Genomic DNA, 55,769 nt, shown 5'->3' with positions numbered 1-55,769 from the left:
CTTTGCCTGCCAGAAGAAAATTTTGATATTTTGACAAGTGTTCAGCTTGTTGTTTAATCCTCAAAGTTCTAGAGGTAGATATAGTACCAAAGCAAATAAATATAACACTGACTACAAACGAATTGAATCGAATTGAACTTGAAGTTATCAAACTTGATTTGAAATCTTGGGATCGAACTCGAATTCGAACTCTTGTACGAGTTTAAATTTAAGCTCGAGTTCGATTTGATTTGATATTTATTAGGTTCAAGTTCAATTCAAGAGCTCGAAATTTTATGTATTTTTTTACATTTTAATATTATTTTATCAATAATAGATATATAATATCTATACAATAAAATAATAAATGTATTATTATGTATAAAACATTTATATATATATTAAATAAAAAATAAAAAAAATTATTCGAGCCTAATTGAGCTTTAACGAGTCGAATACGTACAAGTTCAAATTCGATTTGATACTTTAATCCAGTTCTAACACTGATTTGAAATCAAATTCAAACTCGTTCAAAATTGAATCTAAATCAAGTCTAAATGAATTGAGTCCGGACTATTCGTTAAGGATCGATGCAGTTTACAGCCCTACTCACCATTTCACAAACAAAAAGTCGAATATGACATTCTGACTTTTATGCTTAACCAATTGTTCATTAAGGTCCAAAATAGTAGGAAACGAACTCATTGCAACATTAAAAATGAAGATGATTGAGAAATTCTAGGCTAGGATAACGGTGCACTGTCTACGTAGGCAACTAAGCTTTGTTAGTCCATGCCATGGAACTTTTTGGGGTATGATGTCCAGCCAAATGATTCAACTCAAAGATGCGAGAGATTAGAACTGTAAATGAGTCAAGCTGAATCGAACATCTCTTGTTTAAACTTAGCTTGTTTACTAATTCAGCCTGGTTCAAACTCGTTCGTCAAGTTAACAAGCTGGAAGAGGTTTTCACACTAGACTCGTTAACTGAATTTCCAGCTCATTTAGCATAATGAAATTGGAAACTGGGAAGAAATAATTCCACAAACATTCATCAAACTATCATATGACACCAAATGTACATTACAGGGATTGATATTTGTAAACTCAGTCAAGATTCAACCGCAAGAAGTTCCAAATTGAGATTACACCCTAATGAAAGCAAGCCAGGTAAATCAACTAAAATACGACATACAGAAGCTCAAACTGCATTTGAATCATATAGTAGGATACTTGGCTTCCATAGCAATTCCACACAAACCTTCCTTAGCAGCAATATCTCGTTGCATCCTCATGTATCCATCCTCTCCCCAGTCAACACCCCATGAGTTCTTAATCAGCCAATACTTCAACTTGCCATTACTGGTACCGTAGCCAACTAATGTTACACCATGGTCTAAAGCAGTTCCACAGTCTCCAGTGAAGACACCACTCGAGTAAAATTGGAAGTCCATACCAGAAGCATCAACTATGACAGCAACTGGTTGGTTAGCTACTGCCTGCATAAGCGCATTCTCATTGTCAACTGGTACATTCTCATAGCCACTAATTTTTGCCACAGGTTCGTCTTCCTTCTTGGTGTCACAAGTGCCTACATTTCCTTTAGAAGGGTAGTTGCTCTCAGTAGTCAGCCCATGCTGTTTAATGAATTGGAAGGCGTCATCTGTAAAACCCCCTTCGCAACCATTGTGACCACCACCATCACAGTCCAGAATTTCTTGAACTGACAAGGTGTACAGCTTTCCAGTTTTGATCTTGGTAAGCCCTTCCACGGCATCAACAGCGGGAATTGTCCAAGCTCCTATACAATTATTATGAATTCTATAGAACAATTGCAAAATAACAATCAATAAAGAATCTAAAAACTGCTTCACACTTACCACATGTTGAATCCCTGATAGGTGTAACAGCTCCTTTCTTCCTCCAATCAATGCTAGGGGGAACTGAGGTGACATTTTCATACATGAGAGGGGTTGCTGTGCTTGACTTTGCTGTCTTGGAGAGGTTTCTTTGTCCAATATGAGCAGCTTTAAACTCATCATTGCTCAGGTCTGCAAATTCATTGACAGCTAGCTTATATGGTTTATTCCCTGCATTATTAACAAAATCTATATACTTGACATTTGCCTTGAATATGTTATAGCGCCTTTCCTTCTCTGCAGCGTCCTTGTACTGGCGTCCATACCTAGACATCCAGTCCTCATGCCTTTCTATCATGGAAACATCAGGGATCATTCGAGACAATGCCTGTGGTTCCCATGAAATGATAATGATCAGAAAACAGCAAACAAACTGCTTCAAGATACTTGATCCCATTAGTCTATAATTGTCTAGAATTGATTTGGAGAACTCTGATGACCAGTTGTTCACAAGATATATCATCTTATATAGGTCTAAGGAATAAGCAATGTACTATTAGCATTTAGCACTCAATTTTTTTTGCTTAAATACACTGATTTCCATTTCCTTCCTACCGTATGGAGCAAACTAATGTCCTTTTCTCTTGACTTTCGGCTTGTATTTTGCATATGTCGTCTGATGCTGTTTTTCTATCTGGATCCACAAGGCATTGCCTATCAGCTGAAACTTTTATGTTGACATATGAGGACGTTATGGTGGTCCAAATTTCGATATTTTTGACAAATATTTGCCTTGATGTCTGATCATTAGGGCTCTAGAAATAAACGTAGTAAAAAAAAAAAAAAAAGAACAAGTAAAATTACAAAGATAAGCTCACAAGCAAAAGTTAGAATATGACATTGTGACTTTTATGCTTATCCTATATCTCATTAAGGTCCAAAATAGCAGGAAACAGACTCATTGTAACATTCTAAATGAAGATAATTAAGAAATGCTATGTGAGATAAATGGAGGACCGTCTACGTACGTAGCTAACCTTTGGTTGTCCCTGTCATTGATAACAATGATATGTTACCGGGCTCATTCGGGGGTCTAATTTCTAGGCCAATTGGTTAAACGTAAGATGCAAGGGAAGTCTATCTATACGTGTTCTCACCTTCTAACGGAGAATATGGCTTCACATCCTAAAAAGCAACCAATTCCAAGTAAATCAGACCTGAAATTTGAAATACAGAATTTTGGACGATTACTAGCAGTCAGAAGATATATCATAAAATAGCGGGTATTAGCTTTCAGGTTCATGGTGATTTAACATTTCTATTACTTCCACGGTTCCACCAAGCACCGACATCTCCTAGTTAGAGTGAAAAAATGATGCTTGGGAACTTTGCCTCTCTAGCGATTCAAGTATTCCCCGCAGCGGAAAGCAAGAAGTCTCCCAATTTTCCTTCTTGTATGACTTTGTGCATATACTTATTGGTCCAAGTTTCTTATCAATTATCATCAAACTATGGAAAAATTACTGATTGTGCTATTGTTGGCACAATCTCCTCTCGTAGATATGAGGTTCTCTCTCTTAAACTAGCTTAGTTTTAAAGCCCATTTAATTCGTTGCATGGAAATCTTCGGAACAAACCAGTCGAAACTGATAGTCTGTCAAGGTTTGTCACATGCAACACCAAACCAAGCTTCCAATGGTCTTGATAATCTCCCTTCTAATTAAGTTGCTTCCTCTTGGGAAATGTAGCAAAGCGTGCTTATGAGCTATTTAATATTTTTAACATTTGAAACTATAATTTTCCTATGATGATAGACAAGCCTACTAAATTCTCTTGATTACAATTTTGCCCCCCTCAACTGGCTGATTGGCTTTATCAAAAGAAACAAAAACTCAAACACAAAAGGGAAGATTGCTTGAAGCCTTTGGAGTTAGGTTGTGCAGAGGTAGTCGAACAGATGAATTAAACAGCTTGAGAGGACAACTCAATGTCATTTGGATCAACTTCATCATAATTTTTATACGTCCATTGTATATTAACCATTGGAGTCGACTGCAAACGAACCGAACCGCTCGCGAGCCACTAGACTCGAGCTCGAGCTGGCTCGAGTCGAAATCGAATTCGAACTCGAGTTCAAAATATTAAACTCGTTAGGCTCGCGAGCTTGAGTATATATATATATATTATTTTAATAGTAAAATTATATATATATCCTTAATATTTTATTATTTATTAAGAAAAAAATATTATTTTATTTATTTTTTAAAAAATAAAATAATTATTTTTTATATTTTCGAGCTTGAGCTCGAGTTTTAAATTATCAGCTCGTCGAGCTCGAGCTCAAATTCGAGTTCAATAAAATTAAGTCAAGACTCGACTCGATTAGACGAAAACTCGACTCGTTTGAAATCCTAGGAGTCGCTCCAATGATTTTGTTTTTCGTTGAAGCGATAAATTCTATTTTATACCTATTTCTACTATAGAGAATGTGAATTCAACTGGATCAAAGAAGAATTCGGATGGAATTGAATCACTATTAAACCAAACGAATGCACTATGTAAGTTAAAGGATTTAATCCCTTGATCCGCTTGCTAATGGCCAACTACTATCAAGGTAGTTGGTTAGTCGCCGCAATAATTACGGGAGTGCTTTTAGCATCTTCCCCGCTGCCAAATTAGAATTCGAGTCCTTGGCAGCTTGCGAGTCCCCAAGCTTCTACCCGAGTCTACTATTTGATAACTGATTTGCTTTATAAGATTCAAAGAATTCCTAATCAAAACTCAAAAGATTATTTTATAGAGGCGGTACACTGGTTAGAAAAAGAGGCCGTTTGGATTACATTTTCCGTCATTTTTCATGGAAAAATTACTGTAGCGATTTGATGTATGTGAGGGAAAAAGGTAATAGGGAAATGTGATCACGGAAAACAACACAATTTTTCGGCGGAAAACCGCAATCCAAACAAGGCAAGCTGCGGCATAACCAAATTAAGGTAAGCCTCGATGGACTTCGACCGGAACCTAAAACCCTTTACCATTCTATAGTTTACGCCGGCGTGTGACCAACTTACAGGCCTAACCACCACACTCCCCGCCCATAAACTCTTTGCAGAATCTCTCCCATTTGGGCTCCTCATTTCCAGCGCCGAGAGCAGAGCAGCCAGGCCTATTTGGGAATCTTCCTCTGGGAAACTTCATTCTCATCCCTTGTTCTTATTCCTCGGTATTTCTGGTTTTTCTATCTTTGTTTTTTTTTTCTTTTTTCTTTTTCCTTTTCTTTCTTTTTGGTTTGGGAATTCTCGATGGAGTTAATTTGGGCCCAAAATGATCGAAATCTATATTCTGTAATTTTAATTTTTTTTTGTTGCTTTGCTTTGTTTACTATTTATTTGGTTGTATATTTTGAGCATTTTGATTTTCAATGTAAATGCAGAAGTTTCTGTGGTGTAATGGGTGTGATTGAGCTACTGGGCAACACAACATTGTCATCTCTTTGCATTGAGAGACCAAAGCCCGTCTGGCCATTTGAGGGAAAGCAGCAAAGCATCTGTAGCAGAGGCAACAGAGGATTACAGACTTCGATTAGCATTATGGCATCGTCAACTGTGCCTGCAGCTGCTGTCAACGAGAAAGACGATGGTGAACAACTAGAATGCTTGTCGAAGGTCTCTGGGGACTCGTTCATCCGATCCCATCTCCGAAAGTTGAAACCTTATCAGCCCATTTTGCCTTTTGAGGTGACTGAAACATTAATTTTAATAGTTCTGTTCCGTTTACTGTTGTATTCTTCTTTGAGTAATAGTTCCATTTTTTTTGTGGTTCTGTTATTTTATCAATACGGAAATGATAAACAGTTGTTTGAGACTGTTTTAATTGAAACAAATGCTTAAAAGTGAGCTGCTGAGTTGAGTTGTTTGAGAAATTTGTAGTGCTTCTAGAGGAGTGTGTTGGCGTGCTAGTGTACTTGATTTGGTTGTGCTTCAATTCAATATGCTATTACTTACCTTGTGAATTTTTTTGCCTTTCTCTGAAGCAGTTAGCTAGTTATGCGTTCTGTAGAGCAAAAGTCTACTCCTTTTAAAATGTGATCCTTCGCCTCTGTTGTCCTTTATCCTCAAGCTAGTACTATTTGGACCTTGAATATCTGTATGAGCTATGAGAAACTGCTACTTCCTATTAGCTTTTTGTTTGTTGACTTCTTGAGATCTTGAAACCTTTTACTAATTTATTTTTCTAAAGTGTTATTCTTTTTCGCTTGTTTAGTGATCATGCCTTGTTATGAAGCCTGAGGATTTTGTGAACATTACAATGCTTCTTATTAGGTATTGTCAGCTCAACTAGGTAGGAAACCTGAGGATATTGTAAAATTGGACGCCAATGAAAACCCATATGGCCCACCACCAGAGGTAAGTTATGTGTTAAATAGTGTTTTTCTTACCTAAGTTTATCTATGGGTTAATATCAGTATTGGTCTTTTAAGAAAAATATGCTTTCCGTGCAATTTGTAGGTGATATTTAGTTTTCCTGGCTGCTAAGATGTCACTTTCTTACAGGTTTTTGAAGCTTTGGGAGCAATGAAGTTCCCGTATATTTACCCTGACCCTGAAAGTCGACGACTGCGTGCAGCCCTTGCTGAAGATTCTGGTCTTGGATCTGAATACATTCTTGCGGGCTGTGGTGCAGATGAGCTCATTGATTTGATTATGCGGTCTGTTTTCTAAGATGATGTACTTTATAAAGTGCATTACTTTTGCAGGTTTCTTATTGTGCATTGTGACTTTGCAATATAATCTTTTGCATGTTTTTGACCTTTAGCTTTTGTTTGCATGTATCCCGTGCAGGTGTGTACTAGATCCAGGTGATAAAATTGTGGACTGTCCGCCTACTTTTACCATGTACGAGTTTGATGCAGCTGTTAATGGTGCCTTTGTAGTTAAGGGTAGACAGAATTTTGATATTTGTCTTCTCTTAATTATCTTTTCCAAAGTTGATTCTAACTCTGTTTACTTCCTGGTAATATACCAGATTCATGTGTCAATTATTTTGAATCCCATTTTTAACCAACTTTTCTTTTATATTTTTTGGAGTATTTGATTTCATCCCTTTGGTCATAGGTTGCATTCCCTAACAATAACATGAGTTATTGAATTCCTTCTCAGTTCTGTTCTCTATCTTGTAATTTTCTTTCTGATCTAACATTTTTCCTAGCAAGAATGCACTTTTTAGTGATGATAAAGAGCACAATTGTGCTAATCATAAAATGAGGAATGGTTCAATTTCTAAAGCTAGGTTTTAGCTGGTTTAGTGTCTTATTTCTGGATGGTTATCTTCATTATTTCACGGATAATAACATTGGTCATCTTTAACTGTTACAGTACCTCGCAACTCGGATTTTAGCTTGGATGTTGAACGGATTGTGCAGGTTGTTGAGCAGGAAAAACCAAAATGCATTTTTTTAACTTCACCTAATAATCCAGATGGGAGGTAATCTAATACTGCACCTGTTCTTTAATGGTACTTCTTGCTTTAAATGTGGTCAATTTATGTATTACCTTGCATCAAATATGGTACTTGTTGCAACATTAAGTTTGAATTTGATCACTTACATTGCAGATAAGCTTTAAAAGGAGTCTCTACAGTATGTTCTTCCGAGTCAATGCATGTTTTTTCTAATGCAAAATTAATATTTGGTTACAAGAATGCTGATCTTTTTCTGGTTTAGTTTGCAATTTGTCTTTTGACAGAATGAGATTAAATTTACTGTCTAGTCATCTGGTCTTCCATTTCCTCATTGCTTAATTTTGATGTAGTTGTTATTTTTCATTTAGTTATTCTCTTATGTTTAATGAATGAAACTTTACCAATTGCTTGAATAAGACTAAAATATAGAACAAGAATGGAACGAAGTACCGGCAACAAGAAGAAATGGAGAAATGAGAAAGCATACCTACAGGTTTTGTTTAGGTGGGTCGCATTACAGATATCTCATTTCTAGAGTGGGGTCTCTAGAAATAGTGGGTGTCAAATTTCTCTGGCAGATGTTTGTCAGCTAGGCAAAGTAATATGATTTCAAATTATCTTTTGTCCAGATAAGTAAAATAAGGATGGCACTTGTTAGGCGAGGAAAACTATGACAAATTGATTTTAAATGAGCTCTAAATATTCTTTCTGCCAGAATCATCTCTTCAAAATGAGCTACGTAACCTTCTAAAGCGGAATTCTACATAGTTTAGCTATTAGTTGATACTAATTCACTATGAAGTAATTTCCGAAGTTACTTCAAATTGACCACATTAGAATCTATCAAGCATCTTACTGACAACAATCCTAGTCAGTCAAGTAATTTCCCTGACTAAAAAACTCATACTAGTTCAAATTGAATGATAATTCATCATGACTTGGGCTACAAGAGGCTAACATTAGTGCTGCAACAGTTGATGTTGGCTAATTTAGATTCCAAGTTGGGCATATTTGAGTCATATGCTATATAGGAACTGGTTTAATTTTTTTGTACCTTTATTTTGAGAAGCATCTTTTTTAGCAGGTATATCTTCTATTATAGTTTATCACAAATACCTTTTGCAAGGTGATATTTCTCAATCAGATCCATGTATATATACTCTTAAATGTGCCATAGTAAAGGCTGAAGGAGAGGGAGGGGAGGAAAGTGGGATTCTGATGTTTTATGGTTGTTTAGCAATTATAGCCCTCCAAATTGCTACAGATATGGTAGAGAACTATGAATAATAAGATTGCATAAGAACAACCAAATTATAGTAACTACAAGGTTGGCAAAGGGAACCTAAAGTGTACGATTAGAACAGTAAGTGCTGCAGTAATTTATTTGCATGCAATTGTTGAACATGGAAACTGCCCGGAACTCATCATGCAAGCTTAATTATTGTAATTCATCACTTATTAGAGTATGAAGAAAGAGAACAAAGATTGTGGGAGTACAGTATCCCTGTTCTATAGTTATTTTGAATAAAAGATTAAGATGTTGTAATTAAGGAAAAAATGGAATGAAGGGTCAGATTTTTTGGAAGACCAATTGCTTTTACTTTATTCATAGATTTATTCATATGTCTGGTAAAAAGATAGATGATTCTTTGTATTCAAATTTTACTTCTTAATCATACTGCAGTAAACAATGATGATATGTTTGTGCTTAAATATTTGTCATTTAGTTTTTTTCTGTTAAGACTTTATTTGCTAAAGGCAAATGTTAATGTGAACTTCCTGGATTTTGTTTTAATATGAACTTTTTTGGTGTTTGTGTTGAACAGCATAATTGGAGATGATACTCTTCTGAAAATACTTGATTTGCCCATATTGGTTGTTTTGGATGAAGCATACATTGAATTCTCAGGAATTGAGTCTAAAATGCAGTGGGTGAAGAAGCATGAGAATCTGATTGTTCTCCGCACATTCAGTAAAAGAGCTGGTAGGTGTATACGCCCTCAGTTTTTAACGGTCTGGAATTTTAGGAAGACCTTTCTCCTATTACTATTTCAAGGCGTATCTGTCACAACCTTGACCGGTCGTAACAGTTACTGTGATACTGTAATGCCTGACCAACCTCACTACTCACTTTGAAGAGAGGATGGTTTTATTTATTAGTTAATCAAATTGATTTAAGTCTTACCCCCGGCCTTGCATAATATGGAGCCATACTACATGGACTTGGGTATGGATGTTGGACAAGGAAATATTTCTAGGTGTCGGATTCATGAAATGTCTTAACTAGGATTCTGCATGGGGATGGGTACGGGTGTGCTATATTACCCTGACTCTTCACTTTGCTCTGCCATACCTATGTCCAACTCTTCATTTTGCACTAGAGTAGTCGTGTTGGCGGGACTCCCATACCTCAGTCCGGGTAATATAGTGGGCATCTTTCTTCTATCCTTCTTTCTAAGTTATATATTATGAAAATATGGCGACAGAGAACCAACTTAAATCTAATTGAGGGCTCATGTTTAAATTATGTGTATGTGTCCAAGAATTATTTATTAGTCATGCATGGGGAGAATATAAAAGAGAAGAAAAGGCACTCAAATAAAACATCACATTTAGAACCCTGTGGAACTTTTACTCTCTGCTTTATACCTATCAGTTTGGATTGGAATGTTTGTCATTCAGGTTTAGCTGGTCTTCGTGTGGGTTATGGAGCTTTTCCCCTGAGTATTATTGAATACCTCTGGAGAGCAAAACAACCATATAATGTGTCTGTTGCAGCAGAAGTCTCTGCATGTGCAGCATTGAGAAACTCTGCCTACCTGGAGGTAAGCTCAAAACTCTGGCTTTGCAGAGGGCCTAAAAAATTCTGATGTTCAGATCGATCGGTAATCTTCACTTTGATGTCCCATTGACCATCACCTATGTGATTTATTTTTGCCAGAAAGTAAAAGTGGCTTTGGTGCAAGAACGTGAAAGGCTGTTTAAGCTTTTGAAAGAAGTACCATTCCTTAATCCATTTCCAAGTTATTCTAATTTCATCCTCTGTGAGGTTGCATCTGGAATGGATGCCAAGAAGTTGAAGGTACAATACGTCGTTATCATGAAAAATTTTTTTGAGTTTTAAATGATCGTTGTTGTTTGCCACTATGAAAGTTTGGGTTATTGTTCCGTCTCCATAACTCAGTTTAACCTCCCTATCTTTAAGATTGCTGCCTTTTCTTTCCCTGATGAAAAAATGTACTTGTGTGTGTATTTATGTATCTCCTGTGTATGACTGCTAAGTTGCTTGCTGTTAACCTCTTTGAAGAATATTCATGAACGTTACTATACAGCAGCTCTTCTATGGTTTGAGAATACAGAATCCACTCTGCTTCTTCCATCATTTTTCCATTTTTTGGCTATTCTTTTGAGCCACCACTTATCTTGGCCAAAAAACGGAGCTTCATCTCAGCATTTGACCCTTGATGGCTAGTCCTGTATGCAGTTGCAAACCCATCTTCAGCTTGTTTCCTTAGTTCATGAACAGGGTTCATATTCTTTTCTGCCACCTTGTACGCTAGAATTATTTGATGAGCCAATTTCCTGCTTACCACAGTCAGCAGGTAGCCAAGCAACCTGAAATTGGTTCTCTTTGTCATCTCCTCTAATAGTTGTAAATTTACTTCAGATTTAATCAAGAGGCACAATGTAGAAAATATATTATACTTACTAGGTATAGAAGTGATTATGATCTATGGTTTTCAGTGTTGCAACCTACTCATTATGAATGTGTATGGCCTAGTTTTTCTTCATCTAAAAGAAACTCCAAACCTTTCCCGTCCACATTTTTTTTGTAAGTTGCTACTGCATTACTTCTACAAGATATTATGGCTCCACCTACTTCTTTGGCTTACTGGCATTCGGTGTCTTGCAGGAAGACCTTGCCAAAATGGGAGTGATGATTCGTCACTACAACAACAAAGAATTGGCAGGTTATGTTCGTGTATCTGTGGGCAAGCCTGAGCAAACAGATGCCTTAATGAAGTGTCTCAAATGCTTATCTTAATTCTAAAGCAGCACCAAGTACTACTGGAAAAGGAGAATCTCGCCATTACCTGCTCTGGTGACTATATGCGGAACAAAAGCTGCAGAAGTGATTTGGTGACCATTTGAGAATGAAATAGAACGTTGCTGTAATTCTGGAAGGGCATAAAAAAATCTTAATACCCAAGGAAAGATATCAGTTTCCTGGTACGTACGTTGAAAACTTTTAGCACCCTAGGAAAGACAATAAATAAGTTTCCTTGAACGTTGTAACCTTGTACTTTGAGAATATTATTATCTTTTGGACGTTTCATAGCACAATGTTCTACTGGCACTGGCTGTCTATTGTCCTCAGCACCAGTCTCTGCTTATCAAATGGAGCACACGCAGACAAGGACTCCCTCTTTGCATACACTCCGTGTAATTTAAGAAAAATTTGTAGCCTTTGTTTTTTTTGGGGTGAAAACTAATTAATGAAAATTAATTTCAGAGTTTAAATAGAAACATTAAAGTTTTTTACTTCTTTTTCTACTGCATCTCTCACTGTTTGGGTAGCTATTGCTAGTTATTACACTGGTGAATAGGAGTTAATTTTTTTCTTAGTGAAAAGGTAGGGAAGCAATCCATCCAAATGGGAGCAAAGGGTGTATGATCATTTCCACCATCGAAACTTGTTTTAAGCTTCGAATGATTTATCAAGCAAAGCATCACAGAAAGACTTCCCTCCTCCTCCCCCCCACCCACCCCCACCCAACCAACACAACAACCACACAAAAAAAAAAAAAACCCCTAATGGAATATCAATTGATGCAAAAGTAATTACTAATCAGCTCAAAGCACTTGGGACTAATCAACCAACTTCAAGAAAATAAAAAATGGACGATAAAACATTATGAATTCCTCCAACCAGCTGATCAATTTTTCTCGTTACAGCTTTTAGTGCCTCCCTCAGAACTACGTTAACAGCTTCCAACAGCCTACAAAACTCCAATTATTCATATTACCTCACTATAGTCCAGGTTAAATCAATTGGATGATACTAATGTTACCTAAAATGCTAACTGACAAGGACTAATATTATATCATCATGAGCAAGGACGCTAACAATGTAACAAATTTTTGGAACATACAGGTTTTGATATTCACATTCTGCAAAATCATAGTACTACAAACAATCCCCCAGTGTATTCTAAGTGGCAAAGAGGTTCCTGCACTCCTAGTTCTTTGCTCAAAACCCCAACCCAGACAAAATGAAATGTACATGGCTAAGAGACTAATAGATTCACGGCTCATGATGGATGAGGGTAGAAATATGAGATAGAAGGAGGCCAAATGACTCCAGATAATTCCTGAGAATGTTGAATTTCAACTGCACTGGCGATGCCAATAAGAGTCAGAAATCGACTATCTGCAGATCCTAGAAATGACCAAGCGCCATGTTGTTAGCGATGCACTCCAAAGTCAGACTAACACAACAACATGTAGGTAATGTTAGCATAACAAATCTACTTGATGCATTGACAGGAGAAAAGGAGTTGTTACAGGCATCAAAGATCAAGAAGCATGTGGCAACAAACAACCTCATCATCTGTGTTAGAATGTTATCCACAACTAGTTTCTTGCAGGAACTAAGACCAAGTTGAAATTGGATTTGTCGTTTGACTTGACCACTCTAAAACAAATATATCCTCACTGTCATGATTAAAGGGATGTACTCGCTCAAAAAAGGCAACTTCATGATACAACAGCACACTTCTGGACTGGTATAAAAATTAATGGTGTAGCATCATGAATGATGCAATTGCTACATTTCCCTCAGCAGCCCCAGACGATAATGAAGGTTACCCTTATAAAGGTGAGAAGGTGTTTGCCAGAAAGTAGGTTCAGTAGCAGAAAATATTGCAGGCTACAAGACAGTGATCTGACCCAGATAACTAGCTAACACAAACGAAGTTTGCCGCCAAACAACCGCTCTGATGCTATACATGCAAAGACTCTGGGATCCAAATATTCAACATGCAATCTTTTTGCAGGAGGTCACAACTGGAAAGAACAAAAACATTTGCTCGTTACAAACTCACTAGGCACCAGCTGCAATGAAGGGGCATGCAAAAAAGTAAAAAGGCCAAACCAATAGCCAAAACAAAAAGATAATGCCATCATAGAAGGCCACAGTGGCAGGGCCATTAATAAAGAAAAAGAAAGCTGCAAGTTTAGAGCCCAGCCATCCAGAGGTATCTAATTACAGCATTTATTTTGGTTAAACACATCCCTGTTTTGGAAATTTAGCATCTGGCTTCTACAAGTAATCACGTCTACTTTGGGCATCAATCATCACTAGAATCATTCCTGTCGTCTCTGTGGTAAATTTAACACTAGTTTGAGCAGCATACTTGTTACTTTCTCATTGCTTGAAATCGTATTTCAATTAACCAGACAAGAACAGAAATTAATGATTGGCACAAACATACCACATATCTCGTACAAAACCAATTTCCCACATGAAATGGTGAAGCATGAGTATAAATCACTACTAGTAGACATTACTTTTCCGCACCTACAGAAAATTGATTGAACAGTCAATATTTAGGCACGTTTTCCACTGCTTGGATTGGACTTTGGGCAGAGGTCCCATCGACCCTTGGCACGACGTCGCCTGATAATTGCTCTTCCACTTGTGGTGCTCATACGCTTCCGAAAGCCATGAGTTCTAGCCAAAGACTTCCTTGACCTATTCCTCTTTGTTTGACAAAGAGCATATTTTTTAGCCTGCACAACCAAACCGCGCCTTTTCACTATCTTTGCTGCACCATTAGAATGCAAGTCCCATCCCAATGACAAACCTGAAATTTTTTAAGAGATGTTAGTGCCAGTAAAGAAACCAACAATCCATCAGCATTCACTTATCAAATTGAAAGGAAATTAAGTAATAGTGGAAATGCCAATCACATAAGCTCCAGCACCACTTAGAGACATGTAAACCTTCAAAACACATGATGAAATCAGCAGTTAAAAGCTATAGCTTTTCAATCAGGGAAAACCACCATAAAACACACAAACAATAAGGAAGTGAGTGACATAATTCAGAAGTCTGCTATCCACATGGGTATCTAACTCTGTATGAACTATATTTGGCATACTCGTATCCATTTTACCATAATTCTCCAATCCCCATTGATTTAACTTTTCTTTTTAATGTGTTGAAAATTTGAAATTTGACATGTATTACAATCAGAGAACACTTCAAGCATTAAAAAAAAAAAAAAAGGAATGACCAGCAAAATGGACAAAAAAAAGCCTCAAATTTTTCATGAACAATTGAAAAGATAGTCTTCTTTCATTGCTTTCCACTTCTACTTTTCTTTTTCTTTTTCTCTCTCTTTTGGAGTGAAAGTGGGGAGGATTGGGAATTGAAGCAAATAAATGGGAATTTTGCCCAGCTTTGTCAAACTTGCAGCTTTTCTCCCCTCAATAAATTATCAATTTCCAAAAACCATACTACAAATTTCATTTCATCCCAAGAATTGACTAAGCCAATGTCTATGAATACTCAATAAATTCAAAAGAAGCAGCCCTTAATAAGGAATACAAGTCCATTTTCTAGAATAAGTGGATAAAGGTCCTTAATTCTTGTCTAAGAAGGAGAAGATTCTACTCTTAAAGTCTCCAGCCTCAATGCCCTCCTAAGTCCCAGCTTCTTCCTCCCCATCCTTACCCTTCTTAAAAGAGGAAAAAGAAAAAGTAAATTTTTTAGAAAGAAATACAAAATAAAAGTCTAGAATCCACCATTTACCGTAAACCAAAACGCTTAAAGCTAGGTACCAAGAAGCAGCCCAACAAAAAAGCTTCAATCTTTATATAGCCCAGCAATTCAGATTGATCAAACATCAACATTCAAAACCAAAAAGAAAACCAAGAATTTACATTACCTGAAAAGGCAGAGTTGGAAGAAAAGGAGAGTGAAGAAGAAGGGGCTAAAAAGGAGCAGTGAAGCAGCCCAGAAGAACGCGAAGTGGCAGCCTTGGCCTTGGCTGCAAATTTGAGAGACCCGTGAGAAGTTGTTTTTGGACCAGTGAGAATAGATAATGAAGCGGAAGGGACAGTAAAATTGGTTCTACAAGACAACATTGTGGCCATTGAAATGCAAGCCATTTTCTTCCTTTTGCCCTCCCTGTCTCTGCTTCAGTAGTACAATCTCCCTATTTCTTACTCCTACCTTCCCGCTGGTTTTTTCTTTGCTGAATTCTCCCACCTTATCGCCTTTGGCTGCAGAATAAGGAGTGTTTTTTCCCCGTCTAACTCTAACCAATAGTGAAAATACACAATTTCGAGAGTTAAGAGTCGTGTGGCCCTCCATAATTTGGAAAGATGTCAATTTGCCCTCTAAATTAAATAAAGGAGTTAAAAGAGTAGTTTTTTGATGCCCTTTCGTCCAACTCCCTCCTAATTCTAACCTGTGATGCACTCAATAATGAGTAGGCGTGTTTATATTATGGTCAAATCGAAAACTCGACTGATCCAATCTAGATTAGATAGTAAAATTGATTAATATCCAATCTTACAAGTTGGGTAAAATAATTTGATGATGAGTATTGATCTTCGATTCCTCAATTACTGATTATTAGTTGAATTTTCAAAATTTGTATATAATAATATACTATATGTATTATGTTATAACTAATAATAAATGGTGTTATAAATCATCACTCACAACAACACATGTTGCTATAAGCTTATTCTTGATGAAGAGAGAAAATTTAACACTCTTTGCTTGCTTTCAAAATTTTGGACATTACTAATTTAATGGCTACCTTGTTGAAAATCAAAAGTTTCAATGGTTAAGTCTTGTAAAAAAAAAAATTAAAAGAAATGAAAATTTCTTAACCGAATTCGTGATTACGAGCCCATGAAATGGTAACAATTACTAAGGTCTTCTCAAAGGCAAATTTAGATTGATACACGTAGGCCTGTAAATTTAGCCCAATCAATTGGCCCAATGATCTAGGTTTCCCAAGTCGAGCTCGGGCAGAAGGAAAACTCGCAATTGTCGACCAAGCCCACTCTCAAAATGACATTTGTGAGGCTCTGTCTGTACCCATTTATTGATCAGGGGATTTGAGCTAGGCCTAAATTTTGGAGAAAATGTGTGGCTTTACATTCTAAAAACTGTTAAACTATACTATTAACCGATTAAATTGTATAGAATTATTTACTGGATTAAGATGATACTATGGTTAACTAATGCCAAAAAAAAAAAGAAAAATTAAAGAAAATACTGCCTCTAAATTGTTTCATTATATCTTCTCTCACATACATGCTTTTTGTTCCTTTCAAAATAAAAATGAAGAATTTTTTTTTTGAAGATAAACTTATCATTTCTGTGCAATATTTTGATTCAGTGCTTAAATCCATATTTTAGGTTCAGTTTTTATGACCTACATTGGCTACTTAATCTTTATAAACACTATTGAGAGGGGACCTTACTTGGAAAGTCCAGTTGGTAGAAATCAGTAACTGGTAATTCTGTTATCAAGTTTTGTTTCAAGAGTTGTATCTAAGAACGTCAGGCTCATACTACTGAAGAAATAAACATGTTGCGTAAATAAAAGACCGTACGTGCATAAAGAATAGCAGCTTGGATTTCATTGGTAAAAAGATGATTCCTTGAAACTAATCTCCAAGTGCTCAAAGTTTCCAATGTCTAGCTCCTAGCTAATTTATGACGGACACACTCTTCATGGGTTATATGTAGGCAAGCAGTGGCAGAGCTAGGAATTGCAATTAGGGGGGGCAGGTCTCTGTTATTTGGATCAAGTCCAAATAACTTTCAAATATTATTGTTTGGGTCCTTGAGAGGGGACAAAGTGAAAATTTTTATCAATATTTTGGGGGGGACAAAACAATATAATAAAAAATTTTTTACTTAGAAATTTTTTTTATAACAATTGGAGGGGGGGCAAAGTGAAATTTTTTATCAATATTTGGGGGGGCAAAACAATATAATAAAATTTTTTTTACTTAGAAATTTTTGTTTTTAACAATTGGAGGGGGGGCGGTTGCCCCCCCTAGCCCCCCCCTTCCCTCCGCCCCTGTAGGCAAGCAATACTATTCTAAAGGTCATCAGTTTCTTTTTTTTTTCTTTCCTTTTCTAGGGTAGATTACATTTTACCCCTTCTATGATTTAGCACTTCTCCGCATAATTCTTATAATTTCAAAAAATTATACATAATTTCTTTATGATTTGGACTAAAGTGTGAAAGTGATAAAATTTTTAGTCCATAATAGACCTGACATAAATGTTAAAATTACCCCAATGTCATTATAAAAATTAGCTATTAACCAAAAGGGATTATGTATACATTTTTGAAAAAAAATTATAAGAGGATTACGTCAAAAAGTGCTAAACTATGGGAGCTACTTTTCCATTCTACATTTATATATTTTTGCTAGTTCAATCATTTTTATTTTTAAATTACTATAATCTTGACATTTCAGTTGGTTTCGTTGTAGAAAATGATTGTCATGATTTGACATTTTCGTCCAAATTGTAAGAGAATCATGTTATGATTTTTGAAAGCATAAAAGAATTATGTTAATTTACCTATTTTTATGGTCCTAAAGCTCATCAATTTCAAGAGATATGCTTGTCATGGCTTAAAGTTTTGGGCAATCCTCTAAGGAATTGAAGTCCTGCATGCCGAAAAGTTGAAGTGAATATCAAGTCATCACATGCACGGAGCCAACTTTCCTAACTCAATCAATTTCGTAGTGTAATTCATAGTGTCAATGAGACTGAAATCTAAGGATTTGTTTGATAACCCTACTTAATACTGAATATTAATTCATTTAAAACTTTTTGAATTCAATATATTTGATAACAGAAATGTATTATTACTTAACGTATTAAGCACTGCTTAATTTGTTTACAAAGCTTTTAGCGAAAATTTTTCATTAAATTTTCTGAATTGACTACACATACTTTAGCTCTCAAACATATAACACACTCTCATACATACTCTAATACAAAATACAGATTTTTCTCTTTCTGTTCACACACGCGCATGCAAATATACACTTTCCTACATAAATATGCACATTTAAACACCACATATAAATTATTTCATTATCTTCTATTTCTCTCACTTATATACATGCTTTTCTTTCTCTCTAAATACACAAATAAACGTAATTTTTTTAAAAAAATAAAAAAAATATATATTTTTATGATATTTCAGTTCAGCACTATGATTCAGTTAACTATCAAACATATATAATTTGATCAATTCAACAAACACTTTCAACACTTAATTTTCTGATTTCAAATTTCAGATCTCAATCTTATCAAACAGACCCAATACAAACTTGAATTCGGAAGTGCTGGTTGCTCATCAAGGCAGTAGACCTAATCACTGACCAGCCCTTCGTAGTATCGAAAAAGGTTCATGCAACGGAAATTTAGTTACTTCAAAAGTAAAAGAGGCGGTATAAGATTAACTGTCAAACAGATATGAATAGTTAGCAAATCAGAGAATCTCCATTTCAGAACGTGGAAATTACCTACCACATTTTTTTAACACCTTTATTTAGAATCATGATATAGTAAAATTAGAATATGGAGTTAGAACATGAAAATCACCAATCTTGATTGTTTTTGCCTATGAATCTCCCAGCCTCTTTGCTTAAAAAGTGTGCCACTTAGATCCATTATTGCACATAGGAAATTGCTGTATGGATCCTATCCAAAAATGCTTGTTTTGGGGAATAGCGTATTTCTTTAAAGAGCACAATTCATGCTATGGTTTGTACATTGCCGTAACAATTGAAATTATTGTTCTTTTATGCCATTTTTCACATATATCACGCGCCACCAGCCGCTCAAGTTGGCGTCCACCCCCGCCTTCCGCCCCACCTACAGCCCACTATCTAGAGCAACCACCTTGACCTTAGCCCATTTTGGATTCAGTATGCTCTCCACCAATTAATGTTTCTCTGCTTACACTACCACATTGCCCAGTTCAGGTCCAGCCAACATCCCATTACTGTTTTTTTGTCTTTTGGGAGAAAAAATTTAGGTGGATTTGGCTATGGTTCTACCATCACTATAGATTAAGACATGTTTTTGGAATTATAGATAGTTTAGAGGAATTCTTATAGATTGGAACTATAGATTGTTTACAGAAATTCTTATAGATCGTTCATTAATACAGTCTTCACATCGATGATAAAATTTGAACGCACAATCTTTAATACATAAATAATCCATTGTTATCATTGGAATCAACTTGTATTTACAGCTAAGATCGCAATATGGAGTTGATACACAACTGTACTCCATCCAAAACCATGAACTATTGGGGCCTTGAGAAAGTTCTTGAATTCGTGTGCGATATTGGTGCGAGACATTTGGAAGCTGAAACGGATTCTCAAATGAGTGTTCATATAATAGATCATGCAATCGAGGAGTCTCAACACTACAATTTGATTTGGCCCAAACTGGGAATGTGTTAGAAGCCACGTTTTTAATTCACGTGCTGATATTCCAATAAAGCATAATTTCCTTTGCTGGTAATAAAAAGCATAGTTTCAATTTGTAAAAAGGAATGCATCTTCTTTCAACTCACCACGCATATAATAGTTAAACGATGTTTAGTTGAAGATTTAATGGGTATAATCCATAATAGAACTATGTTAATTTGGCTTCGGCCTCCAACTGACCTAAAAAAATAATTATAAACTATACAATAGGATGAATTATCTAGTGTTATTTGCCATGATTATAGAACTTACTTTTTAGCTTTCAAAATTTTTCTGTAGTATTTTCTCAAAATCCGTATGAAACTGCAAAATATATTCCACGGCAAATTAGTTTCTTCATAAATAATAATACCAAAGTCTTCCCAATATTACACATAAAACTACATTTGTGAGGTTATCCATAATATGTGAAAAGATTAAATTTTCCTATATTGTGACCCTAATGTTTTTTTTTTTTTTATATTGATGGCCTAGATTTATGACATACAACTCTAGTCAAATTTGAAATCCTTTTTTTTTTTTTTTTACATATGTGGCATTTACATCCTGATTTACTAACGTTAAAAAAAAAATAATCTTTCCACTAAAAGTGTAGTAAACATTAATTCCATGTAAATCCAAAAACAATTTACTCAAATACTACCCATTTTTCATGAAAACCTAACATGAGGTGGGTGAAACGATCAAAACAAAAGAAATGTATATAACTACGACAATCTTTTTGGAAGTCATAATCAGCGTCCAATATAATTGAATTATCTAAATCCATTATTCAAGTGGTGGAGCTCAAGAGAAGATATTTGGAGGCCAAATGTTACTATCCACCGAAAAAGACTTTTTTTAAATAAATTTTCCACTGGACAAAAATTGGAAAGCAAAGCACACAAGAATGATACAATCATGCAGAAACCATAGTTTGAAAGAGACTGCAAGTTGAGCTAATCCAGTTCTTCATCATTAAAACCAGAAAAGAGTGAAAATGAGAATTTCATAATGCGGCTTGACTTGCTATTACCATAGCTGCCAATGTAAATGTGCTAATTATTTCATTCAAAGCATCATTTTGTCATGCAATGATGACAATTATTGACACTCTAAAAAGTTTCCAGCCCAAGTCGGCACCTAATTTGTCTAAGAAAGCTTCAAGCCTTTCCAAATTGGAATTAAGGGAATTGAAACAAAAATAGAAAGGAAAAGGAAAGGAGGAAGATAAAGCTGTTCCCTCAGGATTATGAGTTAGTTATTTGAATGAGGGTCTATGTGGGGCGAGATTCCAATCAATTGAAGTTGATTAAAATGACCTCATTCGCCTAATTAGCCTTAGCCATGTAGGTACCAATAATTTGTAATGAGCATAATCCACTTAGATTCTCTACAGCCTCTTTTTTTTGTTTTCAGAAGATTATATGCTCATAGAGGTGAGATCGACCCAAATCTAGGTAAGATGCCTTTAGATTTAACCTCCAAGGGCTTTTGCAATCAATTAACCTCGATCTAATTTTAATAATGCGGCTCAATTGACTTCAGCAAATGAACACTATAACTCGTTTTGATATATATGTGTTATATCTATATAAATACAAAAAAAAAAAAAGTACTAAAATTCATATAGTTTATAACTCTTAATTTTGTCTTACAAGTCATTAACGCATAACTCTAAAGGAAAAAGAAATCCTTACTTGGCTCGCAAGGTCACGGGACTACTTTTTCTATTCAAAAGGAACTTCAAGATCCACTTGCTATATTAATCCAGTATTGTCGAGAACAATCAAATCAAAACTAAAGGTATCAAGCAGCAAAGTGTTGAGCCTTCTAATCCACTCATTTTTTGACAACCGAATCCACTCATTTTCAACCCTCCTCGAGCAACCACCATTTCTTAATCATGTGACTTCTACTCTAGAATGCGGCTAATACATGTACATCTAAAAGAGAGGAGGACCACAGCAGGTCCTATTGCAAAAACCAATAAGTTGCCAAGATTGAGTTTAATTAGAGGTGGTTTGCACTTTGCACATGGAGGGACACAAGAAGACATTGACAACAATATATCGAGGCATCCATTTCTCAGTCATTTGATGTTTGTTTGGTTCATCTGAATTCCATGAAGGGGTGGATGATCAATGATGACCTCTTGGAGTGTGCAGATTAGTTTCTTCCAATTCCAAACGTGCTTATGCTATCATGGTCCTGTAGTGACAGTGATTTCCTCTATTCACTATCATCTTCAGAGGAAAATGCGCCATTGAAAATTCAATATCAGGATATGTATGCTTGGGTGAATTATGATGATGGGCTTAAGATGGAGGCAACTTTTTTGGAAATGAGGATCATACAGGTTGCACACAAGATTTGATCACATAGGAGTGGGAATGTTCGATGGGGTAGATTTGCTTTGGATTTTTAGGTAGTGAGAGACATTAGAGAAGTGATGATGGAGGTGATCAGCCGCAAAGTTTGTATCATGGGAAGCCAGGGAGGCAGAGGTGTGTGTAAAGGTTGGAGGCGGTGGCCTTTTTTTTTTTTTTTACAAAGAAAAAAGGTTTTTAGCAGGAAAAAGATGAAATTTAAAAAATAGAGAGAAGAAAGAGAAATTAAAATCTACGACGTCTAAGTTCTTGAGTTTTAATTTCAATCATTAGACCAAAATCTCATCAATAACGTGATGATTGCAAAAAATGTTCCTCAATTAACAACTTTGTCCCTTTTAATTTTTTAAACGCGGAGAGTAGTGTTGTACAATTTTTTTTTATCGGGGCAGCATCTTACAAATGTATAAATTAAGGGAGGTAGGTCTAAATTTTCAAACGTAGAGATCAGAGTCAACAAGTGTCAAAAAAAAATTGTCAAATCAAAAAGCCACATTAGTGGTTTCGGATTTCCCTAACAAACTTACACCCGTGATCCCCAAAAAAAAAAAAAAAAAAAAAAATCTTACACCCGTGATACTGAACTCCTCCACTGTGACTAATTGTTTAATGACTGTGCGTTGAATTTTATTTCCAAGTTGTACGGGAGATGCAGCTCAGAAAATGAAATAATGAAAAATACCAATTACTAACCCGCCTCTTCCCCCTCAAGCCTCCCATAGTTCTATGTTTCCCTGATTAATTATGATCTATTTCAAGAAAGACAAAGAAGAAGGGTTAATTGCATTTTGTACCTTTAAATTACACCTCAATTTTCACTTGATCCTTTAATTTAGTCTGAAAAATTTTGCTCTCTGAAGTTTTAAACTCGTTCCACTTTAGTCCAATCATTAACAAAATGCACAAAAAAAAAAACTGACATTGCAATTTCTACTCCCCATATCCTTGGCACTAAAATTAGAATATTTTATATTTCATTAATGTTGGACTAAAGCAAATTGAATTTAAAATTTCAGGGAAAAAAGCGTCCCAATTTTAACTTAGGGATCAAAGTGAGAAATAAAGTATAGTTTAAAACAAAATAATTAACCAAAATAAGAATAAGTACATGAATGACTTGGAAGGAGGGGTGGGTTGGGTACTATGAAAGGAGTGAGTATAAATGAGAAGTTCTGAATTCGAAACCTTTCACTTGTAATAAAAAAAAATAGATGCATGAATTTAAGCAAGTAACTTGAACTACTATTTTGTTTAACAAAATTTACGACTAATTTGAGTGCATGAATGCCTTTTAGAAAGTAATTTACTTTACCTATTTTTATTTCGTAAGCAAATGAAACTGTATTTACTACTTAGGTACTAGCATACTCAATTGCATGAATGACTTCAATTTAGAAATTAATTTAATCATATATATATATATACATTTGCAATATTTGCAATTGCCGATTCGAGATTTAAGCAATATTGACACTATTACCATAAATAAACACTCTTTCCGAGTCAATCCAAAAAAACCCAACTCATGTAAGCGTGAGATACAGAAATCAATCCACCTTCTACCACCTCTTGACCGTCTGATACCCCGAACCAAAAACCTCCAAATTCCCAACCTCACCATTGCTAATGTACCTGTCCGTTTCTTATCGTACGCAGAGATAAATATATCCCCCCTTGCCTGGTCAAGAGGACATCTTGCTCATTACCAAAAAGAAAAATACAAAATAGAGAGGACAGCTTGTTAGCCTTTACAATTTCGTCTCTTTCTTTGAACTTTTGTGTACCGAAATCCAAGAGGGATTTTTGGTACAAGAACCTGTGAACCATGGTTGTTTTTCATCAATCAATACTGTTGTTTGCTTCTGTTATTGTGTTATTTGCAGTGCAGCATGCAAACTCATCATCAGTTGAGACAGTGCATTATAATGTCACTGGATACAGAGGTCGACACCTAGGCGGTGGCTGCAACTTGTTCCAAGGAAAATGGGTTGTGGATAGCTCTTTTCCTCCTTATGAATCCTCAGGCTGTTCCTTCATTGACTATGAATTTGATTGCCAAAAATATGGCCGCCCAGACCAACAGTACCTCAAGTATGCTTGGAAACCTGACTCTTGCAACTTGCCCAGGTATCGAATGCACCTTCCCTTTTCACTTGTATTCAAAGCCAAGAATTAAAGATTCTATGCAATTTTCTTTTTTAAATTTTCAATGATTGTTTACATTTTTTTTTTCTCTTTTTTGGGTCAAAAGGTTTGATGGCTTGGACTTTTTGAAGAGGTGGAAAGGGAAGAAGATAATGTTTGTCGGAGATTCTTTGAGCTTGAACCAGTGGCAATCTTTCCTGTGTTTGATTCATGCGTCGGTGCCAAGTGCCAACACCAATCTTGTGAGGAAGGAGATCCTCTCTTATGCGACTTTTCAGGTAATTATTATAGGTAGTTCTCTTTTATTCTTTTTTTTTTTTTTATTCCCTTTTGTTGTTTTTCTTGGGAGAGGTCAATTATTCCTCTGAAACATCCAAAACGGGGTGGCGTTTTCGTATCTTTGCTAAAGCCTAAACGTTTGGCTTTACTAGTTGTCGGGAACAAACATTTGGTACAATTTTGTTATGTTTTACCATTTCCTATATTTGATAAATTCAATGTACAGCCAACATTATGACTACTACGTAATCTCTTTCTTCAGTTTGCACCATTACAAAGGATTATGTTTCTTCAATTCTATGAAAAAAATTCCATCTCTCATGGCACTTGATACTTCTCTACCAAGTTGTTTATCCAATAGCTTACAAATTACTGCACATCTGATTAAAATGTTGGTCTAATTTTATCGACAATGTCTTGTAGGACTACGATGTAACCATCTATCTTTACCATTCAACATACTTGGTGGATATAGCACAAGAAAATATTGGCCGGGTACTGAAATTGGACTCCATTGATCGAGGCAATGATGCATGGAAAGGAATGGATGCTTTGGTTTTCAACACCTGGCATTGGTGGCTTCATAGAGGAGATTCTCAGCCGTAAGAATCAACATATTCCATTTTCTGTAACATTGAGGCATTCCCTTTTTATTCCATTTTCCCTTAAAACTATCAATTCATGTAGATGAGTTCAGGGGGGAATCCTCTTTTGGTCAGAAAAGAAAGAAAGATGTACTTTTTCACATGATTAGCATATTTTGTGCTTTTTGCAGATGGGATTATGTGCAAGATGGTTCCACTGTCTCGAAAGATATGGACCGTCTAGTGGCATTTTCCAAAGGTTTGTCTACTTGGGCACAATGGGTTAATCAGAATGTCGACTCTTCTAAAACCAAGGTCTTTTTCCAGGGGATCTCTCCCTCACATTACGAGTAAGTAACAGATGAACCTCCGGCTAGAAAAATCCATCTCTGGAAACTAAGTCTACTTTCTTTTTACTGTAAAACAGTGGCAAGGAGTGGGGTTCAGATTCCAAGAGTTGCTATGGAGAGAGAGAGCCACTCCAAGGGTCAACATATCCAGCAGGATTACCCCCAGCTGTGGACGTGGTTAAAAAGACCCTAAGTAGCATGCAGAAACCAGTTGTGCTGCTTGATATTACAACACTCTCACAACTGAGAAAAGATGCTCATCCGTCGGGTTACGGTGGTTCGACATCGGGTAATGATTGCAGCCATTGGTGCCTTCCTGGGGTGCCTGATACTTGGAACCAGCTCCTCTATGCTTTACTTTAGCTCGTAGGAATGATCTGCATGACCTTTAAATCTACGTAGAAACATTAAGGCTGCAGATTTACTTGTCCTATCATTAAATCTACGTCGAAAGGAATAAGACAGAGAAAATCAAGCTTTTGGAATTACCAATGTAAACATACAGAAGGTTGCTTCCGTTAGGAATCAACTCATGCTTGAATACTTGTACAAGTATAGCCAAGAATGCAGTCTATTTGTTATTTGCACTTCTATTCTGTTCTTAGCCCATGTCTCAAGTGAACAACAACATTCCTTTTTTACAAAGCCAAGTTGCTCGGCAATTCAATTAAACAACAGATTCTTCATTACCAGCAATACGGTAGGTGGATGCATGCTGCAGAGAGTGAAAACCAGAGAAGAAAAATGGGCTCTGTCTCAAGATAGGGTCTCAGTATAGCATGCACCAACACAACCTCTCAACTACTGACATTTCATTTACCATGTAAAGTCAGTCAAAGATATGAGTAATTCGTTAGGCCCCTCATAATTATAGTTCAAATTCTACTACCAAACGAGAAAAGAAAAGCAAAGATAAAGGCACAGGACGTGCAAAGGTAACCAATTGGCGGACTTTGGCAAAGAGAAATCTTTGTCTCAACCGGAAAAGGAGAGACAAAAGAGAGTACAAAAACTTAATCCTGTATACACCTCATGATCAAGTGTCTTTCACGGTGTTAGTAACACAAATGCAAACAACCAAGTAGAGATGACCCCAATCATGATGTCGGCATATGAGAAAATTCTGATCCTCATCTTCTTTTGTCCTTGCTATCTCTTTCAACAATAGATAATAAAAACACACACCCAGAATCTAAAGTAACTCCACAAGTTTACTCAAAAGGCAATTGCTTTGTCCTTACTCCCTCAAGTCTTGCTTTTAGCATGCATTGGGATCGGCGGATCATAGCAACAAGTCAGCAAAGAATACTATTTTTGTCATGCTGGATGTGGTGGCGGTAGCGGGAACGGCAGATCATAGCAGCAAGAAATGCTGTTTTTGTCATGCTGGATGCAGCAGCGGTGGCGGTGGCGGTGGGAAGCGGTGGCGGTGGCGGTAGTTTGACATGCAGAAAATGCCAGAGAAGACATCACGAAAAACAGCATCATTGGTATCGGCATATTTATCAATCTCAGACAACATGTGGTAAAATTCAAACATCTCAAGGTCTATAAAAAGACAAGCAACACAACCACAACAAACAAAGGCATATTAGCATATCTAAGCAAGACAGACATGTCGTGTTTGTCCACACACATCTCTGTGTGAGTCAGCAAGAAAAAACAAACAAATCCACTATTTTGAATCATTTTGTGCCTATTACATTATCTGGAAAAAGAACCATCTATCCTACGCAGTTCTGGTAAGCCATCAAGGTGAAAGTGATATACTTGGTAATGAGGACAAAGGGATAAAGCTGACATCTTTAGACAGTCACGAAAACAACTCAATAGCCAACGTAAACAGCAGCATTCACAATGTAGCAGTCATCATTCTTATCACCCATTTCTTCTACGTGCACACCACTTGAGCATATCAACCCACCATCCACGACTTCAATACTCAAGATTCTTCCACTGTCAAAGAGACAAAAAGACAGCCATGAGTCACAGAGAAAGAACATTTTTTGAGGCAATTAAAAGAAAAGGTTGAATTTTCTCCCAGTTCCCCTTCCCCCCACCTACTGTCCTTCTCGAGCTGAAAACCAACCCCCAGTAACAACAATAAGGAGAAAGAAGAAAAGTAACAACATGAAATCTAACACTTTCAGAGTTACCGAAAAGTTGGGAAATAGAAAGAAGCTTCTATATAAGACCCTGTATTCTTGAGAAAACTCCAGGACAAAAAGAACTTTTTCTTTGAAAAGATGGTAATACTTTTGTTAATTATGCATCATTGTTACTAAAAACTATAAGAGAATGCCATACAACAAGAAGAACAATAGACACACAGCTTGATATATCAGCAAAATTGACATATAATGGGATTTATCTAGGATATCTTAATTACAAGTTAAGAATAACCTAAGACAGAAATGGACAACATGACAGTACCTCAGCGATAAGAATCTGATGCAAACTTCATAGAGAAATTATGCTAAGCTCCAATACGTATTTGAGAATCAGAAGGTTGGGTTTATACACAGTACTGAAAAGAGTGCATTATACTCACTAAGGGAAAACAGACTTGACTTTCTCAATTTCCAGGGAATTCTGGAGAGGTCGAGGAACTCCCAATTTGATCTGTAGTTTCATCTCATTAAATGTAACACCAGGTATAGAACCTGCAATAAGCAAAGCATTCTACTACATAAGTTACTACTTACAACAATAAACATTCAATTTAAAGGCTTACAAATGACAACATAATGCCGCACTAGTTTGACCAACAACAGAATAATGACAACATAATGCTTACAAAAGACCAACAACAGAATATCCAAATTAGGACAAAAAAACAAGCCATAGTTTGACCTAGACAAAGCAAACTGTTTGCAACTAAAATATTTGAAGTGCATTTCCTTGTTGTCATAAATGCAGAATTACATTTTCTTCACATTGTTAATTTTTTCTCTTTGAATATTCTTAATATGGCTCAGCATAGAGCTTCTGGCTGGCACAAATAGATACCAACAGTTTCTAAAGTTAATAATCAAAGAGCGCAAGCTTCAAATTTGAGAGAGAGAAGAGAATCAAATATAGGAATTTTTCTTTATAAACAGATAAATATAGAAAGGTATCCGTGCAAGCACAAGGTTGCCGCAAAATGGTTTGCATCTCAAGATTTGCACACGCAAAGCTATGACAAAAGCTGAATCAAATGTTCTGCTTAACTTTAAAAACAACAAAGGGTTCAAATACATGTTTCAATTACTCATTCTAATTGGCAGCAACTAGAAAAACCCAATTTTACAACCAAGACAATTGAGGAACCAAAGATTTGAAAAAAACCAACATAGATTTCAGAATTCAAAAACCTGCACGGAACATCTGAGCTACTGCTTTGATGTTCTATTCTCTTTCCTTTTGTCTATACCTTGTTTCTTCTTTCAAACAAAAATGGAGTTTCAGCCAATGAATCCTGACCTTTCTAGTCTTTCAACACATTACACAAGGAATGTGCAGCGCCATCAAGATATCTAATCGTGGTAAAGAAGGAATGCATGGTTAAGTCAGCTGTTTATGATAAGAATACTATTATAATCAATACATACATCACGAAGAAAGCCGAGCAATAGAAATCACAGTACAACTGAATATGTGCTTGTTACTCATGGTATCTAAATAAAAGACACTATCGTTTTTGAAGCAGTTAAAAGGTACCTTGAAACCCAAGCTTGCTTATCAAAAGAGGACAAACAGCACTGGGGGTGAGGATAGGAAACAGAAAGCGAGCATGAAAACAAGTTTGGCAATTGATGGTCTTAAATTGGGCATTGATAGGTAATAATATCCTAGTTGTCCAGAGAAAAAGGGAAGCTACAGTGTTCAGTTCAGTGAGAAAGGCAGAAGGCATCTTCTAAGAAATGTTTGACTCTTGAAACTTTTTCACCCTAGTTATTCCAATGAAAAACTTCTATCTGCTCAGAGTCTGAGTGGACTCTGCAATTTGGTAGCAAGCAGACTAAAATTCCAGATTCAGATAAGAATATTTCATCTTAAAATGTTATAGGATGCATAGTATCCAAGATTAAAAGCCAGAAACAAATATAGGCAGTCCCTCTGGCTAACAATTATCATAAACATTGGCTTTGAGTTAAAGAATAAATGGCCAGAGGACCCTCATTCATATCTTAGTCCCTGCAGCAACAAGCCTCGATCTCCAAATCGCAAAGACACTCAAGAAAAGGTAGGGGAAGTATTCTAGTTATGTTTCTTTCTAAGTTCAAAGATGTTCTACTTGAATTGCTAGCATACTGGGGTAATCAGGCATACATTCTTTCAGAATAATGAAGCAGTAAATCCAACCCCACATGTGAATTCATAAATTATGTTGGAGCAATGAAAACCAACAATTATTCCTCGATCAATAAGCACAACAAAAAGTGTTCACATATGACCTTGTAATTTTCAGATAGTTGCATATATTGCTTCCATACATAATAATAGATGAATAAATCATCAGAAACTTATGAACAGATTAACACTTTAGTTAATAATAACAAGGTGACAATTACCTCTCCTGAAGGCAGGAATGGAGTTGGAAGAGATAGCATCCCTACAAGCTCGCATGGCAGCTGAAGTAATATCTTGCCTGTTCATCCATTTGTTTAAACTGGATTCAGTCCAAAATCCCATTCTACTCAAACCAACATGCACATTAGCTTATTACTGCATATCATATGGTCCAGTCCAAAATCCAAGAAATTCATCTAAACTATTGACCTGCCTGTTCATTCACTCATTTCCAATATGCTTAATCCAAGATCCTTCTTTTGTTTTAACGAAAAAACATACAGCAAACAAACTGCTCTGTATAATAGGGCTCAGGCCAAAGTCCCATCTCTTTGTATCCTTAAGAAATCACTAGCAAGCTACGTCTTACCTTTCCATTCTCTAATTTCAGCTAAAACTACATCCAAAATCCCGCTTTTATGCAATGGGCTATATACTTGAATTTTGAAACTTGTGTTGAAATTTTGAAAACAATATATTATTTCTAGTTTTAATTTGTTATTCCCAAACCAGGAAAATTTGTGAAAAATCCACCCTAAAGTTTTAATGTCATAGAGGTCGACTTTAAAGTCAAATCTCTCAGAGATCGCTTTCTTCTTCCTTTCCTGTTTCTGCTCTCTCTCTTCTTCCTCTTATTTGACTCTTTATTCTTTTTCTCCCCATATTCCCTCACTCATTTTTCACTCTTCCCTCTCCTTCTCCATCAATTTCCTATACACATACGACTCCCAAGAAAGTATCAATTCCACATGACAACGTATGGAGAACCACAGTTATTCTATATATCCACTTCCCAATTTCTTTAACACTTCAAAAAAAACTCAGATATCGAAAAAGATTGAATATCGAAACAAAAAGGTGGTAAGGGGATTGAAAAAGAATAGAAAGTACCCATGTTGATCATATCCAACACCCATTTCAACGAACAACAGCTTCATTGAAGGGGAGGGAACAGTTTCACTAGCCATGCTTGTTTTGGGTTGCGATGGTGGTGGAGCTGCTGGTGGTGATGATCTTGAAATTGAAGCCGTGAGAACCAGGTGGAGGACACGGCGAGGCGGAGAAGAGGACTGTTTGGTAGGCGTCTTGTGTGTGAATCCAAGAAAAGGGTTAGAATTGCGGGTTGCAGAAGAAGAATGAAGAAGTTTAGCAGTGGAGGTGGCAGTGAAAGAAGAAGAAGCAATCATCTTTTTGTTTCTTAGTTTCTTAACCTTGCTTCCATTGGGCACTAATAGCTGGAGTTTATTGTCAAAATAACTCTTCGTTTGAAACATATACCCAAATAATTTAATTTTAAAATTTATTATCTTTATAATTCTTTTTTTTCACATAGGTTGCATATATGTGATAGGATAGAGATAGAGGCGTATAAATATTACAAATAAATTCGATTGGATCGAGGAATTTGACCAAGGAAATCCACATAAATATTGCTTAAAAGCTATTTAAATTTGTAATTCATCCATTATCAAAAATCAAAACACGTTTTGAACCTGACAGTAATTTGTGATTTATAAATTTAAATGTCTTCTTAAATAAACAATTAGAAAGATTTGGGAGGATTTCAAATTTTTTGTCAAAATTTTCAATACAAACGCAGTTGAATTGCAATTTTCTTTTTTTTTTTGGTTGGATTTTCTTTCTTTATAATTCACCAATGTTTTCTTTACAAATTTATGAGATGTTTTCTTTATAAAATTAACCACTATCAAACACAAATTACAAGAGTTGAATTGTTAGTTTCATGAATAATTTTGAGTTTTTAAATGAATATTTTTTTCATAAATTTTTAATTCATCTTTTACTTAACATACATTACATCTCAAAGAATTATTAGGAGTGCTATTTTTAACACAAAGTCCAAATGTACAATTCAAACAGTTTAGTGTCACCACAATTTACATAATGTCTATCTTTTCTCCTTCCCATTGAATATCAAAAGGAAAAGGTATTTCTATAATATTTTGTTTACGTGGAAGCTTTCTTACTTAACCAAGAAACTAATATCCCATATTAGTTGAGTTAGGTCTTGAAACATTGAAGAACCCTTATTAAAATATTTTTGTACTTTTTATTTTTTTGACATTTGTTCAAGGATGGTTCTAAGCATAGTTATTAAACCCGGCCCGGAGGGAACCCGGCGAAAGAGGTGGGTGAACGGGTTACTGGTTCAACCAGTGGGTGAGTGGTTCAACCGGTGGGTCACGAAATATATTTAAATATTATGTTTCATAATTTTTGATATGGTTAAAACTATAATAAATTATGTCATAGTAAATGCTCAATTAGTCTAATTTATTATAGAATCATTAATTCTTATAAGAATTAACAAAACCTAAATGCAATTAGTAATCCATCAAATTTCAAGAATAAAATTTTATCTAAGTATAATTATCTAGTTTATTTATGAATTTTAAATGCAAAGAATTATTAGGAACGATATTTGCCTTTAGAATGAATTATGTGATATGTTATTTTTTAAATTCATTTCATAATTTATAGAGTCTGGGGAGTAATAAAATTTATTAAAAGATTCCAAATAAATTATGTTTTGGAAAATTAAAATAAGAATAAGTCTAATATATAATATAAAAAAAGACTAAATGTTAAACAAGTGAGCTGTTGGTGCAGCGGTTGTTGCATTTCCTTCAATACAAGAGGTCGTTGGTTCGAAGCTTCGCCGGGTTGACCGGTCGAACCGCCGGGCCGGGCCGGGTGTAATAACTATGGTTCTAAGTCTTGCAAAGGAAACGAAGATTATGGAAGGTATGAGGATGGAATTAGGGATCTCACGGTTACTTAATTAATATCTCTATCAATCAGGTTGACACTTGAAGTATTGTGTTTGGATATCCAATTTTTTGCAAATATCATTTTATTTGCACTTTAAATATATTTTCTAAGCAATCTTTTTTATTACGAATCACGTTTTTATTTCACATATATCATATCATTATATTATAACGTCTTATTCCTAATATTTCTCTTAGAATAATCTCCTATGTAACCACTCATGGAGGAGGAAGACACGAAACCCAATTCAAAACCTTCGATGAGCACAGCCCGCCCAAATGTCTGAAGGGGTTGTGTTCACTACAACACGAGAATATCCGGCCCACTTCAATTTAGCACCAGGCCGGGACATGCTCCAAACTTACTTCCAAATGCAGTTTTCTCTTCGAGTAAATGCTTACGCAAGGGAAGAAAATCATGCCAATTCTTATTAAGGGTATGTTTGGAGTTGCATGGTTTATCAGGAAGCATGTTAATTAATAGAACTTTTTATCAAAGTACTAATTAAGTAGTTAATCATATTGTGTAGGTACGTACTTGCATAAGTACTTTTTCTATTTGATAATAGGTGATTTTGAATTTCTAATATATATTTATCTCTTCATTTAGTTCAAAATTTATAATAAAGTTGTTAAGTTAATTTTTTATATTTTTAAACATAAAAATTGCTCTAAAAGCACTAATTTTGAGTTTATGCTAAAAGAACTTTAATGGCCAAAAACTTTACTCCTAAATTCTAGGAACGATGTTGATCAAACATGTAAAAAGTGCTTTTATCTTCTAAAAGCACCGCAACTCCAAACTAAGGCCTCGTTTTGGAATTACAGTGCTTTTAGTAAAAAAAAGCACTTTTAGGTATTAAAAGTACTTTTAAAGTATTTGGTGAATATCATCCCATAAAATTAGGAGTAGAGTTTTTGGTGCTAAAAGCACTTTTAGCAAAATCTCAAAGTTGATGCTTTTAGAGTAGCTTTTGTGATTTTAAAAAATAAAATATCAAATTTAATCATTTTATCCTATATTATGAATCAAATACAAAGATAAACACTTTTTTAAATTTTCAAATTACACACTATTCAATACAATAAGTATTTGTTGAATTATGTCTTCAAATAATATATTTAAAAGTATTTAAACAGTTAATAAATACTTTTATTAAAAATCCTACTAGAGAAATATTTTTCAATAAACTACCGCAACTCGAAGTGCACCCTGGGCCTAAAAAAGAAAGCCCCTTTTGTTTGGCTGGACCAGTGACTTTTAGGATGGCAACTCAACATCGGATGCTCTGGACACGAGATATTTCTCCAGATGTCATACCTCATGCATTGGAACGTTTGCTGATCCACAACCTTATTGATTTTTTCTGTTTCTCTATGTAAAATATTAATTAGCAATTGACATATGATAAAGATTAAGAGTCGAGATTTTGATCTGTCATTAGTCTTGAAACCAGCAAGTGCAAGATTATGATCCCTCATCAGTCTTTTTATTCAAGATTAGAACTATGACAAATCATCGATTGAATTGGATTCGAAAACCTCGAGCAAACATTGGCCCTTGCAAATCTACGACGGTGGGGGCTCGATGATTTTGGCATCCACCAAGTTTAATTAAGTCTTCTTTTAAGTTGAGAAACAATTGAGGTTATTATAAAATAAATCAATGTATATATTTAAGTGCAAAATGGCAGCAGGCAATTGTATATTCACATCTGTGATTATCCCTCTTGTATCTTTACACCAAAATGTCATGGAAGCCAGTTTCTGAAGCTGAGTTGGCTACAGATGAGATTATTAGTAAGCTGTGGACCTGCAAGGGAACTTGTGTTGTTGCTGATTTTGACATTGTACATGGCAGGACCTTGCCTTGTCCCTCAGCTCTTGAAATGCCCTCATTGTCTCCACATCAAAACCACCAGCGAACTGCAACAATGTATAACCAAAAATCAATTAGGCAAGCATTGTAGCAAAAATAAATTACCTAATGAAAACATGCATTTTGATTACTGATAACCATGCTTAATTACTAAAATGCCCTTGTAAATTACCAAATTAATATGGTAGTACTATATCTTTGATGGTGTGTTAAGCCCCATTTGGGATTGCAATGACTTATAAGAAAGCACTTCTGACACAATTGCTTTTAAGTTACCAAGAGTTGGGCTATTTAAGTTACAAAAAAATTAGTTACTAAACACCCTAGAAGTACTTGGTGTTTAAAAGTACTTTTTCGTTTTTGGGAGATGTACCGCAACCGCAAACGAGGGCTTATGGCCAATTCACCGGATTGACTGGTTCGACGTTAGAACGGGTTTTATAACTATGATCCTCTCACCTTACCACCCAACTCTACCCTCCCCTGATGGTGTGTGAATTAGTCAATCTTGACATGAAATGCAAGACATACATTCAGCTAGCAAAGGTTTTAATTTAGGAAATTTCGCGAAGGTAAATGCATGTTTCAATTTTATACGTGTGTATATGGACTTATATATGCATGTGAAGGAGAAAAGCCAAAATGGTAGGGATCGTCGTGTACTGAATGCAAGCCAAACATTACCTGGTGAACCCGGAAGGCAAACCTAACACCTTGAACTATAAGCTCTTCTTCCTCGGGACCACCACCCACGGTCTCAAGTTCTGCTGAAACTCTCTTCATGTACTTCATGGCCAATTTCACAGATGCCAGCTTTATCTGCAATAATGTCCCCGCCCCCATGCATTATTATCAATCACAAGCTCTTATTTCATTTGTGGCATTCCCCAACCAAGAGGGAATTGAAACAGTTCTTGAAATGGATTATGGCCAAAATTTGCCATCTTTAATTCAGAGGACCATCCATCATAATTCTTGATGGTAGTAAATTTATTTCCCAAGTGGGGTTTTCATGTTATTGGAACACTTACGCTTTTGGTTGTCTACACAGATTAGGATAGCACCCCAACCAATTGTAGCAATTACATGTTACAATTTAGGTGGATATTCACATAACATTTGAAGCTCAAAAACACCTAACCATTATTATTGTACAATAGATTCTCTGTGCATATCTATCTGAATCTGAGCCATCAACTTGTGTGGAAGGTTAATTTGTGCAATCCCAAATATGGAAGGTAACAACCACCACCCGCGTAAAAAGCAAAAAGGAAGAAAACGATAAAGCAGCATTAGGTAAACAATGCAAGATGATGCTCCCAAGGAAGGAAAAATCCTTTCTCTTACTTTTGTTTTTTATTAATTCTATTGTATTATTATTTCCAATGCCTTTCTACATTACTAGTCAATCAATCTCTATTGCAACAACATCATAGACAATACACGTAAAATATGGAATTTAAGATCCAATTTGTCTTCTTTAATAAGCATTAAATTAACACATTAAAGTCTTAATTGTCTAAACAAGACATATGAAGAAAGGAATGACTCTGCATTCAAACCTATGCATATTGGTTTTGTGTAAATCCAAAGAGAATTGGAAGGAAACTTCACACCTTTCCACTTTAGACTCGCAATTATTAAGGCCACCCCATTAAAAGAATTTCGGTCAACACAAGTGTGGAAATATAAAAAACCATAGTGATATATATTAAAAGGTCAACAAGTAGAATCTGATTCTTTTTATATACTCACCTACAACAAACATCAAAAGCAATGCAGACAAGCAAATAAAATGCTAGAGATCTGAGTATTCACATGTGCCCATGCAGGCGTGGGCATAGTAATTGAGGTATGCTGATAATTTTTCTATCTCTCTTTGTCATCTAGTAAGACCTATCGATACTTTGGCATAATTCTTGGTAGACCAAGTCTTTCCATGTTTTTATTCACCATCTCTTGGTACTCGGTACTAGTTTGTATAACAAGAAGTCCACTGGTTTGGGCAAATCAGATTGGCCTTACATGTATAAAAAGTTGTACATCTAAACATGAACATGTAATTATTACTTTTTTTTTTTATAATGTAAGGTTTAGGAGGATTAAGGGTTCAATTACTTAATAGTTCCTACAAACTGTCTATCAACGGAGCTGGTCCGTCTGAATTGCTATTTTCTAGAGATTTTATAAAAAAATATATTGAAACGATTTAATGCATGTAAAGTAAAAAAGTGATTGAAAAATGTACTCATAAAAAATGTAAAAATTTTTTGAGGAAAAATGACAATCCATAGGAGGCAAAACCCAAATATTTCTAATGCGAGGTCGAGTTCTTGCCAATTGAATCATACCAACAAACATACAATTATTGCATGGACCACCTATAAATGATTATATTATTAGTAATAGTTGTCTTTTTTGTACGTGTACAATATTGTAGTTTGCTTGCAGATGTGAGCAGGGGACAGAAAATCAGTGAGCAATTATGAATTTGTAAGTGGGCTGTTTTCCTAATCAGAATTTTAAAGAGTTTTACTCCAATTACGAGGGCCAAACTTGAATTTAAAAATAAACTATACCTGACTAACATATCCAGTATCTAGCATCCACTCCATTGGAATATGAAACCCTTTGTATCGGTTTGTTGCAGATTCCCTCATTCTTGACAAAGTGTAGACACCATGCTCTAATCTGTTGCACAAGAAAACAAGCATCTTGTTTAGTAGGGTGGAAAACAATCAATTACGATATTCGTCTACTAGCTAGGTACGCTTAAAAAGTCATGCAGAAACGAAAAAGCTAACTACCAATTAGGTTAAACAACTATGAGAAAAACTTATTTAAATATGTAGGGTCTGAAATTAAATCAACTACATCATTCTTAGAATAATAGACCTACGTACAAATTCATGCATCATAGTTGGTGTGTCCTTATCATCCTTAGATTGCTATATTTTGGAAAATCTGTAGAAAAATGTGCTGTTTCGATTTGATATATGTGAGGTAAAAAGGTGATTGAAAAATGTGTTCACCGAAAACGTAAATTTTTATTTTTATTTTTTTAGGAAAAAACGCCAATCCAAACAAGAATTTACGGGATTTTATAGTAGAACTATTCTCGTAAAGAAAGATGAGAGACTGAAAATAAAAGATAGTTTAACGAGTGTAAGTGAGAGAAATGCATTACTTATCAAACAAGGCCTGCATTTTCTTGAGAGCCGAAGAAAAAGGGTGTCTAGGATCAGCACGAAATGAAGACGCCTCAGATTCGAGCTTTTTCAGATCACAATACCCAAATGCAGCTTCTCTTAATGCATCTGCCTTCTGCTCAGGCCAATTGAAGTGTTTCAATACTGCTCTTTCATCAACCTAAGGAAGAAAATTGAAAACCTCAATTTTGAGTGGGCAGATACCAAAAAAAAAAAAAAAAATTAAATAGTTGTTCTAGATCAAGAAAAATAGTTGTTATAGATTAAGACAAAGGTTACCAGGAAAGATAGCTCATCATCAAGCCACTTTACAAAAGGGACAACATCCTCAATGTCTGTAAATGCAGCATTCTCAACTTCTTTGATTAGGAACCTGATAAAATCTCCTTGTGTTTCTACATCTGTCTTAATCTGAAATTTATCCACATAACAAAAACATCATAATCTGAACAACTAACCCAATACAAATGGGATGCAACAATTTAACATTTCAAACAGTAGTAGTGACAAATGTTAAATTCCCATACCTTTACTAATAATTCTCACGTACTTGGCAAAGATATAGGTATAGTTGTAGGCAACAACACATGAAATTTTCACATTTGAGGTAACCAATTTTATGAACAATAAAATCTGGGGCCAAGTCCCATCGACAGACAAAGTACTAAAAATTTCAAGAACCGTTGTTCTTCTGCATTGAGTATATAACTTTAGTTTCGAAGAAGTTCTTGGCATTGAATTGTCATAATTGCCCACATGCTGGCATTAAGATGACAACCTTAGCATCGAAAACCAAATTGGATTTTTCGAATCCATAGGCTGTCTTATCCTGTATAGAAAACAAAGGAAAAACCAACAAAAAGTGCAGATAGGGGTCTAGCAAAAGCAAAAAGACACTAGGGACTGGTCAGCTTTCGATGACAGAGTGTCTCAAAGGACCAAAACCCAGTGGCAAAATAGTAAATAGACTCAGACAAAGATAATTGGGCTCGGGAGAAAAAAAAGAAAAATGAAACTTACAGCTAGTAAATGAGTAGACCGGTTCTCAATCTCTCCTATCATATCCTTTGCCATCGCACCCGCCGCAGGAACCTCGGCTGCGCCACCTGCTCCGCAGCCAGTATCCCGCCGCGAATCCCTTCTCATAAGGGAATGATAAAACTCCACCACCTCGGGCACCCTCCTCACCTTAGCCGGCACAGGCTTCAACCCTCTTGGCGGAGGAGGGGGAGGAGGTGGTGGCGGAGCCGCCTTGGAATGCCGTGAAGGCGGCGGTGGAGGAGGAGGAGGTGGTGGTGGTGGAGCTATTGCTTGTTTTACTGCTGCTGCTGCTGGGGGGGCTGGTGGAGGTGGCGGCGGTGGAGGAATATTAGATATTTCTGCCAATGCCCGTTCTGCTGAATCAGATAACCACCCGTATGAAGGTGAAGATAATGAAGAACGCAATGAAGCAGATGATGAAGATGAACACGATGAAAGAAGCGAAGACGACGGCCGTGGAGGCGGTTTAGGAACCCGGGGAGCGCGGGATTTTAAACCCATTAAATTTTCTGAAGAATCTACTATTTCATCAGAGTTGCGACGACCATGCCTTGGTTTTTCGTTCTCAACCAGTCCTAATGTGCTATCCTCCTTTTTTGTCTCGTATTCAGATTTCAAATTTAAAGCACCATTATTACTACTATCAACTGTAGCTTGAGCATTCACTTGACCATTTGTTTGTATGCTCAAACTTTTCCTAAAACTCTTCGACTTGATAAGAAAATCGACTTGTTTTTGTGACGATGAAGCGGCGGTTGCGAGTTCTTCATTGGACTTCTTCAGCTCTGAAACTTGTGATTCCAAACATTTTATCTTTTCTTCGTATCTACAATTTTGCTTGGAAATTTCCATGTGTAAAACCTCGACTTCTTGGCGTAATCTTTCGTTTTCATCCTCTAAGCATTCGATCTTCCTCTTGGATTTTTCGATTTCCACGTCTTTGTTAGAGATTTGACTTTCCAGAACCGGGAGAATGGCGATAGACTCTCTCAAGAGTTTTTGCTCCAGCAGTTCTGTTTTCAACCGGGACTCCCTTTCCCTTAGCTCTTCCACTAATCGAAGGAGCTCGGCCACATCTGGCGGGCGAGGCTGGACTTGGGCGGACGAGCGGGGGAAATAAGCTCCAAATGAACGCGAAAAACCAGGTCCTTTTTGGTTTGACGGCTGTTGCTTTCCAGAACTGGCTGATGAGGAAAATGCTGGTTTTGGGGATGACTCTGAAGAGGGTTTTGGCTTTGGAGTTATGAGTGGTGATTTTTGTAATCCCATGGCGACTTTCACTTTTCCAGCAACCATTGTTGTTTGCCTGTTTCTTGAGAAGCCCAGATCAGCCCCAGACCTCTCTTTCTTTTCCCTTATCTCTCAGTGAAATGGTAATCTCTCAATTTTTGCCAATGCTATCTGGTTTGAAGTTAAGGAAAGATAAAGACATGACTAAAACTCCAAATGGGTCACTTTCTCTTTTGCCAGAAGATTGAAAGGCTGTATGAAGAAGAAGCCAATGGTTGGTATTGGAAGTAAATGGTAATATTCTGATGGGGCGGTAGTGATGGAGAAGGAAGCCAGGAGGTCAGTCAAAACTGAGAGAAGAAGACTGAAGTCACTAAACTGGGCTGTAGCACTAGCCTGTAGTGTAGGATATAATCCTAGTCTTTAAGAGAGATTTTGTGAATGTAATTGAGGCAGCAAAATCGAGGAACGGTCTTCTTTCCTTGGATCCAGTTTGAAAAGGGCAAAAACAAAATGGACTTGGCAGTTTTAAAAACTGGAATCAGATTTTAACTTGTTCACGCGCCCCAGTGTTCTTTCAAGTTCACCTGTTTTTCAGCTAGAGAACCAAATAGGATTGTGATAGACGTCACAATTTTGAAAGTCATAATAGATTACTTTTGGTTACTTCTGAAATCATTACCTTTATCTTGTTATCCTATCTTGTTATCTTTATCTTTATGTTTTAGATATTTTCACCATGATTTTTTTAGACATTTACGCGAGTATTTAAAATCTCAAATAATAGAAGTAATAACGACTGAAGAAGTTTTGTAAATGATTGTAACTTTTAAAGTTACTGTTATGCTACTAAAATCCGTTAACTAGGAGCACAAGCTATCATAAAGATATGAAATTTAAAAGCTTGATCAGTTATATGATATACCAATTCAGTTATGAACAGGTTGTGCTAAGTATTTGCAGTTTGAGGATGTTTGGTTTATTGAAAATTAGGTTTGAATTTAACTTATTTATATAACGAGTGTAAAATTGTGTATGAGCTTGTGTCGATAATTTAAAAAAATCTCAAATTTGAAGTCAACTCATTTAACACAAATCAATCAAGCTCGAATAAGTAGAAAATCCTATAAAAAAAAATAACTCATCAAATTTAATCATTTTAGTAAATCTATTAAACAAGAAAAATTTTATCAAATATAAGAAGGTGCCCAAATGTCAAATGTAAAATAAATTTTAAACTATCTAGACTAGAGAAGTTTACTTAATCACCAACGAAATTAAAATAAGACTTCACCTCCATTATGAAAAAAGAATACTCATCTCATCCATATTCTCTTCAACATAATAGATTTGATCCACATTTTCATTGTTGTGCTTCAATGAAAGTACTTTGATGTTATTGAATTGGAGTATTAGACTCCAATTAATCTATATACAAGTCTAAATAAGCTTACATGAATGTTTACGAGTTGAACTCAATTGCATTTGTTTAATAAATGAGTTTAGTTTTGGGCAATAAATAATAAAAAAGCGTACATTTTTTTTTTATTTTGTATGCGTCCAGATGAGTATGCATACACAACTTTATTATGGATGTACATATCTGTAAATATTAGTTAGAAGTTGGTTTTAAGCAATAAAAGAAATTGTAATTCAATAGTTAAATTGATATTTAAGTAGAATAGAGACAATCATAAATGCAAAAGTTGGTTACAAAAAACATCGAACACATTTGATAAACAAACCAATCGAGTTTACAAGCAATACATATCGATTGATTCTCATGTATCTGTGGTAGGTCTCATACAAAATGAAAATTTAATGCCATAATTTTCAAACAGTTTTTAAGATAATATGATCTTTTAATTTTGGAATAGTTTAAGCCCTAAAGCAAATAATAGTAGATAAAACCTAGTAATTTTACTGAATGAAAATATGATTAGAATTGATTTGTACCACATTATATGAAACATGAGTTATTATTTAAATTATACATATGGTTCTTGAGAAATTTGTAAAAGGTTAAACATGAGTTACTATTTAAAATCACATGTACAATGATTAAGAACCTTTTTTTTTTGGGTTGAGCATAAGGAAACACGTCTTGTTTGAACTCAAAACCTACGAAGGCTTAAAAAAACATACAGTAATTAATGATGCAATAACCCTGAATTTTCACTCACGTTAGCGAGAGGGAGTGTTGCTAGGCTAGGCCGATTGGGCTATGCTGCATTGCAGAAGAGTAACGCGCTGACTGAGAGAGTGGAACTTCTGGTGCAAAGCTATATATGGTGATCAGTTGGAGGAGTACAATGTGAGAAATTTTTCAGATATGGGATATAGTAGAAAATTAGGAAAGTGAAAAGAGGTTTCCAACGGTCGGCTTTTTTTTAACTTAATTGAAAATCACGCGATACATTGCATATATTCGTGGAATTTTGGGGGTTACTTGGTTTGAATTCAGGGGGTCTTATTTATGTCCAAATTTTGACTTGGGGGGTTTGACTTAATGTTGAATAAATTCCAAGTTTTACACTTTTATCTTTAACAAAGATCCATTGTGACATTGGTTAATTCGATTTAAAGGTTTTCTTAGTCATCGTGATGTTCGGATTTGTTAAGAGTGATGTCACCTGTTTGTTTTGGTATTTCCTTTGTTATATTTTTTTAATTTTTTTTAGACACTGATAACCATGATTTTGCTCAATTTGAATTTTGCTGATTATGTACTTTAAGTATTGACACCTATAACTTTTCAAAAAAGGGCAAAAATGATTGGGTAATTGATGTCATGTTGTGGTTATGAGTCCATTTTACAGGACACAAAATTCATAAATTCTTGCATTTAAATAAACATTAGCCATAGCTGTATGCCATGTATGTATTTCACTTGTTTGTTTTGCAACTTTTTTTATAACATTGACAGCCATGAAAAATTTTACTTGATTTGATCATTGCTGATTATGTATTTTGAGTGTTGCTATTTAAAACTGTTCAGAAGAGGAAAGCCAGATCAGTATTTTAAGTGATGTTGTGCTTATGTACGTAGGAGTTCATAGTACAGGACACAAAACTCATTAATTCTTGCCTTTAAACAAGCAATAGCTATATTTATATGCCGTAAGTGTATTTGAAACTTTGTTTAGTAAAAGTAATAATTCTATTGGAGTCCATTAACAGTCGTTTTGGATAAAAAGCAAATGAAGAGAAATCACTAGTCCATGTATGTTATAGACTAAACAAATTGATAAATATCATAGAAATTTTTTTTCCCTTGAAGGACTTTAGAAAAAAAAGAATAAAATTTTTGGTCCTTTATTAAGCTGAAAATTTGTTTATTACTTACCCTAGACAACATAGGAGAGACAATTGGCTTCCATTTGCATTAATGTCTAATTGTTCAAATTAATCACTCCTCTGCACTTGCAATTCTTGCAGTATTTAAATTTACCTGAGATTATGGAGGTTATTTCCTACACATTAACAAAGAGAGAATAATTGTAATTGGTGTAATTGAAAATGCCTTTGCTAAATTTATGCCATGATCTTGATATCATTAGTTTCAAAAATGTTATTAAGTATTGTAGTTCCCTTTGGTGGAAGTACTAACTTCATTAAAGTACATAATCGTTTCTTTAATTGTAAATGCATGGGAATCCAAATGTGTGTGCGCGTGTGTATGCGTGTATATATCCGTGGGAAACAATGAAATTTAGGAGTTAATAACTATTCATTGCATATTACAAGCAACAAAAAAAAAAGAAGATCATTATGAGCTTCGATTATGATTCAAACATTAGTTAGCTTAAAAGCGAACAGCAGGTGAACTTAAAAACAATTAGATATAATCAGCACCTTCTATAGCCCTTAATTTCTTGACAAAAGGACAAGGAAAGGAAATGTTTGCATGGCCAACTATTTAGGTGAGGCAGTTGAATGGAACATGCAAAGCACTAATGGAAGGGATGAAGAGATTTTGTTTTGAATTTTGATAGGGCTGATACATCACTTTCACTGCATTATGCTGAGCCTGTCAAATGGTGACAAACAACCAACTTAGCTCACCCCACCCCTCTTCTTACTGAGTGATTTGTCTTATTTTATTCACAGTTGTTTTGGAATTGGAGAAAAGAGTTGAATACCAAAAAGAGAGAACAAGAGGGCCCTGTGCTGAAATTGATGTATGAATATCTGAACTCCTTGCTCAATTTAGTGTTCTTTTTCTAATATATTTTGGGCCAGTGCCTTTCACCTTTTTGGTCACCCCATCTGGAAGCTGGACATTAGGGCACAAACAGTTGGTAGATCAATTGTTTCTGCTGATTTTGTCCATTGCACAAGATGTATATTTATTTCTTCAGAGTATAAATACAAAGTAAATATAAAATAATTTTTTATGGACCTCATATGCAATGTTAAAATCATTGTACATACAATGATTGGAGCATTACAGTTTTTTTTTTTTTAATCAATTTTCAACCGTTCCTGCCCTACGTTCTTATAGCTCCATTTGAAAGCTGGCCTTTGGTACACAGTTACATGAGATTTTATTTTACTAAAATTGATTTCCTTAATGCAATATGTGTAGAGATGGCTTATTCTAGTGCACTTTATTTGAAGATACACTCAGTGCTTAACATACCAATAGTAATTAGGACTAAATCTGTGTTGTAATCTGCTATTTTTGTTACTCCAATATTAATTGGAAATAGGAGAGTCAGGTGTAATATTGAAAATTTAAGGGCAATAATTAAAATTGTCAGAAATTCGAGGGAGGTTTCTGACATGATAACTATAACATTAAATATAAGTCCTCTAAATTCTGATGATGGTGTTCGGCGTATCAACGTTAAAGTAGATTAGAAGTAATTGTATGTATACACAAACTAAGATATTAGCAATTTCTTAATACGTCAGAGTGAATTTAATTTAGTCAATGGCATACTAATTCTACTTCTACCGAAATTTACACAAATTGGTAGATAATAATACTTTATTAGCATATGAACTTCCTCAAATAATTATCGCAAATTATAATTTTATGTGGTCTTACCTTTGTTGATAGAGACATTAATTTAACAACATGAGATTTTTAGTTCGACTTTTAAAGTCTAACATTTCCCTTCTTCATCCATTTAAAGTTTAAAATCTCCATTGACCCAACAAAAAGCTGCAATTTAGCCTCACTACGCTACAACTCCCTTCTCAATAAGAATTAGAAGATTAATATTCTTACCTATCTTTTACCGTTGTAACACCCCTTTTAATAAGAATTGTAAAACCAACTTTCTTTGCCTAGTTTTTACCGGTGCAAAACATGTAAAAATTTTGACGTTTTCTGTCAAACAAATTGAGTTCAAGAACTAACCGAACATTAGGTTTCTGCAAATGAATTTGATTCTGCAAAGAAAGAATCAAATGCAGCCTGAATCATCATCTCAAAAGGCGAGGCAGAAAATGCTAAAGCAATGAAAGATTTGAGCAGCTAGCGTCCGAAAAGCAAGAAAGGAATGTGACAGAGAAGAGCTGGGAACGAACTAATAAATGAAAGTGGTCCTTAAATTGCCCGCATCCCCAAAATTGTCCGATCGTGGATGGCTTCACGAAGGATGCCGGTAACGTAGCCAACCAAGGGTGATTGATGATTAAATGCATTTAGGAACTACTTGCCTGCATGGACTTGCATTGATGATTTATTCTTCTGCTGGCAACATTTGGCTTTGATTTTTGTAACTTCCTATTTGTAAATCCTTTTTGGCCTTTTGAATATGTGACATGCAGATTATGGTAGATCTAATAATCAAGAACTTAATGGTATAAGATTTAAGAGTCTTTATTGCAATTAGAGGTGGCAATTTGTTCCAAGTCCCAATGGGTTACCCATGCTCATAGGGACTTTGGGCGCAACGGATCTTCTGTCCTACATCTTGTGCCACTCTCTGTCCCACTTTTTATTATATTGCTATTTCTCTTACATAAACATCATGTTTTAATTCTTTTTTGCTTCCTTAAGATCCAATAACTATTAATTGAGTAATACACAATATTTAACAAACTCAAAAAATCAAAATGCATAAAAAATGAGATTTTTTATGAATTTTCTACTGTATTTTTTAATTTTCTATTATATATTACTTTTTTGAAGCTGTTGTATTTATTTTTTACTTAATTAATAGTTATTGGATTTTAAGGAAGCAAAAAAGAATTAAAACATGATGTTTATGTGGGAGAAATAACAATATAATAAAAAGTGGGATAGAGAGTGACACATGGTGTAGGACAGAAGATCCGTTGCGGACTTTGGGCGGGATGGGTACTGAAATTTGATATTGGGTTTAAAATGGAACAAATCCCAATTGTACCCATTAATTGATGAAAAATTTTGGGAAATACTTGGGTACCCGTTGGGCTCAAATAGCAAGGGCTCTGTTTGGATTAGCTAGTTTTTGGGGTGTTTTTGAAATATTTTATTGTCGCAGTGTATATGAAAAATTTTTACTATAAAATTTTTTTAAAATATTTGATATACTAATATGGATGAGATAGTTTTTGAGTTATTGTATATTACTGTAACATTGTATTTGAAAATTTTGTTTTTTGAAAATATAGCCAATCCAAACGGAGTCTTAGATTCAAAAATTATTTTTAACAATTTTTATAGTCATACCAGCGATTATAATCGAGTAGTCTTCCTAGTCATTATCCACAAGAATTTTCAGCATTTTAGTCAGTTTAGACCTGTCATTCTTGGACAATGATGAGGATAAATATTCAACACCTTAGGTGCCTTGGTCATCTTGATATATGTTGGAATATGGCTGTATTATTGCAATTTACAATCTGAAGTTGATAGCAAATCTATATTGTCACAAATTAGTAGTTGTACACATATTATCTCTTCTACTCACTGGCTCTACCATATGTGGAATAGAATATTCTTAAAGGGCAAGATGGTTTGACATGATAACAATTAATATTTCAAAAAGAAACCAGAGACTTGAGCAAAAAAAAATAAATTCTTATGATATACATACTCGTTCTTTCTCATATACCACCTTAAAGATCATTAATGGACTATATAACTCAAGCTTCAAGCAGGTAAACTACATCATTTTTCAGTGTCTAGATTGTTCTTCTTTTTTTAAAAAAAAATTTTAGTAGAAATTATTTTGATTACTGCACAATATCTTGGGTGCCTAGAGCATCTAATATAGCAAGTCATAGGCTAGCACTTTTTGCATCAAAGCTAGTTAATGACATAGATTGGGTAAATGACTTCTCAAGTTGGTTGATAGACGCAAATAGAATAGATGAAGGGGCTGTTGCCCCCTTTTGCAATTAATCCTTGTATTATCAAGTGTTAATATATATAAAGATATTATCGTTTGTTGAAAAAAAAATGGTATTGTGAGTTACACGACATGGCACAAGACTACAAGGGAGTAACTAATGCAATATATCTTACTTCATATCAAGGGCCATTCCAAATATGTTTATATTGAATACCTCTATAGCAAATGCAAACCAAATAGGGACCCAAGAAAAACTAGTTTAGCCAACCTATACATGCAGATTTAGCCAATGAAGCACACGAGTAAGCAATGAGCAGAAGGTCGGCGATTTCCTTTTGTTGGTCCAAGAATTGAATGTCTAAGTATAACAACAACATTGCTTATTCTTATTATTATGGAGAAAGTGACCAAATAGCAGAACTGTATCTGTCAAATATACAAAACAGTTGGGCAAAATCATCCCAGTAGTATGTGGTTGGCAAAGGCTTCATGACTCATCAAATCAACAAATTTTTTTGAGAGTTATGTATGGGATACAGAGTTAATATTGGCGATTACGTGTTTTCACTATCATACAATCTGTGATCTTTGCATAAAACTCAGCTTTCTATATGTATGGAAGTAACATCATGGTCCACCACGAGGGGAACAAAATTTTTGGTGAATCCTATTTTGGTATATATTTATTGCTAACAATTTAATAAAATTCTCCAATTTTGCTCCTCCAAAATAATTAATATTAACTTTCACATCCTTTCTCTACATAACTTTCACATAAGATAACAACCTCTAATTCTTAAATAAATTAAAAGTATCGATCAAATCCTAAGTAGACTCAACTGAAATACCAATTAAAATAGAAGTAAAAAATGAAAATGAAAATAAAATCAACATATAAAGTCAATACGCCACTGTCACAAACATGAAAAGTGAAAGTTTCTTATCTTGAACTTATCTATCAATCTCTAAACTCCAATTCCAAATACTCTGAGGCAAATACTATTGCTAATTTTTCAATACTCTAGAGATATTGCTCTATTATATTTTCAATCTTTAATTATTCTTTATTTAAAGAATTATTCTTAAGTGGAGATTATTATTCTTAACATCTAACTTTAATGCAATATGGTAATATGTGATTTTTTCTATATTATTATACTTTAGTATCAAATCAAATTTAATTTCTTTGAATTCTATTTTTTTTGCAAAAAAGTATAACCACTCATAATTTTCTACGTAGTGAGTGATAATAAAATAATATTTTCATCGCTTAAAACTCGAATTGCTAAAGAAAAAAATGATAGAGAGTTTGATTTTGACTGTTTTGTTTAAGATTTGTCCTAGTATTAAATGCTAGTTAAGGTACTTTGAATTTGGAATGTAATTTGAGATACTTTCTTTGCTTCATTATTTTGAATTTCTACATCCTCTATTATTTGCCCCTCCCCCAAGCAAAATTTCTGGCTCTGACCAATCACATCGAATTTCTCAAACTTCAGTTCTTCCTCTACGTTTACCCCATATGGTTTCAGGGTACAATTAATCCTCAAGCAAATGATACAATTCTTTTCCCTATCCAGATCACAGTGAAATAAAAGGAAAAGATAGATAAACAATAGTGTATTATTATTACCTCTCTAGGAGTATCGATAGTCGTGTTTTGGAGTATACTTGTTTGGAATTATTTTACATGTTGTCTTTCTTAAATATAATTTGGTATGCCCATGCATAAATGTTTCAAGATATAAAAATAAGAGGCTACAAGAATTCGTTATCCTGAATATTTTGATCTATACTTCATTTTTTTCTTTTGTTTTCTTCAGGGCATACTTTAATAAACCACAACACGTTTTCCCTTTTATAATCAAAACAAAGCAACAACTATTTTCAGGAAGCAGAAGTCTGAGTTGGCCGATGACAATCTACAATTCCAGTACTAGTCTTATAGCTAGTTTGGGAGTTTAGGAAAGAAAAGAAAAGAACAGAAACCTTGAGTTAGAAAAGAAAAGAAAAGATTATAATATCTTTTCATGTTATTTGGGAGTTCTGGAGAAGAAAGGAGATGAAATAACTTTCCTTTGTTTGGAAGTGGAGAAAAGTGAAAAGACAAGATTCAATTTTACATAAAAATCCTTAAATCTTAAGATATCATGAGAATTTTATTAGGTTATATAGTTATATTTTAATCTTTTAAGGGTAAAAATGGCATATGGTATAATTCATTTAACTCACTCCACTTTCTCACGTTTTCCGCCCGTTTTGGGCAGAAAGTTTTTCTGACGTGGAAGGGAGTTGACATCCGTCCGTTTCTTTTCAATTCTTTCCTATCCAAAGTCCCAAATGTGAGAAAGATTCAACTTTCCTTTGCAATCTTTTCTTTTCTCACCAAATCTGCTCTTCCAAACTAGCTATTAGTCTAAATGTCTTATCAATACTTAACTTCATGAACAAAGTCATGCTCAAAATAGCCAGAGGCCACCGAGGGATACATCATACATGTGAAACAAGCATGCTACTAGTTTATATCTGTAGTGACTTCAATTTGAACTCTTTGAGCTATTTATGGCTTGTCAAAAAATGGAGATGGATTGATTTTGTGAATCAATGAATGTTTTCATAAGGACACCGACCAAGGGGCTCATGCATGTACTACTGTTTTTACATGGTAGCTATGGCCAAATTGAAGGTGATCTAATTCCCGTGAAGATTTTGCATGGATTCTCGGGGGGGTGATGACCGATCATCTTCCTTTGTGGGGACTATATATGATAGGACTAGGAGAATAACACCGCGCGATGCGCGGTGTAATTTTCAATCTTGCCCATAAATGCCCAATTATTCAAATTCAAATATTAAATATAAAAAAAATTATTAGATGCCTCTCCTCTTATTGCATGGACGAAATGGAAGATTTCATCTGTTGCAATGGAAAATAATAGGTACAAAGCTTTCTACAATGCTAAAAAGTTTCGTTGTTTCAGCAGCTTTTTTAACTATGAATTTAAAACTGTCTTGATCCCATTTATATTCAGATAAACATATGAGCAAATTAAATCCTACCATATGCCAGAAAGTGCAGTAGACTGCTCCAAATCGTTTTCTTTCTAAAGATCTCAACACAAGGCCAACATGTCAGATGATAGAAGATGCTCAACACAAGTTTAAGTGAGTGCACACCTACATGCAATAGGCAATAAGTGAGTGAATGCATGTTAAGTGGAGGTCATGACAGGATCTTAGATTAATTAGACAAGTGACTGCAGAACCTACAAGCACAGGAGCCCCCTGGTCATAAACAAATTTAATAAGTAATTAGATGTTAATTAGTCATACTTCTTTTCCATTTGATGTTCTAACCACCCTCATAGATACACTAACTGCCAAGATCTAGAAAAAGAATGACCTCTCAGGTATAGAATGGTGGGAAAAAATCACATTTACCAATTGCCCATGCATGCTCTTGTTTGGTTGCGTATAAGAAATTAACTACAGAGAAGATGCGGCCATATCGAAATCACTAAAATAATAAGGTTGTACACATTTTTTATATTAAATAAATTGACTAATCAGTATTCATATGATTGATAGAGCATTTAGAAGTATCAGAAATGAAAAACGGTTGAAGGAAACAAGAGGTTTATATTTTGAGAAGGGATCATTAAACGAGGGACGTTTTTTTTTTCCTAAAAACAACTGTAACAATGAGAATGAATGTACTAAATCTGCATTTTTTTTGCTGAAAAAGTCCCAGATGATACCTACAAAAAATAATCGAACTAATATCTAAACTAAGATTTATCTAAACTAAGATTGAGCACAAAATTAATGTACATTCAGAAAGTTACAAATAAAAGATCAAACAGCCAATAAATTCTTCTGATGTCTTAGACGTGTGATAATGCTTCCTGTTTAGCTGAAGGCATTTTCTTCAAAGCTAGTTGTGCAGCATCCTTAAGCTGCAATTTTTTAGTAGGTAAATCATTAGAAAATAAAATGATGGTTGGCAGTTCCATAACAGTAACATTAAAATGACATACACTCAAATTTGCCTTAACATGATTCCACAACGGAGGTAAGTCAGCAGAGACTTTTTGCACAGAAAGCTCTGGAGGCTTTGCATTCTTGAAAAAGGAATGTTTCAATAGTTTCTCTGCAGTTAGCCTCTTTGTCAAGTCTTTCACCAAGCACATTGCAACCATTTCTTTAAAACACTGTTCGAAATTGAGGAAATGCTTTAGCAATAAAAAACATAAGAATGAGGAAATGCCGAAATAGAAACAAACAGCTAGAATATGGATCTAACTTGGTGTCCTAGAGAAAGTTTATATCTAAGTAGAAACAAACAGATAGAATATTGATCCAGTTTGGTGTGCTAGAAAATGTTTATATCTAAGCACAGTAGCCAACTATTAGAAGAAAAAGGACATGCCTTGGGGAACTTTTTATCGCGGTCATAATCAAGTCCAGGAGGCGCATTTTGTATGGTCATCAAAGGAACCTACCAAAACGAGGAAGTTCCATTAAGTGCACAACTACAGTTCAAGAACATGTTGCATCAAGTTCATTATTGTTATCTGGTGTTGTTGCATATAACGTCCATACCTTCATTGGGGGATATTTCGAGAATGGTGCATGACCATGAGCCAACTCCAGTGTGGTGGATTCCAAATGAGCAGATATCAGCCCTGATACAAAGAAAAATCACCATTTCTTTCACAAAACTATGAAACCAAATTATGTACAAAGGCCATTTTAGTGTTTCTGGAATTCATTAGACACAATGTTTACTTAATTTCTCTTCTTTCTTTCAGGTTTTCCCTTAGCTCTAATTTGCTGCTCATGACAAGCTCTAGGTTGCAAACTTAAAAGGAACCTTTACTAACAACTTTCTAATTCAACTAAAATATATTAGTCACACTACTTCCCACTTAAGTGGCGAAAATTGGAGCATTCTATACGCAAAGACCATTCCCAGGGACTGATTTTCCATACACTCAGAGTTTCCTTTGCCACTGACTGTAAGCTCTCGTAAAACAAGTACAATTAATATATAATAAAAAGCTTAGCCATGCTTGTTTAACATATAAAAAGAGGTAAAAAATTTTACAAGAAGATGAGCACCACATTGTCCCCAGCTGGCATTTCTCGGCATAATGAAGCAACTATATCGGCATAATCATTAATATCTAGCCTCATCAACTTCACTGCATTCATAAGAAAAGATCTGACTTTAGTTGAGCAGTTCTTTAATACTCTCTCCTAACCAAGAGGAAACGGGTGAAGTAATCTGAGGCAAACAATAAAGGTAATGGAGTAATAATAAAACAAGAACAAGAATAAATGAAACAGAGATCTATATAAGGAAGGGTACCTGGTTTTCCTTTTGCACACTAGCTAGAATCGGCTTTAAAAGACCCAATGGGATGTCATCACTCTCATCTAAAAGCCAAGTCATAATATCTTCCATGTATGAGAATACAGCTTGTGGGTGGTTGAACCTTGTATTAGACATTCAAACACAGAACAACAATCAGCACATGACAATTGAATGTGTTGACTTGCATGAGACAGGTGCAAGATTAGCAAATGAATACCTCTAATTTGTTTAATTTGGTACAACTTTCTAAATTACTCCGTTAGGCTAGTTGCATTGCATACCATGAGTTGATCACTCAACAACAAATAATAAAGGCTTGCCATGAGTCGAGCAAAATTTTCAATTTCATTGCTGCTAAATGAGGAGTTCACGAAGTTGAAAGCAGATCATATTTGCAGGAAAGAAGGTTGAACATAATGGGAATGCTATTACAAGTTCGAATTCAATGCTATTACAAGTTCGAATTCAAGATAACCTTAATTGTTAGTATTAGAGTTAATTTAAAGAAGCAAACAAATATCAATTACTACAAGACCCAAAGAGAAAAGGCAGTTAATCAAAATGTCTTGACAATAAAAATACATATTAAAAATTAGCTGTAACATCTTAGCCTTACTTAATGGTACTTAGAAGGACTTCGAAGATTTTAGTGACCAATGAGTCGCAGCCTATGTCCAGCAAGATGATGCAGCATTTGACCTTCGCAACGATTTCAAGAATGTGCAAAGCTTTAGCATAGCAGCGACCAGAGAAAAGCGACAACTTCTTGAATGCAGCTAAAGTGAACCGAAAAATATCTTGTACAGCATGCAAATGAAAAGGCTGAGAACTGGCTCTAAACAAGTATACAACAGGAAGCAGACAAACAAATACAGAAAAGAGTAAATACTGTTGCAGGTGTTCAGCTTACCTTCATTCTTTCATTCTCATAAGGTTGATGCGGAGAACTAATCCTTAACACCTCACAGATGCAAGACATAACTGAAATCCTGACATCTGTATTAGGATGTCTAAGCAGCCTATCAGAGATCAAAGCCATCATCGAAGGCAAGAGCCCATCTTGAATCAAACTGGAAGGATCTTAACCGAAAAAATAAATTAAAGAAAATCGCACAACCTGAAAAGTTGATTCTTTTTCTCCTTCTCGTGGACTTTCAATCCATTGTCCTCAATCTATGAGAAGCAAAATGTGATTGTGAGTAACTGCAAATTCAAGAAAATAAAGAAAGAAACAAAAACTAAACCCAAAAACATCAAAGTGCCTTCTTTGTTTTCTTCTTTTTGTTGATTAACAAAGAAGAAAGAAAGCATGTAGATGAATGATAGATTCGGTCATCGTTTGAGAGAGAGGGAGAGCAAGAGAGGAAGAGTGTTCGTCTGAGCTCTGAGGGAGACCGAGACGGAGAAAGTGAGATGAAAACAGTGGTAAATATCTGTCATAGGACACTTTTTTTTTTTGAAGGAACAATGGAATCCAAAGTAAACTCACGTGAGGAGCACAGATTTTGGACTAACACTCTCTAGCCAATAACCATTGACCACATCACCACCACAAGCACCTCTTTTGAGATATGGCATTCCCCCTTTTATATATATGTTAATTAATTAACAAAAGAGTAATTCTTAATTGTTCTCAACGAAGGCAGAGAAAAGGATTGAATTAGAAAAATCATAGTGGCCTTGGATGAGGGAGATAGCTATAAGATGGGTTGGTACTTTTCAACTTTGCCAACAATAGAAGAATCGAAGCTCGGGCCTTGGGTTTTGCCAGGGGATTTTTCTATAGAAAAAGGAGAGGAAGAGGAAGAGTGGGAGGCAGAGTTTCTTGTCGATTTTGGCACTGAAAAATAATAGATAGAAACATGAAATAAACAAATAAACAGGGTAAAGAAAATATAGGGAAAAAAAGTAGTTAAGCAAAGCAAACAAAAGAAAGAATTACAAGAGATGAGGAAAAACCGCGGAAGACCCTATACAAAGTGGTTTATGAAGGGAATGAAAGCAAAGTTCCAATTTTTGGACTTGCAATACCACAAACAATAAACAGATTAGATAGCCAAAAAATATCTTTTAAACGAAAAAATCATAAAAGAACTTTCTCAAATTTGTTAAATGCATTCTGATACTTTTTAGTTGCGAAAAAAAATTAAGATTCTTTCCAATTTTTATTTTTTTAAAAAGATAACCAAATAGAATGCACGTTATTAAAGGGGAAAATTTTACAGAATCTGATGTTGGAAGAAATTTCCAATTTTTTGCACCTACAACATATATATACAAATTAATATACAAAAATTAGACTACTAAACCCCACAAAAAATCCAAAAGGTTAGAGAAGTACTAAGCAAGAAGAAGAAATTACAATGCAAAAAAATCATGTGTCGTGCACAACATCCTTTCACGACCATTTTACATGACTCAATTAGGCTGAAATTCCATGTTTTTCTTTTAAGCTGCTTATTTTTCTTCTCATCTTCTACTTTTGATCAGGAGAAAGAATTTAAAAAATTTACAATAAAAAATGCATAGCAAACTTTACCACGATAGCTAGCTAGCTTATTTACCACAATCACAGGCATAGTAGTAGAAGATAAAGACAAGCAAATCACTGAGCTTTCTCCTTAATGCTTCCTAATTCTCCCCCTTCAGTTAGAAAATTACACAAAATACTTGCATGCATAACCAATAATAAAACAAAATGTTTCCATAGTTTACAATCAATGCCAAAGTAATGCAATAGTTTCATTAGAAATGATTTGACCTTTTTTATTTGATAAAAACTCAAGACTATGATTCTTTGCGAGCCTTAGCT

General features: G+C 35.0%; 7 protein-coding genes across 19 annotated transcripts in view; 2 read left to right on the top strand and 5 right to left on the bottom strand.

The window, feature by feature from the left end:
- Positions 1–1,018: 1,018 nt before the first annotated feature.
- Positions 1,019–2,350, bottom strand: LOC113728586 (senescence-specific cysteine protease SAG12). Its single transcript, XM_072081382.1, has 2 exons — positions 1,860–2,350; positions 1,019–1,780 (listed from the first exon to the last, which is right to left on the bottom strand). Exons 1-2 carry the CDS (start codon positions 2,293–2,295, stop codon positions 1,197–1,199), a joined length of 1,020 nt encoding a protein of 339 aa, XP_071937483.1. The 5' UTR covers positions 2,296–2,350; the 3' UTR covers positions 1,019–1,196.
- A 2,186-nt stretch (positions 2,351–4,536) lies between these two features.
- On the top strand, positions 4,537–11,642 carry LOC113731054 (histidinol-phosphate aminotransferase, chloroplastic-like). 3 transcript variants are annotated; one of them, XM_027256090.2, is made up of 11 exons: positions 4,537–4,831; positions 4,951–5,061; positions 5,272–5,575; positions 6,161–6,244; positions 6,392–6,546; positions 6,680–6,777; positions 7,214–7,322; positions 9,125–9,282; positions 9,981–10,123; positions 10,240–10,380; positions 11,212–11,642. In XM_027256090.2, the coding sequence occupies exons 3-11, from the start codon at positions 5,288–5,290 to the stop codon at positions 11,341–11,343; spliced, it is 1,308 nt and encodes a 435-aa protein (XP_027111891.2). In that variant the 5' UTR covers positions 4,537–4,831; positions 4,951–5,061; positions 5,272–5,287; the 3' UTR covers positions 11,344–11,642. The 3 variants fall into 3 exon arrangements, with proteins under 3 accessions (XP_027111891.2, XP_071935154.1, XP_071935155.1); XM_072079053.1 differs by lacking the exon at positions 4,537–4,831 and having other exon boundaries at positions 4,838–5,061; positions 6,680–6,696; XM_072079054.1 differs by lacking the exons at positions 4,537–4,831; positions 6,161–6,244 and having other exon boundaries at positions 4,838–5,061.
- Positions 11,643–13,700: 2,058 nt separating this feature from the next.
- LOC113731055 (large ribosomal subunit protein bL34c) lies at positions 13,701–15,628 on the bottom strand. The gene is made up of 2 exons (XM_027256091.2): positions 15,251–15,628; positions 13,701–14,164 (listed from the first exon to the last, which is right to left on the bottom strand). The coding sequence occupies exons 1-2, from the start codon at positions 15,471–15,473 to the stop codon at positions 13,908–13,910; spliced, it is 480 nt and encodes a 159-aa protein (XP_027111892.1). The 5' UTR covers positions 15,474–15,628; the 3' UTR covers positions 13,701–13,907.
- An 8,137-nt stretch (positions 15,629–23,765) lies between these two features.
- Positions 23,766–26,170, top strand: LOC113731052 (protein trichome birefringence-like 38). Its single transcript, XM_027256088.2, has 5 exons — positions 23,766–24,352; positions 24,477–24,648; positions 25,073–25,251; positions 25,425–25,583; positions 25,661–26,170. The coding sequence occupies exons 1-5, from the start codon at positions 24,051–24,053 to the stop codon at positions 25,944–25,946; spliced, it is 1,098 nt and encodes a 365-aa protein (XP_027111889.2). The 5' UTR covers positions 23,766–24,050; the 3' UTR covers positions 25,947–26,170.
- A 981-nt stretch (positions 26,171–27,151) lies between these two features.
- Positions 27,152–31,398, bottom strand: LOC140036673 (uncharacterized). Its single transcript, XM_072079052.1, has 4 exons — positions 31,029–31,398; positions 30,140–30,216; positions 28,135–28,246; positions 27,152–27,539 (listed from the first exon to the last, which is right to left on the bottom strand). The coding sequence occupies exons 1-4, from the start codon at positions 31,322–31,324 to the stop codon at positions 27,410–27,412; spliced, it is 615 nt and encodes a 204-aa protein (XP_071935153.1). The 5' UTR covers positions 31,325–31,398; the 3' UTR covers positions 27,152–27,409.
- A 3,179-nt stretch (positions 31,399–34,577) lies between these two features.
- LOC140036672 (protein INCREASED PETAL GROWTH ANISOTROPY 1-like) lies at positions 34,578–40,724 on the bottom strand. The gene is made up of 6 exons (XM_072079051.1): positions 39,038–40,724; positions 38,297–38,428; positions 37,996–38,177; positions 37,388–37,499; positions 35,493–35,627; positions 34,578–34,855 (listed from the first exon to the last, which is right to left on the bottom strand). The coding sequence occupies exons 1-6, from the start codon at positions 40,352–40,354 to the stop codon at positions 34,727–34,729; spliced, it is 2,007 nt and encodes a 668-aa protein (XP_071935152.1). The 5' UTR covers positions 40,355–40,724; the 3' UTR covers positions 34,578–34,726.
- A 10,475-nt stretch (positions 40,725–51,199) lies between these two features.
- The window catches only part of LOC113730087 (sister chromatid cohesion protein PDS5 homolog D-like), a 7,983-nt gene continuing 3,413 nt past the window's right edge, over positions 51,200–55,769 (bottom strand). Inside the window, exons 7-15 of one of the 11 annotated variants that reach the window (XM_072079041.1) lie at positions 54,075–54,130; positions 53,868–53,976; positions 53,574–53,754; positions 52,952–53,078; positions 52,702–52,784; positions 52,183–52,265; positions 52,010–52,078; positions 51,618–51,791; positions 51,200–51,536 (exon numbers count right to left, since the gene is read on the bottom strand). In XM_072079041.1, the coding sequence (XP_071935142.1) occupies positions 51,465–51,536; positions 51,618–51,791; positions 52,010–52,078; positions 52,183–52,265; positions 52,702–52,732 (429 nt within the window). In that variant the 5' untranslated portion in view covers positions 52,733–52,784; positions 52,952–53,078; positions 53,574–53,754; positions 53,868–53,976; positions 54,075–54,130 and the 3' untranslated portion in view covers positions 51,200–51,464. Of the gene's footprint in view, positions 51,537–51,617; positions 51,792–52,009; positions 52,079–52,182; positions 52,266–52,681; positions 52,785–52,951; positions 53,079–53,573; positions 53,755–53,867; positions 54,131–55,769 lie in introns of those variants that run through there. The other 10 variants (XM_072079043.1, XM_072079042.1, XM_072079044.1 and 7 more) reach the window with 10 other exon arrangements.

The sequence above is a fragment of the Coffea arabica genome, chromosome 2e (assembly GCF_036785885.1).
Source record: "Coffea arabica cultivar ET-39 chromosome 2e, Coffea Arabica ET-39 HiFi, whole genome shotgun sequence".
NCBI classification, from domain to species: Eukaryota; Viridiplantae; Streptophyta; class Magnoliopsida; order Gentianales; family Rubiaceae; genus Coffea; species Coffea arabica.
Note: the sequence above shows the minus strand (reverse complement) of the source record. Positions and strands in the feature narration are given on the sequence as shown.

What these genes read in the sequence shown, in the direction of transcription:
- LOC113728586 (XM_072081382.1), bottom strand. Translation starts at nt 2,295, where the DNA reads ATGGGATCAAGTATCTTGAAGCAGTTTGTTTGCTGTTTTCTGATCATT. An exon ending in TATCAGGGATTCAACATGTG is followed by an intron (nt 1,781 to 1,859) that starts GTAAGTGTGAAG and finishes ATAATTGTATAG; the next exon opens with GAGCTTGGACAATTCCCGCT.
- LOC113731054 (XM_027256090.2), top strand. Translation starts at nt 5,288, where the DNA reads ATGGGTGTGATTGAGCTACTGGGCAACACAACATTGTCATCTCTTTGC. An exon ending in TGGTGCCTTTGTAGTTAAGG is followed by an intron (nt 6,778 to 7,213) that starts GTAGACAGAATT and finishes TAACTGTTACAG; the next exon opens with TACCTCGCAACTCGGATTTT. An exon ending in CACATTCAGTAAAAGAGCTG is followed by an intron (nt 9,283 to 9,980) that starts GTAGGTGTATAC and finishes TTTGTCATTCAG; the next exon opens with GTTTAGCTGGTCTTCGTGTG.
- LOC113731055 (XM_027256091.2), bottom strand. Translation starts at nt 15,473, where the DNA reads ATGGCTTGCATTTCAATGGCCACAATGTTGTCTTGTAGAACCAATTTT. An exon ending in TTCCAACTCTGCCTTTTCAG is followed by an intron (nt 14,165 to 15,250) that starts GTAATGTAAATT and finishes AAAAAATTTCAG; the next exon opens with GTTTGTCATTGGGATGGGAC.
- LOC113731052 (XM_027256088.2), top strand. Translation starts at nt 24,051, where the DNA reads ATGGTTGTTTTTCATCAATCAATACTGTTGTTTGCTTCTGTTATTGTG. An exon ending in GACTCTTGCAACTTGCCCAG is followed by an intron (nt 24,353 to 24,476) that starts GTATCGAATGCA and finishes TTGGGTCAAAAG; the next exon opens with GTTTGATGGCTTGGACTTTT. An exon ending in ATCTCTCCCTCACATTACGA is followed by an intron (nt 25,584 to 25,660) that starts GTAAGTAACAGA and finishes ACTGTAAAACAG; the next exon opens with TGGCAAGGAGTGGGGTTCAG.
- LOC140036673 (XM_072079052.1), bottom strand. Translation starts at nt 31,324, where the DNA reads ATGATTGCTTCTTCTTCTTTCACTGCCACCTCCACTGCTAAACTTCTT. An exon ending in GTTGGATATGATCAACATGG is followed by an intron (nt 30,217 to 31,028) that starts GTACTTTCTATT and finishes ATGGATGAACAG; the next exon opens with GCAAGATATTACTTCAGCTG. An exon ending in CATTCCTGCCTTCAGGAGAG is followed by an intron (nt 28,247 to 30,139) that starts GTAATTGTCACC and finishes TGCTTATTGCAG; the next exon opens with GTTCTATACCTGGTGTTACA.
- LOC140036672 (XM_072079051.1), bottom strand. Translation starts at nt 40,354, where the DNA reads ATGGTTGCTGGAAAAGTGAAAGTCGCCATGGGATTACAAAAATCACCA. An exon ending in ATGATGAGCTATCTTTCCTG is followed by an intron (nt 38,178 to 38,296) that starts GTAACCTTTGTC and finishes TTTCTTCCTTAG; the next exon opens with GTTGATGAAAGAGCAGTATT. An exon ending in ATACTGGATATGTTAGTCAG is followed by an intron (nt 35,628 to 37,387) that starts GTATAGTTTATT and finishes ACATTATTGCAG; the next exon opens with ATAAAGCTGGCATCTGTGAA.